Raw genomic sequence first — 60,948 nt, 5'->3', positions numbered from 1 at the left:
CTCCAATCCAAAATGAAATCTAGAATTGGCTTCCTATTTCGCAACAAAGCATCCTTCACTCATGCTGCCAAACATACCCTCGTAAAACTGACCATCCTACCGATACTCGACTTCGGTGATGTCATCCATAAAATAGCCTCCAACACTCTACTCAACAAACTGGATGCAGTCTATCACAGTGCCATCCGTTTTGTCACCAAAGCCCCATACACTACCCACCATTGCGACCTGTACGCTCTTGTTGGTTGGCCCTCGCTTCATACTCGTCGCCAGACCCACTGGCTACAGGTTATCTACAAGTCTCTGCTAGGTAAAGCCCCGCCTTATCTCAGCTCACTGGTCACCATAGCAGCACCCACTCGAGGCACGCGCTCCAGCAGGTATATCTCACTGGTCACCCCCAAAGCCAATTCCTCCTTTGGTCGTCTTTCCTTCCAGTTCTCTGCTGCCAATGACTGGAACGAACTGCAAAAATCTCTGAAGCTGGAGACTCATTTCTCCCTCACTAGTTTTAAGCACCAGCTGTCAGAGCAGCTCACAGATCACTGCACCTGTACATAGCCCATCTGTAAACAGCCCATCTATCTACCTACCTCATCCCCATACAGTATTTATTTATTTATTTATTTATTTATCTTGCTTCTTTGCACCCCTGTATCTCTACTTGCACATTCATTTTCTGTACATCTACCATTCCAGTGTGTAATTTCTATATTGTAATTACTTCACCACCATGGCCTATTTATTGCCTTAACTCTCTTATCTTACCTCATTTGCACTCACTGTATATAGACTTTTTGTTTTATTTTGTTCTACTGTATTATTGACTATGTTTTGTTTATTCCATGTGTAACTCTGTGTTGTTGTCGAATTGCTATGCTTTATCTTGGCCAGGTCGCAGTTGCAAATGAGAACTTGTTCTCAACTAGCCTACCCGGTTAAATAAAGGTGAAAAACTATGTGTGCAATAATAGTGTTTAACATTATGTTTGTATGATGACCTCTTCTCTGTACCCCACACATGTTAAAAAAGTTTGAAATATCCAATAAATGTCGTTCCACTTCATGATTGTGTCCGATTTGTTGTTGATTCTTCACAAAAAAACACAGTTTTATATCTTTGTTTGAAGCCTGAAATGTGGCAAAAGGTCGCAAAGTTCAAGAGGGCTGAATACTTTCACAAGGCACTGTATGTAAATTATATATTACTGTATTTAATTTACAATAAATGTGCAAAAAATTCTAAACATGTTTTCACTTTGCCATTATGGGCTATTGTGTGTAGATGGGTGAAAATGATGTATGTTTTAATCCATTTTGAATTTAGGATGTAACACAAAAAAATGTGGAATAAGTCAAGGGGTAATAATACTTTCTGAAGGCACTGTATAATTCCATGATCAGTAGTAAAAATACATTATTGATTTCATTTCACAGTGTCGAGACTCTTTAGGTACGGTACCTCTCACAACACCCAGGTAACTATGAGGAATCTCTCTGGGCAACTACACAAGCTCACTGCTACGGAACAGAGCAGCCCTCCATCTCCATGACGACAGCTCTTGTAGAGAAGAGAGTCTACTCTCGAATTATCACTGAGTCCAACACCAGCCCTCTTCCTGTTGGTTAAGCTTTCTGCTGCTGTAGTCTCTATGTTAGATGGGAGGAGGAGGTAGACCATGTTGTCAGGTCAGGAAGTCCCAGGAAGGTTGTAGAGACACAGGAAGGTAAACATCATGACAAGAAGCACCAGACCAATCAGAACCTGCTGGACCCACAGATACTGGTCCAGCTTCTGTTCCAGCCGGGCGTTACACACCATCACACGCATCAGCTGCAGAGGAGAGCATTTGTTAACTTCATCTTACTAATGTATTCACTTTTCAGTTTCCCATATCAATTTGACACCATGAAAATGTATAATGCTTGTAATAGTGTAAAAAGAAAAGAGGGGGGGGAGATAAACCAATTAAATCAAAGTTAAAATACAGCAAATACTGTACATTGATTAATATTATATAGGTTAATGTATTCTTGTGGGTGGAGGAGTATCATCCAATAGAAGTGGAGAGCTCACCGTCGTGTGCAGGTCCGGGTGGCCATTGGCTCCTCCTTCCATTGGGCTGTCACTTCCACAGGTCAGGATGGGCTTAGTGCTCTCCAGGATGTGACATCGTAATCTACAGGAAGGACAGGACACAGTCACGTCCAATGATGTGTATAAACCCTGGATGACTGACCGTGGGCGCTGTATTGAAGCCACCGCGCAGCCATCTTGGTACTCCTCCTCAATTATAAAAAAAGATTTTGCATTTATTAAATGTCTACATTAGTTTGACACGTTTATTCTATTACAGACACCTTAATGGACGTGTCAAACTCATTCCACAGAGGGCCGAGTGTCTAAGTCTTAATTGAACGGAAAAACCCAAAACCAGCAGGCACTCGGCCCTCCGTAAAATGAGTCTGACACCCCTGCCTTAATGCATAATTTTTTATTATATTATGTGAGCTAAACATAAAAATAAATAAAAAATAATATAAAAAATGTACTAATGTTACTGTCCCGACTACAATTTCAGTTTATGTGACAAAACAAGCAAGTATAGTGTAGAGAATTACTCGGACAACCCCAGGACAGCAACACAATTAGACCCAACCAAATCATGGGAAAACTAAAAGACTAAAAGACTAAAAGACTAAAAGACTAAAAGAAAACTAAAAGATAATTACTTGACACATTGGAATTAATTAACAACAAAACAACAAAAACTGACCAAACAAGAATGTTATTTGGCCCAAAACAACAGAGAGTACACAGTGGCAGAATACCTGCACTTCCTAACCTCATGCCAAATGTATGACCATATTAGAGAACACACTTTCCTCAGATTACACAGATCCACAAATCATTTGAAAACAAACCCAATTTTGAACTCCCATATCTATTGGGTGGAATACCACAGTGTGCCATCGCTGCAGCAAGATTTGTGACCTGTTGCCACAAGAAAAGGGCAACCAGTGAAGAACAAACACCACTCTAAATACCTCCCATATTCATGTTGATTTATTTCCCTTTTCATACTTTAACCATTTGCACATGACATTTGAAATGTCTTTATTCTTTTGAAACTTTTGTGAGTGTAATGTTTACTGTTCATTTTATTGTTTATTTCACTTTTGTTTATTATCTACTTCACTTGCTTTGGCAATGTTAACATATGTTTCCCAAGTCCTTACATTGAATCACTGTACCATCTAAACCGCTGTGAAATATCTTTCCAAAGCAAAGAAATATAGTATTTTCAGCTGTTTGATACTGGAAGTAAAATATACAAAAAGGAAACTTAGCGCACATAGAATTGATCTACCACTTCTTAGACTTACTTTCAATGAGAATGACAGATCTATAACAAATATTTACATGTGAATTTGGTCAGGTCGCCCAAAAGTTACATATTGCAGCTTTAAATATATGTAATTTTGCCCTTGAAACATTTGAAATACTGTAGAACTCCATTAATTACTATGGAAGAGTGCTCATACTAGGGATTGCCCATATGGTCGACCGCTTGCTTCAAAGCCTCTCAATGGCCAATACATAGCGTCAGCAATCCAGGGTTTATATACATCACTGGTCACATCAGGGAAGACTGAGGAGAGGGGATAATCAGCCTGCTAGGTCACTGACATAACCCAGCCATGCTGAGGCAATCTGTGCTGTACACTGCAAGACCACGATGGGTTTAGTGAATCAAAGTTATCTTGAGGTCATTATAGATGTTGATGGTGGCATATTAATGACTGCTTGCCCTTTGGCTCAAAAGGAATTGTTTTACTCATTTACATACACTCAGTATACCAAACATTAGGAACACCTTCCTAATTTGAGTTGCACCACCCCCTTTTGCCCTCAAAACAGCCTCAATTTGTTGGGGAATGGATTGTACACGTTGACTCCAAAGCATACCACAGTTGTGCCAACTTGGCTGGATGTCCTTTAGGTGGTGGACAATTGCTGATACAGACGGGAAAAAGTTGAGCTTTAAAACCCCAGCAGTGTTGCAGTATTTGACACAAACCGGTACGCCTGGCACCTACTATCATATCAAAGGCACTTAAAACATGTTGTCTTGCCCATTCACCCTCTGAATGGCACACGTACACAATCCATGTCTCAATTGTCTCCATCCTTAAAAATCCTTCTTTAATTTGTCTCCTCCCCTTTGTCTACACTGATTGAAGTGGATTTAACAGGGGACATCAATAAGGGACCATAGCTTTCACCTGGATTCATCTGGTCAGCCTATGTCATGGAAAGTGCAGGTGTTCTTAATGTTTTGTAAACTCAGTGTATATTCCCATCCATGAGGAGGCATTGATGATGATGTACCTGTGCTCCATGATCTTGGTTTTGGGCACGTCCTTCCAGAAGTGAACGAGCTCTGGTGATCCAGCACCAGCGTTCTGCTCCATCTCTGCAGCCATAACTAGGAAGCGGTCCTGCAGAGATGCCTGGTAGCCTGCACAAACACATCCATGAACTCATTGAACTCATGAACTCATTGAACAATTTTTTTTTATCTCAGTATATTGTTCAGTTTATGTATCTAGATTCCTACATTTGGATGGGATCAGCTGTACAAAGTATACAATTTAAACCCCACTGCTGTCAGAATCCAATAATCAGAAGATAGATCTGAAAGAGCTAACTCTGTCACAGCTGTGAACAGAAAAAGTGAGGGTTCTTATCCACTAAACTCGAACAAATGAACAAGATATAGGCGATAGACGGTGGCTCCCGAAAACGGAATTAAGTTAAACCCAGAGAGAGAAGGAAACCCTAAAACTTTGGAATAATGCCAGAATTTGATTATTCAAAAAACCCATATCTAACACATCAGAAGCCATGATTGACATTTCCATGTTTGAAGGCCTCTGAACGTCTTATCAGCCAGCCAGCCTGCATCCCTACTCAATGTTGGTCTCAAGTGATCAAGAGGAAAACATTGACCTTAGGGGTTTCAGCCTTCCACAGAGTACTGAGACTGGCTCAATAAAGTTTATTTACCCACCGTTAGATTTCTGAAAGGCTCAGCTTAGGGGAAGATAAGAGATTATTATTTTATCACTCTTAAAATATGTATGTCAGGCAAAAGAAAGCTGTACTCTGTCAGCACTTTCCAAAGTTATTAGACTGAGACTGGACCTTTTGATTATTCTGAAGTTTCTTCTGGTGCATCTGGAAACATCCGAAGGAAGTAGATAAGAGGAGTGGGTGGGGAGAAAGAGAGAGCGAGAGATAAGTGCAATACTCTACCTCCATGTAAGGACACCACTATATCCACAGAAGCGCCCGAATCACAGCAGCTGTTGCTGGGCTTCACTCTGTACTTCTCAGGTGCTGTGGTTCGTACCTGTGGAAGGAGACACCGTCAAGTCAGCTTGGAGATTGTTTATTTTCACACACATACACACACATGGGCACACACAAGCACAGAGTGCCACGCTTGCACACACAGCGGCATGCACATACCTTGAAGGCCACTTGATTCTTGGACACATTATCGAGGATGATAAGACACTTCCTGTCTGACTCTTTGGACCCAAAGCTCAGCTCCTCTGCTGGACTGGAAGTAAGAGAGAAAAGACATTACATTTTAGAGGGAAACAGCACAGGCTGCATGAAGACAAGGCGGCCGGCTACGATTGAATTTGTGACTAACTTAACAAACAAATGTATTTTTCTTTATGAAGGCATCAGCCACAATGGCTATCTGGTGTTCAAAACAAGCCAATACATCTGTTAGAAGTCTTGCTTTACAGCGTGCTTTGTTGTTCCTCTACGTGATATCTTAGCTTAATCGATCTGTTTGGCAAAGCTTTGTGGGCTTAGATGTTGCTTCCTGAGAGTGATTGCAGTATGATTACCCAGGGACTTGTAGATTCTGTTAGCTTCCATTGTTACACATTTACTAAACAGCTGCTGGATCACCATCTAGCTCAATATTCTAGCTAACACATGGCAGATTATGTCCATCTGTGCTTGCATGTTTTTTTCTGCTTTAAATAAACAAAAAGCCTTGTACACTACATCGATACCATGTGTAATTGCCATTTATCCGCCTCAATTGATGTCAATATGTTCTTTATAATATTTTTCAAGGAGGTTCATTCCAGAGAAATAGCCCCCGACTAACTGTATGTTCCCTGGGGCCAAACCCTCAGTCTCTGATGTGCTGTTCTCCTCCTGACCTATATGGAGCTGTCTGTCAGGCCCCTGGGAAGAAGGCAGGCTCAAGCCTAGCAGGCGTAGCTGAGCCCATTTATGAGGAAAATGGAGTATTAAACCACATTATTACCCAAGTGAAAATATCTGTGATTTTGCATCAAAGCTGTGAAATCTGGAGGAGCAGAGGAAAAATCCATGGCCTGAGAAAGTAGCCACGAGGCACTCTAATTCGCTCTCCAACACTCAGCGCACCCCATCCCAGCCCCTAACAGACCACCCCCACCCCCCCAACTGCCTCACCAGGCTCATGTTTAAGGGATAATTGTGTAAAATGGATAATTCAGCCTCAGTGAACACTTCTCCACACTGTGCTGTGGACTGCTGCTGGCATGCTTCAGTACCTACTGACAACTCAGTGAAATGGCCAACATGCTAAAAATTCCTGTGTAGCGTATATAAAAAGTCTAGCTGTACATTCCGTAGGCTACAGAGCTCTAAACAACAGATTGTTTTGTTCTTTGCCCCAGTAAAGCGTTGTGAGGAGCCCAGCGCTCCCCTGAGCCCGGAATGACTCTCTAGACTTCAGGAAACCTTTTGACAAACACATTCTGAAGATCAAAGCATCCCCTCTTCCGCCCTTCCAGCTCTGGTTCTGCCTTCCTCGTGGACTCACTGGAATCAGGGCTAACACAGCTCAGAGACATAATTGCATTTAAGGCTCATATAAATACTTTTATCACTCTAATACGTAGCCCGTAGCTGTGAAAAATCTCACATCAAAGAGTCTGCTCTCCAAAAAACTGAACTGGACGGAAATGACTCAGGAACATAGGAATGATCTAATTTAACATCGGAATACCCATCAATGGAGGCAGCTCTCAAGTACTGTACCTTGATGGATTCTGGGTTCTAACTCCTTAACTTGGGATAGGGTTCATTATCAGGTATCCTATTGAAATAGTGAGTGCTTAGATTTAGAGGGTCTACACCAGAAGTTAATGGTTATCTGTAGGAGGAAGGTATATGGTGTGTGTGCAATTAAGCTTGGAATGTACTGAGTGTAGGGAAAGTGATCACATGTGGCAGCATTGATAAGGGGAGAGAGCCATGTCTAGTGATGAAGGGGGTCGAGGTCAGGTCAGGTTACGTTAGGGGAAGAGGAACCGTTTAATGCCTGTATCGCTTAGTTTCTTGCTAGCAATAAAAATATACAATGTTTAGCGAGAAGGAGAAGACTCCACCCAAAGTGGAGTACAAATACCACCACTATTGTAAACATGTTTTTGTCTGTTCAGCTGTTCGATCGTTTGGGAAGAATAAACTTGGTTTAAGCTTTTACAGTGTCCGTTGAGTTCTTACTCTAACAATTAGAACCTAACAGTTGATGTTGTCGGCAGGATTCACCACGATTTATAGTCAAACCAGGAAGTCCAGATCAGTGGAGCAGGAGCTGGCAACAAACAAGGTAGGCACAGTCCCTACACCAGTTTCCACTCATTTTGACATATTGGGGAGATGAGAATCGTAGGCTGAACAATTATAGAATACAGACCTAGAAAGCCTGAGTTTATTCAGTAGGCCCATTGAGTAACGACCGTTCGTATGGTTGGTTCCTTTAGGGATTGGTCCCGAGTAGAGGTTTTCCTCTGTGAGATCCAGGTAAAAATATGGTGTAGGGTAGTTTCCTTTAAGGATAGGTCCCAAGTGGAGGTTTTCCTCTACAAGATCCAGGCTGATATAAGGTGTAGGATGGGTTCCTTTAAGGATAGGTCCCAAGTGGAGGTTTTCCTCTACAAGATCCAGGCTGATATAAGGTGTAGGATGGGTTCCTTTAAGGATAGGTCCCAAGTGGAGGTTTTCCTCTACGAGATCCAGGCTGATATAAGGTGTAGGATGGGTTCCTTTAAGGATAGGTCCCAAGTGGAGGTTTTCCTCTACGAGATCCAGGCTGATATAAGGTGTAGGATGGGTTCCTTTAAGGATAGGTCCCGAGTGGAGGTTTTCCTCTACGAGATCCAGGCTGATATAAGGTGTAGGATGGGTTCCTTTAAGGATAGGTCCCAAGTGGAGGTTTTCCTCTACGAGATCCAGGCTGATATAAGGTGTAGGATGGGTTCCTTTAAGGATAGGTCCCAAGTGGAGGTTTTCCTCTACGAGATCCAGGCTGATATAAGGTGTAGGATGGGTTCCTTTAAGGATAGGTCCCAAGTGGAGGTTTTCCTCTACGAGATCCAGGCTGATATAAGGTGCAGGATGGGTTCCTTTAAGGATAGGTCCCGTGGATCTCGTGTTCCTCCACGAGATCCACGAGTGACAATACAGTGCAGGGTAGGTTCCATATAGGATAGGTCCCTAGTGGGGCTATTCACCTGTGAGATCTGTAAGAGTGACGAAAGTCCCAGCTGCAGTGACAGTGAGGAAGTAGAGTATGTGGATAATGATAAGAAGGTTGCAGAAAAATTCTGAAGGTAAGCCACATGCATGGTTAAAAGAAAAGCAATAAGATATTCAAACATTTTTTGAGTTACATGTATTAGCAGTAGCAATAAGGCGAGAGGTTGGTTTATGCCATATGGGGAGGGGGAACCATGACATATTATGTGGAAATAGGAAGACAAGTGTGAATAATGTGTGTTATCAACAACAACAGTAATACATTTGCAGACGCTATAGTATTGGTTCTAATACAAGGTATTAAGTGCCGTGACCAATTAATAGGCACAAATACCATAACCATTCTCCAGGGAAGTGGGTAGCGCTACCTTAGAAAATAGTTCATAAACACCCTGGACACTGTCGGGAGAGGTTTGGGAATAATAACTATTGATATGGCAACAGACAGCCCCGATTCTCTCCTGTAAAGTAGAGCTAGAGCATTTTAATAAAGCTATGGAGGCGCTGAAAGAAGTGCACAAGCATTCTACCAATTTGGCTCGAATATGGGAAAAATTTAGTAAACGGGATAAAATTGGGCAGCACTTCCCTGTTGACGGAAAATTCAAATCAAATAAAGATCTCAGATGCTGTTGTGGTATGGCACAATGACATGATTGAGAATATACAAGTGTTTTGATATTGGCGTTTTATCAACAGAAGAGTATAACTGAAAAAATGGAATCAGTAGATGTACTCAGCTACAGAAAGACTGGGTACGGGAGCACATTGATAGAATTTGTGCTTCGGCTTTGATGGCAGTTATGAAACGTGATCAAAATGGCAATTGCGTGGGTAATGGATGAAATAGAGCAGGATGCTTTGAGAGTGGAAAATAACTCTGCTCACTTCACAGTCGTGCGAATGGTTAATATGGCCACAGGGAAAGTCACTAACTATAGTTTCAATGGCCAAGTTAAGAAAAAGAAACGTAGCGGAAAAACATCAAAGCGTAGGGAGACAAAGTCCTGTTTTAGGTGTGGGGCTGTTGGTCATTGGAAAAGGGAGGAATGGAGCCTGATACATTCGGAGGAAATGCTGCCATGCAAGCGTTTGCATCTTTTTCAAAAGAGCAACAACAAATCCTCCTGAAAGTAGCAGGACAGGAAACTTACACATAGTGGTGTATGGCCTCGGTACGATCGATAGTGGTTCATAGAGATTACAGTTTCTATGTGAAGAAAGACGTATGAGATCACGTTTTTACACAACTTTTTAATAGATGCCAGGGATCAAATATCACAGATTCCTTATGATGAGAAATTGGCTAAATTTGCCTCAGAAAAAAGTATTTTGGGTTGAAGAATCTAGGCGAAATGCCAGGGGAATGGACGAGGTAACATTTTTAATTATCTGGCCGAAACACTCCTTGCAACTCAGAAAACCTTGGGGGGGGGGGATTCAGAATGGCCGAAAGGGTGGAAGGGTCACGAGGAATTAGCAAAATTACCAAACCTAAAATGAACTTTACATGTTTTTAGTGAACATGGTGGTGCGGTGGTTATGGAGTATCATGGGGAAAAGAGACCAGTGAATCGTTGGACTCCGTGGCAAGATAAAGTTGCCAAGTCTAAAGGTAGTACATGCTAAATAAAAGATAAATAAAGGATGGGGTGGATTAAAACAAATGTTTAATGATTGGAGTAAGGTCAGTGGATTTACCATTATCATCTTTGCTTTATAATTGATCATTTTGGTTTGCTGATTACGATGTAGCATTGTGAATGGTAATAAAATGTACACTTTCTTTTCCAGAAGAGGGGGGGTTTCATTATCTCTTGTTGGAATGTTCCCTGAGACTGTGGTCTTGGGGAGAGCAGTTAGTGATATTCGGCAGTTTAAGTATATTCGGCAGTTTAAGTATAAAAGTATCTGGATTAGGCCATAAACTCAGTACCCAGATAAGTAAGGCCTGTTCATGTGTGTTTTTGGACCTACGGTTTACCACACACACCAGCACATACACACAACTTACCGGTTATTATTATGCTTTAGTGGTATTGATACTGTGGAATACATTTTTGGGGGTCTTTTCAATTTAGTTTTAAATTGGGTATGCAGAAGGATGGAAATGGTTGAAATGTTTTTTAATCGTTTCTGAAGGACAGGGAAAGAAAAGGGAGAGGAAATATTTAATGGTTTCGAATGCCCTAGTTCTGCTGAGGCCTGATCAATCTCACTAGAATTGATTGAAACAGGTGGGATTTAATTATACAATTAATGAGGGTGAAGATTGCCGGTCTATAATCAACCTCAGGGTGAAGAATGCCGTTCTATAATCAACCTCAGGTTGAAGAATGCCGTTCTATAATCAACCTCAGGGTGAAGTATGCCGGTCTATAATGAACCTCAGGGTGAAGTATGCCGTTCTATAATCAGCCTCAGGGTGAAGAATGCCGTTCTATAATCAACATCAGGGGAAAGAATGCCGTTCTATAATCAACATCAGGGGAAAGAATGCCGTTCTATAATCAGCCACAGGGCGAAGAATGCCGTTCTATAATGAACCTCAGGGTGAAGAATGCCGTTCTATAATCAACATCAGGGGAAAGAATGCCGGTCTATAATCAGCCTCAGGGTGAAGAATGCCGTTCTATAATCAACCTCAGGGTGAAGTATGCCGGTCTATAATGAACCTCAGGGTGAAGTATGCCGTTCTATAATCAGCCTCAGGGTGAAGAATGCCGTTCTATAATCAACATCAGGGGAAAGAATGCCGTTCTATAATCAACATCAGGGGAAAGAATGCCGTTCTATAATCAGCCACAGGGCGAAGAATGCCGTTCTATAATGAACCTCAGGGTGAAGAATGCCGTTCTATAATCAACATCAGGGGAAAGAATGCCGGTCTATAATCAGCCTCAGGGTGAAGAATGCCGTTCTATAATGAACCTCAGGGTGAAGAATGCCCGTCTATAATCAACCTCAGGGTGAAGTATGCTGTTCTATAATGAACCTCAGGGTGAAGAATGCCGTTCTATAATGAACCTCAGGGTGAAGAATGCCGGTCTATCATCAACCTCAGGGTGAAGTATGCCGGTCTATAATCATCCTCAGGGTGAAGTATGCCGTTCTATAATGAACCTCAGGTTGAAGAATGACGGTCTATAATCAACCTCAGGGTGAAGTATGCCGTTCTATAATGAACCTCAGGGTGACGAATGCCGTTCTATAATCAACATCAGGGTGACGAATGCCGTTCTATAATCAGCCTCAGGGTGAAGAATGCCGTTCTATAATGAACCTCAGGGTGAAGAATGCCGTTCCATAATGAACCTCAGGGTGAAGAATGCCGTTCTATAATCAACATCAGGGGAAAGAATGCCGGTCTATAATCAGCCTCAGGGTGAAGTATGCCGTTCTATAATCATCCTCAGGGTGAAGTATGCCGTTCTATAATCATCCTCAGGGTGAAGTATGCCGTTCTATAATGAACCTCAGGGTGAAGAATGCCGTTCCATAATGAACCTCAGGGTGAAGAATGCCGTTCTATAATCAACATCAGGGGAAAGAATGCCGTTCTATAATCATCCTCAGGGTGAAGTATGCCGTTCTATAATCATCCTCAGGGTGAAGTATGCCGTTCTATAATGAACCTCAGGGTGAAGAATGCCGTTCCATAATGAACCTCAGGGTGAAGAATGCCGTTCTATAATCAACCTCAGGGTGAAGAATGCCGTTCTATAATCAACCTCAGGGTGAAGAATGCCGTTCCATAATGAACCTCAGGGTGAAGAATGCCGTTCTATAATCAACCTCAGGGTGAAGAATGCCGTTCTATAATCAACATCAGGGGAAAGAATGCCGGTCTATAATCAGCCTCAGGGTGAAGAATGCCATTCTATAATGAACCTCAGGGTGAAGAATGCCGGTCTATAATCAGCCTCAGGGTGAAGAATGCCGTTCTATAATGAACCTCAGGGTGAAGAATGCCGTTCTATAATCAACATCAGGGGAAAGAATGCCGGTCTATAATCAGCCTCAGGGTGAAGTATGCCGGTCTATAATGAACCTCAGGGTGAAGTATGCCATTCTATAATGAACCTCAGGGTGAAGAATGCCGGTCTATAATCAGCCTCAGGGTGAAGAATGCCGTTCTATAATCAACATCAGGGGAAAGAATGCCTTTCTATAATCAACCTCAGGGTGAAGTATGCCGTTCTATAATCAACCTCGGGGTGAAGTATGCCGTTCTATAATCAACCTCAGGGTGAAGTATGCCGTTTTATAATCAACCTCGGGGTGAAGTATGCCGGTCTATAATCAACCTCAGGGTGAAGTATGCCGTTCTATAATCAACCTCAGGGTGAAGAATGCCGTTCTATAATCAACCTCAGGCTGAAGTATGCTGTTCTATAATCAACCTCAGGGTGAAATATGCCAGTCTATAATGAACCTCAGGGTGAAGAATGCCGGTCTATAATCAACCTCAGGATGAAGTATGCCGTTCTATAATGAACCTCAGGGTGAAGAATGCCGGTCTATAATCAACCTCAGGGTGAAGAATGCCGGTCTATAATCAGCCTCAAGGTGAAGATTGCCGGTCTATAATCAGCCTCAAGGTGAAGATTGCCAGTCTATAATCAACATCAGGGTAAATGGATACATCCGCTTCATCACAAAAGAGTACAATTAGGTAACAGAGTGACCTTGAACTATGTTTTGCACAAAAGTGTCGCTTGATCACTACTGCAACATTCATTAGGCCATCCAATTTGAATGATGGGACTACAGGCTGTTCCATGGTTAATATGGGCAGTAATCATCAGTGTGATCAATTAATTCCATTGATTATTACTGCAAATTAACTGCTCCAACTGATTTCCACTCAATCGCAGACATCCTTTATTTCTGTTTAGATACTACAAGATTAATCGATCCATCCAGATACAAATGTATCGATATCTGGCTCTGGGCTTGAGTGTCAACAATACATTCACTCTAAGCTCTACAACACCTTCAAATCCAACATGTGGGCATGGATTGGCTATAGCCTAGTCACTGTGCTACCAGTCGACTATTCTTTAAGCCTCGAGTGCAGCTGAGAGATATGCTGAATTCCAAATCAAACCCTAGTCTCTTCCGACTTCCTAGAAACCCTTGTACATCTGCAACTACTGGATAAATAATACGTTGAAAATTCCACCCAGAAGGCAAGGTGAAAGAACTACACCTATTTGATCCTTTCAGAGATACATGTGTATCTACCGATTAGGGGCTAGGGATTTATTTGATATTCAGGAAGAGATGGCTAAGAGAGGGAGTTCTGAGAAAGTTGGCTTGAATACCTGACGTGTAGCAGAGGGGCCTTGAATGTGGTCAGTGGCTTCCTGGCTCCCTTCGGCCGGCTGTCTCCTTTGTCGTTGTCGTCCAGTTTTAGACTGCTCAGGCTCTCCTCTGAGAAATACACCTGAAACAAGGACAACAGTGGCTTTGTGAGACAATGTTCATCAACACACTGATCAAATGATTCTAAGGTACTTTGTTTGGAGAGGTGTTCTAAAGATACAAATGATTAACATATCTTTATTAATTTCTAAATAAAACTATTAAATGCCTAACTATAGTCCATTTCAAATGATGGGATGAAACATTTAAAAATAGGGAGCTTTTGTATGACACTTAATTTCATAACCAATACATCAATCCCCATAACAATCCCTGACCCTTGTTCACAGTACAGTGAGGCAACAGGAACACACTCACATCCTGTGAGAACAGAGAGAACACAAAAGTAAGCTCTTTCACTTCAACTGTAAACTTTCACCCAAATCCAACAGACTTCCTCATACATCCATTTACACAATGTCACAAGACTACAGAACAGCTGATAAACACATGGTTTGTGCAATGTTAGCAGAAATTTGGGGAAGGACAGATGAAGTTGTGGTGGGACGAGCATCATTTGGTTTCCATACCATATTGACCAAGGCCAGTCCCACAGCTTGTGTGAGGCAGATGGGAGATGGGGAGTACAGCAGGAGAGGATGTGAGAAGATGGGAGAGCTGATAGAGAGGTGACTGGGGTCTGCCTATGATGCACGTACAAGCACTAATGAGTCAGATGGAGTTTGTCTTCTGCTGTGATAAGCAACATGCACACACACACACACACACACACACACACACACACACACACACACACACACACACACACACACACACACACACACACACACACACACACACACACACACACACACACACACACACACACACACACACACACACACACACACACCTCCCCCTTCAGCAGGCTGCTGCGACACACACCACACACAGATGACACAATAAAGACATCAAGAGACTTTGAGCTGCTTCTGAAATGTTTATTTTTATTCAGTGTTCAAATCAAGTGCAATACAGTACTGAGTAAGATATGGGGAGAATGGGGATTCATTAGCTGCTGTTGAAAGATACATGACCATAATTGACTTCAATAGACTGCTTGGTTGATTGAATAAATACAAAATACAGCATTTCTATTGATTATATACACTGTATCAAATAACTACAGTACATAAAAGTAAAACTCATAACTAATTTTATTTTTAATTAAACATTAGTAAAACAACACTTTCAGTTTATCATTCTGGTTAGTCAAAACCAGGATCAAAATACTCAGTATTGAGATATTGACAATAATCTTTGGCACTAGAACTACAAACCATGCATGAACTAACATTAATGAAAAGGTCTTAACATGTAATATCAACACACTAAAACAGTCCAATCCTACTAGCTAAAATGTGTAAATCACAACAATAACAAATACACAAACTGGAATGAATAAGGCTGATCTAAGCAGGAGATACAATTCAGAAATCCATAGATTAAGAAATGTTGACCGTATGAAATACTGGTTTTGATAATATGATTTGTAGGCAGCTTCCCCAACAGACCATGGAGTGACAGTCTGATCATCTGGAGAGTATTGACAATAAGGCACAACACAGATTATTTTTAAATAAGAACTCTCTCGTTACACAGAGGCATCGATACACAGAGGAAGTGCTTTCAATTACAGTTATAATATGGCATACGGTAGTTGAATATACATTGTATTACTTCAGTGTCAGTGCAAATGTGCTAACATTGAGTGTGGTAAAAATAAAGGATTTCATGCTGGTGGTAGTAGAATACTCTTTTCTTAGTATTATAAACATTAGTATATTAGTACATCATTACAGTACAGTTGATATTAATACAACAGTAATGATAAAATAAAGTATAATTTTGGGTTAAAAGATCAGTACAATTCGATAAGGCATGTTACGTATACACTTGGCACACATGCTTTACTTTCTCTACAAAACATTATTTCTCTAACGTTATATTAAGTTAGGTAAAATACTGAAGTTGGATAAAATATCACCATGTTATAATGCTGGTCACAGGAATCAAGGGGGCAAATGTTCCCCATTACTTTCTGATAGACTATTGTGAGTTATGTATCTCATAGCCTACTTGATTGGCTATGAATCTCTTCAAAATCATGACATTGTGATAAGTGCAACACATTGTGGGGGTCATATTTTAAATGTTTGATCCAGGTCCATTTTGGATTCAATGAAAGGCTGAACGTGTTCATGATGGTGACTCGATGGCGGGCTTGGTACATGAGTAAAACCATCAGACTGCCCTTTCAGAATGCAGAACTCTCCAAGAATCAGTGTTGCTGGTGAGGCAGAGATCATACAATGCCTTACCAAAACCAGCCCTTGAGTCAAAACAGAGAGAAAGGAAATTAGCTGATCTGGGAAGCTACTGTATCAACACACTGTTGAGAGCCACAGGTATTTATTCAGTCCTGAGACTGGCTTTATGTAGAGATAGGAGCAGCAGAACATGATCATGACAGTGGAATGTGTGCAGACAGACAAGCTGTAAACAATGGGTATCATGATTGGTGTTAGGACCTTAACGGGATACTTCACCAGAGTCAGATGAACTTTTGGATACCATTTTTATGTCTCTGTGTCCAGTATGAAGGAATTTAGAGGTAGTGTCGTGAGCCAATGCTAACTTGAAAAACTACCTCTAACTTCTTTCACACTGGACACAGAGACATAAAAATGGTATTCACAAGTTCATCTGACTCCGGGGAAGTAGATAAAGGGCCTCATTGTCAAAATCCCGAAGTATGCCTTTAAAGCCAGCAAGCCAAGAGATTAGCCTATAGCCTATGTAGATCATTAGGGACTGGTTAAATCAGAGGCACCAAAGACTACATTCTGCTCACAGGCAACGATCCCTTTAAGATGCACGCGGGCGCGTAGCTCCCCTCAGACTGCCAAGCAGAATAAATATTCCCCCACGCAGAGAAGCACGAGATTGAACTTCACTCACCTTCCTTGAGTTTTCCCCTTTAGTTAACACTATCATGTTTCGCTCTACTGTGAGAAACGTGATCGAGTCAATGCAATATTAGCCACTTTCAAATCAATGTAATAAAACAAATGTACAAAACTATGCAAAACTTAGTATGCAAAATGAAGTGTGAAAGATAATTTATTGTAGGCAGAAAGCATTGGAGTGGAGGATTCTATTGCATTGACAGGCATGACTCAGGCCCGTACTCTACACAGACAGGTGTGCCATAACCAATCAGAGCTGCAGTAGGCCTATATGCAAATAGCCATTGCCATATATGGATCTGTGCCATTCACTTTGAACTGGACTGTGTATAGGCTACGGTATGAGCAATCTTGAGTAGATTGCATTTTTTATTTATTTTTTATCAAAGCGAGGCTGTCATTGTAAATAAGAATTTGTTCTTAACTGACTTGTCTCTCCTTTATTTAAATAAAAGAGAGTTGCATGTAGCCACGTGTGCACATTTGTTCATATTCTTTGCTAGCTAGTTTTTTAAAGCTTTTTTTTGTCTTAAAGGGGCAGTGTTGTATTTTGAGACGGTCTTAAGTAGCCCACAGGCAGTGCGTAGTATAAATTGTCTGATTCTCTGGAATAATGGTATGGGAATATACAGATATTGTATTTTGTAAAGTGGCTTCTTGCATCAAACAACACATTTTCAGTCACCTCCTTGTCTGAAGGACAAGTGGATAAACGGTTTAATGTCATTAATGTTGGCCTACATTGAACACCACACATTGACTGCTACTGTAGGTTGAATGATATAACAGCTAATTCCATGTAAACATTTTATGGGATGCATTTTTCTCCATTGTTTTTATGGTAGGCCACTGATAGGCCTACAATAAGATCAAACAGCCAAAGTAGGCTACCTGACCACTGTCTGAAACTGTAATCGGGTACAGTCTCAGTGTTCACAGTAATCACGTGCTGGAAGTTGCACAGAATTTTCACAATGTTAAGGTTTTCGTTCAGCAGACCTGAAATTTGCATAGTGCTGAAAAAAAGGTAGAGGAAACATTGCTCACGTGTATTGATGGACCCATTAACATACATTCATCCACTAAATTGCACATAGGTCAAAACACAAAACCACACACAAACTTGATCAGGCTTAGATTCTGGTTTGCCAATTTATCATCATTGACAATGAAGAGGCTTAAAAGGCTCATGTGAGCAGCTTTGTGATGTGTAGCTGACAGGGCAACTCTGGAGTGCAAGTTCGTTTGTGTGTGTGTGTGTGTGTGTGTGTGTGTGTGTGTGTGTGTGTGTGTGTGTGTGTGTGTGTGTGTGTGTGTGTGTGTGTGTGTGTGTGTGTGTGTGTGTGTGTGTGTGTGTGTGTGTGTGTGTGTGTGTGTGTGTGTGTGTGTAAACACCCATGTGTGTGTGTGTACAGAGCCCCCTGTGAGCTATGACAGTGGTGCAGGTTACCCAGAAGGCTTAAGGGCGCAGGAGTTTGCTTCGACACAGCGCAGTCACACACACCCCTCCCTCGAGTCTGTCACGGTAGAGACAACACACTCAGCGCAGCGACACCCAGCGTAGCGACACCCAGCGTGGCGACACCGACACCCAGCAACACCCAGCGTAGCGACACAGAGACCCAGCAACACCCAGCGTAGCGACACCGACACCCAGCAACACCCAGCGCAGCGACACCGAGGCCACATTAACACAATCACTTCACTACCATCCAGTTCACATTACACTGAATAATATTTATTGAAACAGGTAGGCCTACTCAGGCTAGTCTTCAAATGACAGAAATGTATATATAGGGTGCACCCTACATCCCAGGCTGATATTGATCTATTAGCTACTCACTACAATGTGTTTGTTTTCTGTGTCACAAAGAAGAGGCCAAATATCAACTGTGGATAAATAAATGAAGACCCTTAGCTACAGTAAGAGAAAGACAGAGAGAGATACATAAAATTTGTGCTGCATATGCTGACAATGAAGCCCTGACCGTTGCTAGGGTGCAGCAGCCTGACGACAGCAGAGAATGCTAGATGGTGTCTGTGAGGAGGTGTGTTAAAGCCAAGAGCTGCAGGGTCTCTGTGATGGTGCCTGGTTGCACGGGGGCCGTCCGGGCCGGTGGGGCTGCCAACTAACCATCTGAGACCATCACACACACAAATAACAGCCTCTGACAAACCACATCACCCCAACGTCTGTCTCACTCTCATCACCCAGCCTCCAACAAGGTTGAGCCAAAATCATTAGCGACAACACAATAAATGAAGTATTCTGGGAAGTGCTTTAAAAACTTCTGTGAAGTTAGGTATGCTGAACGAAGCATGTGGGGGGAAAAGCAGTCTCTAGCACAGCTAGGAAGAGCTTCTGTGACGGCAGTCAGACTTGACACATTCTCAGTAGCCAGAGAAGTGCTCAGGAGATGAGAGGAGCCGTGGGGTGAGTGAGGGAGACTGAAGAAGGGACTGTGATGTGTTATGTGAGTACAGTCAGTGGACAGGAAGGATTAAGCTGCAGCTGGAGACATGGGGAGTCACCTTGACTGAGACAATGAGGAAGAGCGTAACAGCTGCCAAATTAGGACATTACCGCCTCTACAATTCACAGCTCTCTCCATAGAGGAGGCCGATTACATGCTGTAATCTCACCCTAAACGTTGAGAAATGAAAGGGTCTGGGAGGAAAACGGCACATCAAAGTGAGGAGGGACTTGACTGAACCTCTAATGTCTTATTTGACTGACAAGTGAGAACGAGGTGTGTTTAATGTTAATTAAGGCTAATGACGAAGAGAAAAGGTCTCTGCTGTTTCGTAGAGAGCTCAATGCAGGGTTAAATCGTCAGTAATCAGCACACTGCAGATACTAACTGTATTGACTCTACTGTTAATGAGTAATAGCAGCATCCATCATCAGTTTTAACAGTAGGCTACATTAGAAACATGACAACAGACTCATGTACTACTTCTGAAAATTAAGTGGATAAGTAGTAGGCTATTCAAGGCGGAGTATGAGTTCATATGCAGCCCCAGCGGGAATATTTAATTCTATGCGTTACTGTCTTCCTTACTGTACCTACATTCAGAGGGAGGAGTTCGGTAAATAAACGAAAAAAGTTTGTTAAACTAAAGGTTTTGTACCTTTTTGGACTCGATGGCGACCTCGGAGCTGAAGCTCGACTCTAACTCCTTGCTGTCTGATTCGAAGTCCTTGATCTCATTGTTGTCCTCGCTGACGATTGGTCCGTTCTCACATACTGGCGTTTGGAAGTCATCGTCAGGAAGGGGAGGATAGCTGTATCTGAAGGGATCCTGGAATGAAGTCAGCGATAGGGTTAATACTATCAGCGTCGAGACCCCAGCAAAAATCAGCTTTTCACTTATCTGCAAGTCCAGCCCTTATATTCTGTCTCACAATGAAGTGTTTTAGCATTTTCTTTTCAGGAGAACCAGGGCTACAAGTAGAACACAAAACAAGTTGACATAAACAGTTGGATTCATGAACGTCAAATAAAGAAATAAGGTCCGCCGAAACAAAAACCTCATAAAAAATTAAATTTATATGAATGCTTTCGGTACAGATATTGTTTCCTCACTGGGAAATGAATATCCAATTCATCAGTGACAACTGTGATAAGTTGTCACTGACGAATTGGACTCTAAAGATTTAAAAATCCTCTTTCGGGATCCGTCCTTCTCACAAAAACCGCTCTAGCTCAGCCCGTTAATCACGCCATAGGTACCAACCATTAGTCTCCAGAAGAAATAGATGAATACAACACGATGTTTAACAGGGGTTAGAAGTCCAAAACGCACCGGTGTTAAGTGGGACTCATTGGGTTAAGTCAACAATAAATAAATATAAATATTGACTAATCACAGGTTAGTCACATTTTCTCATGACAAGTGAGGGAAGAAATAGAGGCAAAACCTGTCAAATGTTGACATTTGAAAAGGGAATTTATCAGATGATAGTAAGATGAAAATATATGTAGCCCGGTAGATAGATGGCGTCATTGCCATCTTCAGTGAGTTGAATACTGCAGGTACATACCGTTCCACCCATGTGAGGAGGCAGGTATTCAGGGCCAATAAATGTTTGGATCTCATTTTTAGATGCAAACTTGAGCTTGCTGATGGCTTCTGGACCTAACCATGTCCTCACAATCTTCCATGCGGCTAAAAAAACAAAAACACATGCACGAACTTGTAATTAGTTGTTTTTGGTTATTGTATTGCTAGATATTACTGCACTTTTGGAGGTAGAAACATAAGCATTTCGCTGCACTTGCAAATCTGTGTACGCAATGAATAAACTTTGATTTGAACTACGATGTCCAAATTACGATGATTCCGTTTCTGTTGCAAATTGTTTCAATAACTACATGACTCACCATTCAAGATCCATGGCATGTCGACAATGATCATTTTGGCTGAAATGACAAGACCATGACTGAGGGGTGAAATACACTGAGTGTACAAAACATTAAAAACACCTGCTCTTTCCATGACATAGACTGACCAGGTGAATCCAGGTCAAAGCTATCATTCCATATTGATGTCACTTGTTAAATCCTCTTCAATCAATGTAGATGAAGGGGAGGAGACAGGTTAAAGAAGTACTTTTACACCTTGAGACAATTGAGATATGGATTTGGAATGTGTGCCAACTCGTTTTTACATCGAATTAGTCCTTTCAGAAGTTTTCCTTGGTAAGCCACTCTTGTGCATGTGTGCCATTCAGAGGGTGAACAAAATATTTAAGTGCCTTTGAACGGGATATTCTGGGTTTCTCCACACTCAACAGTCTCCCGAGTGTATCAAGAATGGTCCACCACCCAAAGAACATCCAGCAAACTTCACACAACTGTAGGAAGCATTGGAGTCAACATGGGCCAGCATCCCTGTAGAACGCTTTTGACACCTTGTAGAGTCCATGCCCGGACAAAATGAGGCTGTTCTGAGGGTAAAAGGGGAGTTGTTGCAACTGAAGGTGTTCCCAACGCTCGGTGTACTAATGTAGCATTGGCTCTAACATAGAATCATATGACGGCATTCCATGTACTTTTGTTTCTTATAATACATTTAATAAAACCCATTTTATAGAGGATGTGGGTCAATAATAGGAACAATTACATACAGTGGGGCAAAAAAGTATTTAGTCAGCCACCAATTGTGCAAGTTCACCCACTTAAAAAGATGAGAGAGGCCTGTAATTTTCATCATAGTTACACTTCAACTATGACAGACAAAATGAGGAAAAAAATCCAGAAAATCACATTGTAGGATTTTTAATGAATTTCTTTGCAAAATATGTTGGAAAATAAGTATTTGGTCACCTACAAACAAGCAAGATTTCTGGCTATCACAGACCTGTAACTTATTCTTTAAAAGGCTCCTCTGTCCTCCACTCGTTACCTGTATTAATGGCACCTGTTTGAACTTGTTATCAGAATAAAAGACACCTGTCCACAACCTCAAACAGTCACACTCCAAACTCCACTATGGCCAAGACCAAAGAGCTGTCAAAGGACACCAGAAACAAAATTGTAGACCTGCACCAGGCTGGGAAGACTGAATCTGCAATAGGTAAGCAGCTTGGTTTAAAGAAATCAACTGTGGGAGCAATTATAAGGAAATGGAAGACATACAAGACCACTGATAATCTCCCTCGATCTGGGGCTCCACGCAAGATCTCCCCCCGTGGGGTCAAAATGATCACAAGAACGGTGAGCAAAAATCCCAGAACCACACGGGGGGACCTAGTGAATGACCTGCAGAGAGCTGGGACCAAAGTAACAAAGCCTACCATCAGTAACACACTACGCCCCCAGGGACTCAAATCCTGCAGTGCCAGACGTGTCCCCCTGCTTAAGCCAGTACATGTCCAGGCCTGTCTGAAGTTTGCTAGAGAGCATTTGGATGATCCAGAAGAAGATGGGGAGAATGTCATATGGTCAGATTAAACCAAAATAGAACTTTTTGGTAAAAACTCAACTCGTCGTGTTTGGAGGACAAAGAATGCTGAGTTGCATCCATACCTATTGTGAAGCATGGGGGTGGAAACATCATGCTTTGGGGCTGTTTTTCTGCAAAGGGACCAGGACGACTGATCCGTGTAAAGGAAAGAAAAGGAATGAATGGGGCCATGTATCGTGAGATTTTGAGTGAAAACCACCTTCCATCAGCAAGGGCATTGAAGATGAAATGTGGCTGGGTCTTTCAGCATAACAATGATCCCAAACACACCGCCCGGCAACGAAGGAGTGGCTTCGTAAGAAGCATTTCAAGGTCCTGGAGTGGCCTAGCCAGTCTCCAGATCTCAACCCCATAGAAAATCTTTGGAGGGAGTTGAAAGTCCGTGTTGCCCAGCAACAGCCCCAAAACATCACTGCTCTAGAGGAGATCTGCATGGAGGAATGGGCCAAAATACCAGCAACAGTGTGTGAAAACCTTGTGAAGACAGAAAACGTTTGACCTCTGTCATTGCCAACAAAGGGTATATAACAAAGTATTGAGATAAACTTTTGTTATTGACCAAATATTTATTTTCCACCAAAATGTGCAAATAAATTCATTAAAAATCCCACAATGTGATTTTCTGGATTTTTTTTCTCATTTTGTCTGTCATAGTTGAAGTGTACCTATGATGAAAATTACAGGCCTCTCACATCTTTTTAAGTGGGAGAACTTGCACAATTGGTGGCTGACTAAATATTTTTTACCCCCCACTGTATATGTGTCATACAACGTTTATCAATCAACCTGTGAATGAACTCCATATTGTTTCAAATTTTATATACTTACATAGAAACTTTGGATAATACACTTTGAAGCAATTAATTACATACTTCACAAAATCCATGTCCTGAAAAAAATGAAAGAGAGTATAATTATGACTCAGAAAGTACAGTACTATATACAGCCTCAAAGCAGGCTTTGACTAGCAAAGACGTTTTATGGCCTTTCAATAGGGAACCCGTTTGCTCAGCCGGAGATATTTACTGCCTCAAGCTAGCTGTGCAATGACCCAATTCATAACCATTTAAACTTTGTCACAAAGCTGAACAAAGCTGTAGTCAATACTTTCAAACACCTTCCCTCAACTCAATCATATTAAATATATTTCTGGGAAAAACGTGTGATACAAAAGTAGTGTGTGTGCAGTGCACACTGCACCCCATGCAACACCACAACTACTTTTACTCTTACTTTGCTCAAATTGGATTATTAACTGTAATCCATTCACAGTATGACTTAAATGTAAATGTAAATGTATTTGCTGAAACGTTGCAGTCTGGTTGTTTACTTTATGATTGCGTAACCTTGATCTTCATAGAAGGTTGAATAAACTTGCTCTACATACAGTATCAAGCCTTGGCTGAGATAACTACAGACAGCTTTGAAACTCAAATGTTTCATTTTTGTCTGTGCAAAAGTGTTCTCTAAACCAGGGTTTCCCAAACTAGGTCCTGGGGCCCCCTCTGGGTGCACGTTTTGGTTTTCGCACGAACACTACACAGGTGATTCAAATAACCAACTCATCATCAAGCTTTGATTATTTGAATCAGCTGTGTAGTGCACGGGTAAAAAATAAACATGCTCCGGAGGGCAGGACAGAGTGTTGGAAACCCTGTAAACAACACAATACTATCTGTCCTGAGGCCTCAAACAAAGACAGAGGTGGGTTTTTATACAATCCCACAAGACCAACAGTATCTAAAACATTTCACAGTCAGTTTAATGGATTACAGCTAACCATGAAATGCCTCCTTCATGAGAATTTACTGAGCAGGGCTCTACGCTGACCTTTTTCACAAGGAGCATGTGTGCATCTAAGTAGAAAAATGCATACGCACACAAAGAAATGTAGGAGCACAACGAAAAATGTTTGAGATATTAAAGCTAAAATCCTTAATTTTTCTATGTGCACTGGTTGTCCTAAATTATAAAATTCCAGGCCGCACAACATATTTAGGCGCATATTCAAGTATAGTGGTCACACTGTAGACCCCTGCTCAGTCAAAGATACCACACGTTTTCATTACCATAATGGCCATATTATCATCAGACAACAGAACTATCAATATTCTAATCAGACCCTTAGGAAGAGGAGCCTATCAGCCTGGCTACATCCTATGCCCTACAGAGACTCATTGCCATGCACTAGACCAATGTTTCTCAACTCTGGTCCTCGGGTACCCCAAACAGTACACAGGTGTGCCTGTCCAGGGTTACAATAAAAATGTGTACTGTTGGGGGCACTTGAGGACCAGGGTTGGGAAACACTGCACCAGATCAATGGTTCCCAACCCTTTTCGGTTACTGTCCCACCTACTGAATGTTGGTCTGCCCAGAGTACCCCTGATTTACCCTCTCATGTGCATTTTACCAGTAGCCCTATGGTCTCATGAGATTTCTCAAGTACTCCCTGTGGATAGGCCAAGTACTGCCAGGGGTCCTAGTATCACTTGTTGGGAACCACTGCACTAGACTCACTAAGAAAGTTAGAGATAACACTAGCCAGGCCTGTTCCAGCCCACACAGTGCCTATTTCAGCAAACTTCATTAAGGTTGCTCCCCAAACTAATCTACTAACACACTAATTTCATATTAGGGTTTCGTGAAGTTATTTATTCTCTCTCTGGCTTGTATGTATTTAATTAGGGCATTACTCTAAGAGAGAGTTTGGCCAGTGAAGCGAGCTGGCTGACAGAAAGGAGAGTGCCTGCTGGGAAACTCTGATCGAGACAAAGTCAGTATATGAATTAAGCAGTCAGTCGACTTGGAATGACCAAACTAATTTAAAGGTCACTTTCAATGTGTTAAACCATTGAAGAGCATCAATCCCTCCAAGTCCCAGGCTCAAACAGTAAGCAAAATTAGAAAGCTCAACAGGACTTCAATGACACTCATAACCACACACAAACAGACGTAGGCTACTTCTTTTTGAAAATGGGGAAAACATGTTTAATTATGAGGACAGAAATTGATCAATAAAGCCCTCCTTAAATCTATGTAGAGTGGATCAACAGCGACATTGGTATAAATCAGAGCTGTAGCCCTGGTTTGATTCTTCAAACACTATCAAATAGCCTAGTGATTAGAGCATTGGGCCAGTAACTGAAAGGTTGCTAGATCGAATCCCCAAGCTGACAAGGTAAAAATCTGTTGTTCTGCCTCTGAATAAGGCAGTTAACCCCCTTCCCCCCAGTAGGCTGTCATTGTAAATAAGAATTTGTTCTGAACTGACTTGCCTAGCTAAATCAAGGTTACATTTATAATAAGGGAAGGTGACAAATACAAGAAAAGACTACAATCTTAATCAAAAAGGTAAGTGTTCACTTACGATATTGCTGATCCCTGAATCGGCCATGTCAAACACAACAGTGAGTGGCATCCCTGGCTCTCTCTTAGCATAGCGCTCCAGCCAGAAGGCAACATACTTCTTCTTGTCCATGCTGGTCTTTGCATCCTTGGTATGGAGCTTGACTTTGAACCAGACTGAGAACACAGACAAAAGTATTGCATTCAATAACCTCAACATACAGTACCAGTCAAAAGTTTGGACACACCTACTCATTCAAGTTAAAAATGAAAAATGTATTTACTATTTTCTACATCAGATGACCTGGCCTCCACAATCACCTGACCTCAGCCCAATTGAGATGGTTTGGGATGAGTTGGACTGAACAGTGAAGGAAAAGCAGCCAACAAGTGCTCAGCATAAATGGGATCTCCTTCAAGACTGTTGGAAAAGCATTCCAGTGAAGCTGGTTGAGAGAATGCCAAGAGTGTGCAAAGCTGTCCTCAAGGCAAAGGGTGCCTACTTTGAAGAAAATAAAATATAAAATATATTTTAATTTGTTGAACACTTTTTGGTTACTACATGATTCTGTATGTGTTATTTCATGGTTGTGATGTATTCACTATTATTCTACAATCTAGAAAATAGCAAAAAATAAAAAATAAAACATGGAATGAGTAGGTGTGTCCAAACTTTTGACTGGTACTTTATGTGTTAAACATATTACAAAGCAATAGCTTACAATTTTTGGTAACCTTTTGTAAGGGGTAATAATAGTGTCTGTGAGTAATTATTAGAGAGAAATCAATTATACATATGGTGCAGTATGAGCATCATTAATCAACATACAGAGCTTGTTGCCTTCCTTGTCGTAGCCGTGGAGGAAGACAGCCCCCGTCTCAAACATCCACTTTGGAATGCTGCTCTCAGTGAGGTCTGAAACAAGACAATACATTATCAGCCAACAATATAAAACAGAAATCAATAAGAATGTTTTATAACAAGAACAATTATTGGCCAAAATAATTATCATAAAAACCAAAGTAATTCCTAACTCCTCGCCACCATACAAGACCGACAAATCTTGTCAACAAGTGACAATAAGGCATTGTCAATATCAGAAGTTAGGCAATTGGAAGAGATAACGTTTGTAAATCTAATTTCTGCATGACACCGATTTAACAAACTGAATGTTGTCTGGCTAGAAAACCCTGTATTTGTATGAGTAAAATGTAGCAATTTAAAAGTGAAACGTAAGAAAAATAGAGAGGATTGTCTCCATGCGGAACAGATGGAAATATTACCACACAGCACACAATAAGCCTTTATCTGAGAGAAGGTCAATAATCTATAACACATTGACACACAAAGACAGCTACTGATGAACCATCCCAGTGTGGTGATACTTATAGGCCCAAATAAAACTGCACTGTATAACTTGCCTGTATTTGAATACAGTTAAGATACAAGTTTAGCAGGGAATGAGAATGTGTGCTGTTCCTGTTTTCTACACTCAACCCTAAGCAAGGCCAAAGTCACATGTTGTAGGGTACAAATACAGCCACAGGCTTCTCAGATCGAGATGAATCACTTCAAGAGTGATTAATTGATGACTGACACTTACACCTTCTTCATTCTCTGAAAACAAGTGCAAGTGCAGTGGAGTTTTACTAGAGGTTAAATATGTGCCCAGACCGCTCACCATTCAAACTAAATTCTTTCCTCCACAGGAAACTGTCATCAATCATCTTCAGGGCATCGTCCACAGAGTATAGTCTCCATGTCAGGTATGCCTCCACCAGAGCATCATCCTTTTGTAGCCTGTCCACATCTCTGGAGTCATATTTGTCAGATTCTGTGAGGGAGAACAGTAAAAACTTAAATCACTTGACATGAAACTGAATTCCTACTCCAACGTCTGACCTGCAACCATAACACCTACAGCACCTATGAGTTTGTTGCTTATAACCTTTTATGACAAGACTCAACCATAGAGTGAAGACAGCACTTAGCCTCCTATACTAAACAAGGCTGCCTTCAGCTACCTCATTTACTAAAATGCTGACATGTATCTACCAATATAAAGATTGTTTAGGAAACAAGTGTTCTTTGAAAGATGGATTGGTCTCTCAACAATGCTTAACAGGGAACTGAAAGGCATACCGACAACGATGATACAGCCTATAGGTGCCAGGACAACAACCTCTCCCTCAACGTGATCTAGACAAAGGAGATGATTGTGGACTACAGGAAAAAGAGGACCGAGCATGCCCCCCTTCTTATCGACGGGGCTGTAGTGGAGCAGGTCGAGAGCTTAAAGTTCCCTGACGTCCACATCACCAACAAACTAACATGGTCCAAGCACACCAAGACAGTTGTGAAGAAGACACGACAACACCTTTTCCCCCTCATGAGACTGAAAAGATTTGGCATGGGTCCTCAGATCCTCAAAATGTTTTACAGCTGCACCATCGAGAGCATCCTGACGGGTTGCATTACTGCCTGGTATGGCAACTGCTCGGCCTCCGACCACAAGGCACTACAGAGGGTAGTGAGTATGGCCCAGTACATCACCGGGACCAAGCTTCCTGCCATTCAGGACCTTTATACCTGGCGGTGTCAGAGGAAGGCCCTAAAAATAGTCAAATACTCCATCCACCCTAGTCATAGACTGTTCTCTCTGCTACCGCACGGCAAGCGATACCGGAGCACCAAGTTTAGGTACAAGAGGCTCCTAAATAGCTTCTACCCCCAAGCCATAAGACTCCTGAACAGCTAATCAAATGGCTACCCAGACTATTTGCATGGCCCCCCCTCTGGAACACTGCTGCTACTCTCTGTTATTAGTGCCCCACATTAACATTGACTCTGTACTGGTACCCCCTGTATGTAGCCCCGCTATTGTTATTTACTGCTGCTCTTTAATTATTTGTTATTCTTATCTCATACTTTTTTTTTGGGGGGGGGGGTAAGCATTTCACTGTAAGGTCTACAACACCCTGTTGTATTCTGCGCATGTGACAAATAACATTTGATTTGATATTGTATGGCTTGAGGTCACACCTCAAGTAGGCTACTCAATATAACGGTATTTTCTATTACAAAAAACGAGTTTAGATCATAATTATGGTGTTAATACAGACATATGTCATGTCACTGCCAGTAGCCAAACTAATAATCATTACTCATCCATGAATTAATTAATGTATCAGAACAATCTGTCAAACAACTGACTGGTAAAGCAGCTGATGATAATGTGTTGCGCTTGCTAAGTAAAATAGCTAGATGGATGGAATGCAATCGAACAGCCCATGATATCTGGCTTTTAGCTAACAGCTAGCTAGCTGTTACAGGAGCGAATGTTAATTAGCTAGAATATGGGGGTCTTGTTGTAAAAATACATGTTGTTACCTAACTAACGATAGTTAGCCTGTTAGCATGAATTTACCTTGTCCTTGGACATACACATTGTTGAACTTCTGTCTCGTCTCCACAATCTTCTTCTCAATGTCCTGTTGTACAGAAAGATCAGTTAGACATGTGTAATGAATGCATTACAAATGGCCTGGCAAAATATACGTATTATTGCAAGAAAAATGAAATGGTAAGCTACCTGCTCTGGTTCAAACTTCCCAACTTCCGCCATGTTCAAGTGACTCTGCTGTTCTGGCTAGAATGGGTATATTGAAGTTGAGGAATAAATCAGTTCTGGCGTATGAAACTGTTGCCCGTGTATTGCCATTTTAGCTCTGGGCTAGATCATCAAAGTGATACCTTTAAAATAAGACATCTATGGTCCATTCAATCAAATGTAAAGAATATTTAATGGATTATTTAATTATGTATCAACGTAAGCATTGATGACAACAATATGTATTGTACATTTGTCTGTTGCCGGAGACAATACTGGCTAACCCACAATGCAAAGTTTCTTACTTCATTTGCGTTATGTGCTGCCCCGGATACACGGATGAGCCGCCAATACTGAGCAAAAGTAGTTGCATATCAGATTTAAAGCCTTGTATGATACTTATATTAGCGTATAACTTTTTTAAATATCATATTTATAGCTTTATAACAATTTAAACGTATATGAACTATTTTGGGTGTAGCCCATCAAAATCACTCAACGTCTTCCACGCGAGCGACATGAATCGAGCGCACCCAGTTTTCTGGCGAGATGTTTTGACTTTCGTGTAGTGATGTTTGATAGATACATATTCGAGAAACTGTTGCCCAATATCTCTGATAGATAAGTATTCGGCAAACTATTGCCCATTACCTATGTGTAGGTAAGCATCATCTGTTATAATTTGTATAACTAAATCATGTATGCATGTATTTATTATGTAACGTTAGTTAACGTCAGCAGCTGCGTAGTTCAGCCTTGGTTCACGTGCTACTCTATACTAGGAAACTCGGAAATGTTCAACTTGCTAAATGGTTGAACGCGGCACGTGTGTAACTACAGTCGTGGCCAAAAGTTTTGAGAATGACACAAATGTTCATTTTCACAAAGTCTGCTGCCTCAGTTTGTATGATGGCAATTTGCATATACTCCAGAATGTTCTGAAGAGTGATCAGATGAATTGAAAATAATTGCAAAGTTCCTCTTTGCCATGCAAATGAACTAAATCCCCCAAAACATTTCCACTGCATTTCAGCCCTGCCACAAAAGGACCAGCTGACATCATGTCAGTGATTCTCTCGTTAATTAACACAGGTGTGACTGTTGACGAGGACAAGGCTGGAGATCACTCTGTCATGCTGATTGTATTCGAATAACAGACTGGAAGCTTCAAAAGCAGGGTGATGCTTGGAATCATTGTTCTTCCTCTGTCAATCCTGGTTACCTTTAAGGAAACAGGTGCCGTCATCATTGCTTGACACAAAAAGGGCTTCACAGGCAAGGATATTGCTGCCAGTAAGAATGCACCTAAATCAACCATTTATCGGATCATCAAGAACTTCAAGGAGAGCGGTTCAATTGTTGTGAAAAAGGCTTCAGGGAGCCCAAGAAAGACCAGCAACCTCCAGGACCGTCTCCTAAATTTGATTCAGCTGCGGGATCGGGGCACCACACGTACAGAGCTTGCTCGGGAATGGCAGCAGGCAGGTGTGAGTGCATCTGCACGCACAGTGAGGTGAAGACTTTTGGAGGATGGCCTGGTGTCAAGAAGGGCAGCAAAGAAGGCACTTCTCTCCAGGAAAAACATCAGGGACAGACTGATATTCTGCAAAAGGTACAGGGATTGGACTGCTGAGGACTGGGGTAAAGTCGTTTTCTCTGATGAATCCATTTTCCGATTGTTTGGGGCATCCGAAAAAAAGTCAAGAGAAGACAAGGTGAGCGCTACCATCAGTCCTGTGTCATGCCAACAGTAAAGCATCCTGAAACCATTCATGTGTGGGGTTGCTTCTCAGCCAAGGGAGTGGGCTCACTCACAATTTTGCCTAAGAACACAGCCATGAATAAAGAATGGTACCAACACATCCTCTGAGAGCAACTTCTCCCAAACATCCAGGAACAGTTTGGTGACGAACAATGCCTTTTCCAGCCTGATGAAGCACATTACCATAAGGCAAAAGTGATAACTAAGTGGTTTGGGAAACAAAACATTAATATTTTGGGTCCATGGCCAGGAAACTCCCCAGACCTTAATCCCATTGAGAACTTGTGGTCAATCCTCAAGAAGCGGGTGGGCAAACAAAAACCCACAAATTCTGACAAACTCCATGCATTGATTATGCAAGAATGGGCTGCCATCAGTCAGGATGTGGCCCAGAAGTTAATCGACAGCATGCCAGGGCAGATTGCAGAGGTCTTGAAAAAGAAGGGTCAACACTGCAAATATTGACTCTTTGCATCAACTTCATATAATTGTCAATAAAAGCCTTTGACACTTATGAAATGCTTATAATTATACTTAAATATTCCATAGTAACGTCTGACAAAAATATCTAAAGACACTGAAGCAGCAAACTTTGTGAAAATGTATATTTGTGTCATTCTCAAAACTATTGGCCACGACTGTACAACCTTTAACAAGTCGATCATTTCCAGGTTTCCTTGTTCTGACTATCACTTGAACGCAGCAATAATACCACAATGACACAAGACCGTCCCAGCCAACACATGAAACTACTTTCCTTCCGTGGTGACATTCTCACATTTCAATACTAACGCTCCATTCCCAGAGATGGCGAAAGTTGAAGAGGATCAGAACTGGCTTTCAGCAGACTGACATTTCAATGGATGGCTGCACTTTATCAAATGGGAATGGTGGTAATATGGCTGTTATCAACAGAAAGAGTTAAAAGATGTTGATATAGTGGCATGCATCTTTGCCCTACATGTGGGAAACAGTGACTTCACCATGCATTTTACTGATAAGTAGGGGGATGTGTTCAAGTACAGGCTTCTCACTCTGAGCAGGTCAAATAGATAAGAGCCACATATGGAGTTTAATCTACCATACCGGATTAAAGGAAATGTTACTGTCTTGAAGGGCCCTAGTGTAATATGGAGCCATGAAGGTGTTGTCTTTTACATTTCTCTACAAGCAGGTGAAGTTAGGCATTTGTCTATCAAGCTCGCTCTGAACTTTATTGGTGAGGATGCCCTCAACAAAAGGAAAATATTCATACTAGATTCCCAAACACTATCAAAAGAATGCCTGAATGATCAATTGGACTCTCCGGGGAGGAGCAAAACCCTGGGGTATTTTGTAGAGGAAGGACAAGTATTTAACGGTGCTCTGATCTTAACTCATGCCTACAGTTCCATCACACCGTGTAGATTTGGGATCTCAGCTGAAGAGGTGAACAGTGTGTCAACTGGTAGCAGCGACCAGTAAAAAGCAGTTGCTGTATTTGAAAGGTATGCCAGGTTTCCTTTTGAAGAACCTCACCACATTCAGATGGTCAACACTGGACAGAATGGATGTCTGTTTGCCATCTCTTTCAACCATGTGCAGTCTGTGCAGTATGGAAAGACACATTTCAGGTATTGGAATGCTATTTTGTGAGATCGTCATGCTCATTGCTTACTGTGTAAAACTGTATAATTGTCATGGCCCTGCTCTGTCTCCCTCGGGGAGTATCATGCTGGTTGGGTGTGAGCTCCCTCCGCGAGGATGACGTTGTGGACTGTGGAACAGATCAGATACTGCTGGTCTTTGGAAGCCAGTGCCCTACTGTGGGTCCAGTGGATCAATACCTCATCACAGATCTCTGCGGGACAACCTATTCTGAGAGACGCTGTACTTTTCTGCTCTTCTTTACCAGTCTTATAACACCCTACTTATAACCCAGTTCTGATGTGTGAAGATTGTTGTATGTTTCAGCATGGACATGAGAGCGGTGAAGGACGGACCATATCTGACACAGCTCAAGAGAACTAACTCCTAACTGTCAAAACTCTACAGGACAGACTACAGGTATATTGTTACATTAAAGAGAGCAGCATCAAAGCTGTTATTCATATTTGGGTACAGTTATTAAACGGTTGTAATGTTTGGAGTCTATTGTCCAGATGCAAGGATATTCCCGTTTATCCAACATGTTGTTGTTGATACCCCCCCTGATGTGTTTCTATAGAGGGGTCTGACCTTGCTCCGGGTTCTTCAGAGAGATGTAAGGGTAAAAGAGAGGATTCTACGCCAGTCAGTCCAAGCCCTTACAGAAGAGGTCTCAGGAAGAGAACACATTCTCACCCAGACAGAGCAGGTGATTGTCAATCGCAGAGTCATGCTTATCTTTCTTACATTGTCATGATCTTTCTTACTATTCAATATATGCCATTTAGATGTACAGTTAAAGACGGAAATTTGCTGTCACGAATCCCGTTTCCTGACTCTGTTTTTTGCCTGTGTTCTGTCCTGGAGTGTTTTTTCCGGCGTCCTGGAACGCACCCTGTCTGGTTGCCGGGCAATGTAGCCAGTTGGGAGTTCTGATTACCCGCACCTGTATCCCATCAGCACACCTGGTCCTGATCATCATCTCTCCTCTTCATAAGCCCGGACCTGACATCCATTCCCTGCCGGATCATTAGCCATGAACAGTATGTTGTGCCATAGTATCAGCCTCAAGTTGGATAGAATTTGTTTTGTTGTTTTTTACGCATTGCTTGCCTTAAACTTACCTCCGTTTGTTCTGTCTTCAGTTACTCACCCTGATAATTTACCCCATTCCCGCCTGGTCGTCGGAGGATTCCGCTACCCCATTGGATCCACCTATTTACTCCCATCAACTCACCACCGCTGCCCGCTACGCCACCTGGATATATCTACCCATTCACATTCACTTGTAAATAAATACTCACCTTCTTCCTACTCTCCTTGTCCTGGTCTGCTTTGGGGTTCGATTTTGAAAAAACGTGACATTTGCATAGACTTAGGTTGGAGTCATTAAAACTCGTTTTTCAACCACTCCACAAATTTCTTGTTAACAAACTATAGCTTTGGCATGTCGGTTAGGACATCTACTTTGTGCATGACACAAGTCATTTTTCCAACAATTGTTTACAGACAGATTATTTCACTTATAATTCACTGTATCACAATCCCAGTGGGTCAGAAGTTTACATACACTAAATTGACTGTGCCTTTAAACAGCTTGGAAAAGTCCAGAAAATGATGTCATGATTTTAGAAGCTTCTGATAGGCTAATTGACATAATTTGAGTCAATTGGAGGTGTACCTGTGTACGTATTTCAGGGCCTACTTTCAAACTCAGTGCCTCTTTGCTTGACATCATGGGAAAATCAAAAGAAATCAGCCAAGACCTCAGAAAAAAATTGTAGACCTCCACAAGTCTGGTTCATCCTTGAGAGCAATTTCCAAACGTTCATCTGTACAAACAATAGTACGCAAATATAAACACCATGGGACCATGCAGCCATCATACCACTCAGGAAGGAGATGCATTCTGTCTCCTAGAGATGAACGTACTTTGGTGCGAAAAGTGCAAATCAATCCCAGAACAACAGTGAAGGACCTTGTGAAGATGCTGGAGGAAACAGGTACAAAATTATCTATATCCACAGTAAAATGTGTCCTAAATCGACATAACCTGAAAGGCCGCTCAGCAAGGAAGTCCACTGCTCTAAGACCGCCATAAAGTCAGACTATGGTTTGCAACTGCACATGGGGACAAAGATTGTACGTTTTGGAGGAATGTCCTTTGGTCTGATGAAACAAAAAAATAGAACTGTTTGGCCATAATGACCATCGTTATGTTTGGAGGAAAAAGGGGGATGCTTGCAAGCCGAAGAACAGCATCACAACAGTGAAGCACGGGGGAGGGGGGGGGGGGCAGCATCATGTTGTGAGGGTGCTTTGCTGCAGGGGGGACAGGTACACTTCACAAAATAGATGGCATCATGAGGAGAAAAATTATGTGGATATATTGAAGCAACATCTCAAGACATCAGTCAGGAAGTTAAATCTTGGCCGCAAATGGGTCTTCCAAATGGACAATGACCCCAAGGATACTTCCAAAGTTTTGGCAAAATTGCTTAAGGACAACAAAGTCAAGGTATTGGAGTGGCCATCACAAAGCCCTGACCTCAATCCCGTAGAACATTTGTGGTCAGAACTGAAAAAGCTTGTGTGAGCAAAGAGGCCTACAAACCTGTCTCAGTTACACCAGCTCTGTCAGGAGGAATGGGCCAATATTCACCAAATGTATTGTGGGAAGCTTGTGGAAAGCTACCCAAAACGTTTGACTCAAGTGAAACAATTTAATGGCAATGCTACCAAATACTAATTGAGTGTATGTAAACTTCTGACCCACTGGGAATGTGATGAAAGAAATAAAAGCTGAAATAAATCATTCTCTCTTCTATTATTCTGACATTTCACAATCTTAAAATGAAGTGGTGATCCTAACTGACCTAAGACATGGAATTGTTACTAGGATTAAATGTCAGGAATTGTGAAAAACTGAGTTTAAATGTATTTGGCTAAGGTGTATGTATAATTCCGACTTCAACTGTAAGGAACTGTTATCATATTGGTGTTGATGGTAGTGTCTGATCCTCGAACGGGAAGGACTTGTTTCTCTATGGGATGAGGATGACAGAGGATGAGGCAACAGATGAGAAGATGCAGGTTATACCTTCAATTAGGGCCATTGCGGTGACCGTATTACCCCCCCCCCCCCCTCAAATTCCAGGTGACCGTTTAGTCATGGTAATTAGGCTTTCCAATCTCTGATGCTGCTGCTGGTCATTATTAGCCTACCAAACTTGCTAACTGCCTGGTACTCAACACTCTATTGTCCCTCTAATCACTCTGACATTAATGCAAATGTTGTTGAATAGCTAGTCAAACACTTCATGTGCTCGTGTTGTGCAACATTTCTATAGGCAATGCATTTGCGTGAGAAAACAGGGTGATGGCCTCTACTAGAACGAGGAGGATCCCATCAGCTTTCTATAGACTAAGCATACTGTATTTATTTCTCAACTTTCCTAATATTAATCACATTGTTTATCTTTACAACAGGAGTATAGCCCACTAAAATGAACCACAGGAAAAGCATCCTCCATTCTCTATTTAAGTGCATAGATGACATGTATTTTTTCCCGCTGCCCCTGTTTCGAGACAGGTGCATGATAATGGTCACACATATTATTTAGCTTATGTAAATATTAAATCAAGAATAGTCTGATGGGTGACAATATTAGCCTATCACTTGTGAATTATTATTATCACTTGTGAGTTATTATTCGTTTTTATGTATTTATTTCACCTTAATTTAACCAGGTAGGCTAGTTGAGAACAAATTCTCATTTACAACTGTGACCTGGCCAAGATTAAGCAAAGCAGTGCGACACAAACAACAACACAGAGTTACACATGGAAGTAATAAAACATACAGTCAATAACACAATAGAGAAAAAATGATACAGTGCCTTGCGAAAGTATTCGGCCCCCTTGAACTTAGCGACCTTTTGCCACATTTCAGGCTTCAAACATAAAGATATAAAACTGTATTTTTTGTGAAGAATCAACAACAAGTGGGACACAATCATGAAATGGAACGACATTTATTGGATATTTCAAACTTTTTGAACAAATCAAAAACTGAAAAATTGGGTGTGCAAAATTATTCAGCCCCCTTAAGTTAATACTTTGTAGCGGCACCTTTTGCTGCGATTACAGCTGTAAGTCGCTTGCGGTATGTCTCTATCAGTTTTGCACATTGAGAGACTGAAATTTTTCCCCATTCCTCCTTGCAAAACAGCTCGAGCTCAGTGAGGTTGGATGGAGAGCATTTGTGAACAGCAGTTTTCAGTTCTTTCCACAGATTCTCGATTGGATTCAGGTCTGGACTTTGACTTGGCCATTCTAACACCTGGATATGTTTATTTTTGAACCATTCCATTGTAGATTTTGCTTTATGCTTTGGATCATTGTCTTATTGGAAGACAAATCTCCGTCCCAGTCTCGGGTCTTTTGCAGACTCCATCAGGTTTTCTTCCAGAATGGTCCTGTATTTAATAATAATAATAATATATGCCATTTGGCTCCATCCATCTTCCCATCTATTTTAACCATCTTCCCTGTCCCTGCTGAAGAAAAGCAGGCCCAAACCATGATGCTGCCACCACCATGTTTGACAGTGGGGATGGTGTGTTCAGGGTGATGAGCTGTGTTGCTTTTACGCCAATCATAACTTTTTGCATTGTTTCCAAAAAGTTCAATTTTGGTTTCATCTGACCAGAGCACCTTCTTCCACATGTTTGGTGTGTCTCCCAGGTGGCTTGTGGCAAACTTTAAACAACACTTTTTATGGATATCTTTAAGAAATGGCTTTCTTCTTGCCACTCTTCCATAAAGGCCAGATTTGTGCAATATACGACTGATTGTTGTCCTATGGACAGAGTCTCCCACCTCAGCTGTAGATCTTTGCAGTTCATCCAGAGTGATCATGGGCCTCTTGGCTGCATCTCCGATCAGTCTTCTCCTTATATGAGCTGAAAGTTTAGAGGGACGGCCAGGTCTTGGTAGATTTGCAGTGGTCTGATACTCCTTCCATTTCAATATTATCGCTTGCACAGTGCTCCTTGGGATGTTTAAAGCTTGGGAAATCTTTTTGTATCCAAATCCGGCTTTAAACTTCTTCACAACAGTATCTGGGACCTGCCTGGTGTGTTGCTTGTTCTTCATGATGCTCTCTGCGGTTTTAACGGACCTCTGAGACTATCACAGTGCAGGTGCATTTATAAGGAGACTTGATTACACACAGGTGGATTGTATTTATCATCATTAGTCATTTAGGTCAACATTGGATCATTCAGTGATCCTCACTGAACTTCTGGAGAGAGTTTGCTGCACTGAAAGTAAAGGGGCTGAATAATTTTGCACGCCCAATTTTTCAGTTTTTGATTTATTAAAAAAGTTTGAAATATCCAATAAATGTCGTTCCACTTCATGATTGTGTCCCACTTGTTGTTGATTCTTCACAAAAAAATACAGTTTTATATCTTTATGTTTGAAGCCTGAAATGTGGCAAAAGGTCACAGAGTTCAAGGGGGCTGAATACTTTCGCAAGGCACTGTATATACAGTGTGTGCAAATGAGGTAAGATAAGGGAGGTAAGGCAATGAATAGGTCATAGTGGCGAAATAATTACAATTTAGCAATTAAATGCTGGAGTGATAGAGACTGGAGTAATAGATGTGCAGAAGATGAATGTGCAAGTAGAGATACTGGGGTGCAAAGGAGCAAAAATAAATAAATAACACTATGGGGATGAGGTAGTTGGATGGGCTATTTACAGATGGGCTATGTACAGGTGCAGTGATCTGTGAGCTGCTCAGACAGCTGGTGCTTAAATCTAGTGAGGAAGATATGGGTCTCCAGCTTCAGTGATTTTTGCAATTTGTTCCAGTCATTGGCAGCAGAGAACTGGAAGGAAAGGCGGCCAAAGAAGGAATTGGCTTTGGGGCGACCAGTGAAATATGTACCTGCTGGAGCGCGGGCTACGGGTGGGTGCTGCTATGGTGACCAGTGAGCTGACATAAGGTGGGGCTGTACCTAGCAAACACTTAAAATGACCTGGAGCCAGTGGGTTTGGCGACTAATATGAAGCGAGGGCCAGCCAACGAGAGCATACAGATCGCAGTGGTGGGTAGTATATGGTGCTTTGGTGACAAAATGGATGGCACTGTGATAGACTGCATCCAATTTGCTGAGTAGAGTGTTGGAGGCTATTTTGTAAATGATATCGCCGAAGTCAAGGATTGGTAGGATAGTCCGTTTTACGAGGGTATGTTTGGCAGTATGAGTGAAGGATACTTTGTTGCGAAATAGGAAACAGATACTAGATTTACGTTTGGATTGGAGATGCTTAATGTGTGTCTGGAAGGAGAGTTTACAGTCTAACCAGACACCTAGGTATTTGTAGATGTCCACATATTCTAAGTCAGAACCGTCCAGAGTAGTGATGCTGGACTCGCGGGCAGGTGATGGTAGCGATCAGATGAAGAGTTGAATTTAAGAGCAGTTGGAGGCCACAGAAGGAAAGTTGTATGGCATTGAAGCTCGTCTGGAGGTTAGTTAACAGTTTCCAAAGAAGGCCCAGAAGTATACAGAATGGTATCGTCTTTGTAGAGGTGGATCAAAGAATCACGAGCAGGAAGAGCGACATCATTGATGTATACAGAGAAGAGAGTCGGCCCAAAAACTGAACCCTGTGGCACCCCATAGAGACTGCCAGAGGTCCGGACAACAGGCCCTCGGATTTGACATACTGAACTCTGTCTGAGAAGTAGTCGGTGAACCAGGCGAGGCAGTCATTTGAGAAACCAAGGCTGTTGAGTCTGCCAATATGAATGTGGTGATTGACAGAGTCAAAAGCCTTGGCCAGGTCTATGAATACAGCTGCACAGTATTGTCTCTTATCGATGCAGGTTATGATATCATTTAGGACCTTGAGCATGGCTGAGGTGCACCCATGACCAGCTCTGAAACCAGATTGCATAGCGGAGAAGGTACAGTGGGATTCGAAATGGTCGGTAATCTGTTTGTTAACTTGGTTTTTAAAGACCTTAGAAAGGCAGGGTAGAATAGATATAGGTCTGTAGCCGTTTTGGTGTCTCCCACAATGAAGAGGGGGATGATCGCGGCAGCTTTCCAATCTATGGGAATCTCAGACGATACTAAAGAGTGGTTGAACAGGCTAGTAATAAGGGTTGCAACAATTTTGGCAGATTATCTTACAAAAGAGAGGGTCCAGATTGTCTAGCCCGGCTGATTTGTAGGGGTACAGATTTTGCAGCTCTTTCAGAACATCAGCTATCTGGATTTGGGTGAAGGAGAAGTGGTGGAGGCTTGCGTGAGTTGCTGTAGGGCTGCCAGGCTGTTGACTGGGGTAGGGGTAGCCAGGTGGAAAGCATAGCCAGCCGATGAAAAATGCTTATTGAAATTCTCAATTATCGTGGATTTATCGGTGGTGACAGTGTTTCCTAGCCTCAGTGCAGTGGGCAACTGGGAGGAGGTGCTCTTATTCTCCATGGACTTTACAGTGTCCCAGAACTTTTGGGAATTTGTGCTGCAGGCACAATGATGAATGATGCCCGGCATAAGAAACTGCCTTTTTTTTTGCAACATTTTCTGATCGTAGTTGCACACCTCATGTAGCCGAGACCATAGGCCTACATGTTTTGGTAAGGTTTGTATCACAACTAAAGTGGCCAAATAACTTATTAAAATTAAGCACATTAATCCGCTTTACAACGGTTTTAGAGCCTAACTGGCATACAAAACCTGCTTGTGAGTTTCAAGTTTGGGGAATATAATTTTCACCATAAGAATGCACCTTTATAATAAAAGCATTACATGCATAATCGCATCAAATCAAATCAAATTTTATTTGTCAAATCATTTGCGGTCACTTTTGATAATGGCGTTTTCTTGCTAATGGAACATTCACGCTTATAGCCTACTGCCATGTGCACATTGCTGCGTGAAGAAATAGCCTAATAGTTTATCAACATGTTAAGCTAAACTTTCTGATCTGTTGAGTCATCCACATTTTAAAAAATGCTAGTGTTTGTATTAATTTGGGATCTATTGCACCCCACAAGTGTCCCAGACTTTGTTTGGAATATTTATTTATTGCACAGAATAGATCGACTTTTGTACTATGGGGGATGGTAGATTGACATAGGCTAGTGCTTTTGCTGTTTGTTGGGACTACTCATCTTGTTGGCTGACACAAAGTAAATGTGGACAGTTCTTCCAATATCTTCAATATGCACCTCAAAATTGGATAAGGACGCATGCTGTTGTATTCCCGAAGTGTCTGTCTTCACTTGAAGCCTTTGAGAAAGACCCTATCACGTGATGGAGAGACATATGAGGGAGAGGCGCTTCGGATTGCGCAGCACTCAGGGAGAAGGGCACAACACAGCACTCTGGGCCGCAAAAGGCTTGGATTTTTTTAGAGTGCATTACGGCCACAAAGGGAATGCCGCCATGAAATTTGAGGCATTATCAAGTGCTTGTCAAATTGCGAATGAGGCAATTGAAGTGTGTACAGCCTGTGCAAAAAAACTAATTAGAGCTCATGCCTTTCAAGCAACTTGTTTTCAAATCATCTTTAGTCTCATCATGTAGCCATACAATGTACAAAAAATGTACAAAACATATAGCCCAATGTTTATAGACCAACTAAAGTTACATGAATAACTCTAAATTAAGCATATAGGCGTACCTCTTTCTTTGTTAATAACCGCTCAACACAGAATAGCCACATGTGCACACCCCCCCTAAATCATTTGGAGAAAATATTAATATTTTTTTCAGCTTTGTTCAATTGTATTCTTCATACTGTAAAATAATATAAAATAATGCCAAATGCTAAATGTACTAGTGTAGCCCACATTAATTTGGCATAGCCACATCAGACCTAACATAAGGACAACTCAGAGTATACTATTCTTCTGAAATAGACTGCTTTTTCTTTATATCATGCTTCTTTAGAACTGTCTAAAATAAATACTGGATTTATTGTGAAGGTGTAGGCTATATTACGTGTATTTATTAGACTTTTTAAAATGTAGATGTTCCAAAGGTCTGCATCAGTGGCTTGTAGGCTATGCGTGGAAGCCAGGAAATATCTTATTTTCCTCAGTTATGCTTCATTTTTATTTAACCTTTATTTAACAAGGCAAGTCAGTTAAGAACTTATTCTTATTTATAGTTATTGCCTAGAAATAGTGGGTTAACTGCCATACTCAAGGTACAAATCTGTTGTTCTGCCCCTTTCAGCCTAGGGATTTGATCAGCCAACCTTTTGGTTACTGGCCCAACACTAACCACTAGGCTACCTGCCGTCTCCAGTAGCGAATAGTAGTGAATTGTAACGCTTCAAATCTTCATGATATCTTGTTAATGTTATGGAGCTGAGGGCATGTCAATGGTAATGATAGTGGCAGTGTTAATATAATGATTGTATGTGTTAATGGGGTTCAGTCAACCATGGTTCCTGCCTGGTGAACGCCACTTACCAGCTGTTAGATCCCACAACTGGTGTCTGAGCAGATTTCTTAATCTACCAACGAGAGCAGTTCCCCAAACCAAAAGCCAGAAAAAAAGCCTGAATACTAATCTTCAAAACCACTCACTTAAATCACACCTGAAAGAGAATGTTTCCCCTCCGGACATTTGTCTCAACATCACGACTTTGATCATTGCATTGATGAGGATATATAGCAAACAAACCTAACATCAAACGCTGTTTATCCCTGTGAAGTGCTCTCAAAGCAAGACGTCAATAACATCTCACCTTCCACAGCCTAAAGTGTAGAAGAGCTACTGTTAAGCGCCAGTCTCTCAGGCGATAACTACAGGCTTTCTGAGAAATTACTCCACAGCAGCCACATGCCTGTCTGGTCACCATGGCAACACGCTCTCCAATAGCCCTGGAGCTGTTTCTGTGGAAGCGCAGACCAATCAAGAGTCCAAGTTGCTCCAGTTGTCTGGAGAGCATCATCCTTATGATGGAATTGCTGGTACAGCTCAAGTAGCACATAGGATTTTCCGGCACTTTGAGACTTCTTTAAATTACTCATATCCCTTATTTTACCAGGTAAGTTGACTGAGAAGACATTCTCATTTACAGAAACAACCTGAAAAATAGTTACAGGGGATGAATGAGACAATTGAAAGCTGGGGATGTTTAGGTGGTCATAATGGTATGAGGGCCAGATTGGAAGCTGGGGATGATTGAGTAGTCATAATGGTATGAGGGCCAGATTGGAAACTGGGGATGATTAGGTGGTCATAATAGTATGGGGGCTCGATTGGGAATTTAGCACCCCATGGGATCTCTAGTGACCACACTGTCAGGACACCTGTTTAACATCCTATCCAAAAGACGGCACCCTACACAGGGCATATATACTGGTCCTCCAACACCACTTCCAGCAGCATCTGGTCACCCGTCCAGGGACTGACCAGGACTAACCCTGCTGAGATTCAGAGGCAAGCCAGCAGTGGGATGCACGGTGGTATGCTGCTGACACTCACTAGCTCACTCACTTCATGAATGCTAAATGTAATTGATTCCCTGTTCGGCAACCTATCATGTCCAAGTGATTGTTCCTGACGTGTTATATATTTTTGTTCCAACTTAGCGGAGAGTGTGACTTTATCCATCCTGACAGAGGCAGGCCAGTGCCAGGCGCTTGCGGTCATTCAGACCCACAGCCAAGTGTCCCCCCCCCACACACAAAGATCCCATCTCACTGCTCTCACCCAGTGCCTACGGCCAAGATAAGCAGGCGAGATGGTGCCAGTCTGTGGCACAGACACACACAGACTGGCAGTGACCGCTGTGACTGACCTGACCCCACTGCTGACCTCTGGCAGTGTCAAATGTGCTGTCATGCTCCATTACGTCCACAGACAGGGATCTTCTGGCTCCCCGACCGCCCTAGTTGAAGTCACCCAGTACGAAGATTGTCTCTGCTCCTTGGCGAGGTGGAGGGGGAGACTGAGAAGGAGGGGAGGAAGTACTGCGGAATGAGAAAGATGGAGCCCCCTGATCCAGGCTCTGCATAGCGACTCAAGGGGTGCAGGGAGGTGTGGCAGTGGGACAGGGAGAGGAGAAGGAGGAGGTTTAGCCCCCTGGTGGACGTGGAACGCTATCGCAGGCTGACAGATACTGGCCCAGGTACAGTTGGAGGGAGATATAGCCACCCTCATAGAGTCACAGTCACTCATTCAGCTCTGCACTGCATTGACATGTATAGTAGTTCCTTTTATTTATATGCTTTCATGAGTACCAATGGATTGTACGGTTACGTTCATTTGCTTTCTAATATTCTGTAAGTGCCCATTATTCAGTGAAATGTTGAGTTTCAGTCCAGGTGATGTCGCTCTTATCTCATTTTGAACTGAGTGCTACCCAATGCATTGGTAAGCAGAAGTTTCAAACCAGAGATCGATGTGGTTCACCGTGTATGCTACTGTAGTTGACAGGTTTACATATCTGTTACTGTAAACCTGTCTACCAATAGTGTGGGCGAATGCGTGTCTCCTTTGGACAACATCTTGCCCTTCACACCTCATCTCTGTGTGATCGCTACTCCTCTCTCCCACTCTTCTCCCCTCAGACCGGCAGCCTGTGAAACACTCTTTAATGTGTGCTGCTGTGCATTGTACACTGGGAAAGGCCGGCTTCTTACTCTGTTCTGAAGTAGGAAACGCTGTGTGTGTTCAGAATGAAATGTTAGGAGGTAACTGGATGGCATGAAGGGGTTAACTGGAAGGTCTAAATCTCCTTCCCTGGTTGGTAGCTGGATTTGGCTGCAAAACCTTTTAGTAGCAATTCTGCCCTTCATGGTTCAGTTCTGTTCTCTGTAACATGCTATAAAATAAACCCATCTTGGATGATGTCTCGTGATGACCACATGTAGTACAGTTACTATTGTGTCCTTCCTCCAAGGGAATCAACAGCAGCCCTCTCATGAGTCATCATCCCAAGCTGTTATCATCCCAAGTTATTTCTGACTAAAGGTGTCTGTTATTTACAGAATACTTAAATAAAAACGATTCAGCTTTAAACCTGTTTTCTGAGAATTGTGTCCTATGGTGATACCTGCCATTGCATTTTTCTCCTCTCCATTTTCACAACTCTCACACTATTTTACTCTCACCGTGCACTGAGGCACCTGCTCGATTTGTTATGGTATCAGCTGGGGATGGTTTTCTGCCTGGAGCCCTCTGCAAACCTCACTGCCTGGCAGGCTGAGGAGAATGTATAGGGATTTGTTTTGTCATCCCATTATTGCATGCTAACTTTCATTAAGTTTGAGAAGGATGACAGCAGGGCTCCTGCTGCCTTCCATCTGCAGAAGTGCTTCCATCACAATGAAGAATGTGGTTTCTGACAGAGGATGTCATCAGGCACCATTGAAGAAGAGGACCAGACATGAAACTTGCAGGATTGCATCTTTCTTCTCCAGAGCCAAAATAGTTTATGTAGGTTGTTATTAAGACATGAAGGCAATTGACCAGTCATTCCAGATTTAAATATGTTGACAAGACAAGGTCATGTACACTGTAGCCTAGTTTCCATCTTGTACAATTTATTGGAATCCTTATGTTACTGTTACATTAATAATTTAATAGTCTATTAAAGGGATTATTCTGTACTTTTGTATACTTTTTAGCCAGTAGTTCTAAAAGTAGTGCTCACGAGCCAAAAGTGGTCCCTGAAATTGTGTAATACATCACGTGTACCACATCATCGCTCTTGCTCTGCTGTGGGTGCATTTTGCTAGCGGTCACTCATATGGCGAGGGGCTGAAGCTCATTGGTTGAACTCAACTTACTAGGGTGCTGCCCCACATGGGGGAACATGTAGGGGAAAATGGCACAGCACAGCTTCCAAAAACACCCTACATTCAAACTAGGGATTTCACGGCTAATTGAGGCAAGACTGTAATTCTGTCTTACATTATGCATGTATGAACTACACATTGACACATCCAGCCCAAAGCGGGAAGTAAAATAATACTTATTAGTCAGCAAAGTTCCGGAGCATGTCTTTAAGGGACAAGCAAGCCCCGGATACTTGATTGACTGTTTCCAAAGGCATCATTGCGGTAATGTTGACACTAACAATGATGAGTAATGTTGGTGGAGAGGAGTGGAGTCATTGTTTATGTTGATGCTGAGTGACAGGAGGTCTTCCATGTCAACCTTGATCACTCTGCCCCTGGTCTGCTTGCTGTAGCTATAGTGGCTTGTGAAAGTATTAACCCCCTTGGCATTTTTCCTATTTTGTTGCCTTACATCCTGGAATTAAATGGATTTTTTTTTGTATCATTTGATTTACACAACATGCCTACCACTTTGAAGATGCAAAATATATTTTAGTGTGAAACAAACAAGAAATAAGAAAAAATCTGAAAACTTGAGTGTGCATAACTATTCACCCCCCAAAGTCAATGCTTTGTAGAGCCACATTTTGCTGCAATTACAGTGGCAAGTCTCTTGGGGTATGTCTCTCTAAGCTTGGCACATCTAACCACTGGGATTTTTTAAAGGAGCTGGAGCAAAACTGCTCCAGCTCCTTCAAGTTGGATGGGTTCTGCTGGTGTACAGCAACATTTAAGTCATACCACAGATTCTCAATTGGATTGAGGTCTGGGCTTTGACTAGGCCATCCCAAGACATTTAAATGTTTCCTCTTAACCACTCGAGTGTTGCTTTAGCAGTATGCTGAGGGTCATTGGCCAGCTGGAAGGTGAACCTCCATCGCAGTGTCAAATCTCTGGAAGACTGAAAATCTTTTCCCTCAATAATTTCCCTGTATTTAGCGCCATCATTCCTTCAATTCTGACCAGTTTCTCAGTCCCTGCCGATGAAAAACATTCCCACAGCATGATGCTGCCACCACCATGCTTCACTGTGGCGATGGTTGGGTTTGCACCAGACATAGCGTTTTCCTTGATGGCCAAAAAGCTACAATTTTAGTCTCATCTGACCAGTGTACCTTCTTCCATATGTTTGGGGAGTCTCCCACATGACTTTTTGCGAACACCAAACGTGTTTGCTTATTTTTTTCTTTAAGCAATGGCTTTTTCCTGACCACTCTTCCGTAAAGCCCAGCTCTGTGGAGTGTATGGCTTAAAGTGGTCCAATGGACAGATACTCCAATCTCTGCTGTGGAGCTTTGCAGCTCCTTCAGGGTTATCTTTGATCTCTTTGTTTCCTCTCTGATAATGCCCTCCTTGCCTGGTCCGAGAGTTTTGGTGGGTGGCCCTCTCTTAGCAGGTTTGGTGTAGTGCCATAGTCTTTCCATTTTTTAATAACGGATTTAATGGTGCTCCGTGGGATGTTCAAAGTTTCTGATATTTTTTATAACCCAAACCTCATCTGTACTTCTCCACAACTTTTCATGGTGCCGCTAGCATGGTGGTGCCCTTTGCTTAGTGGTGTTGCAGACTCTGGGGCCTTTCATAACAGGTGTATATATACTGAGATAATGTGACACTTCAATAAAGTCCACCTGTGTGCAATCTAACTAATTATGTGACTTCTAAAGGTAATTGGTTGCACCAGATCTCATTTAGGGGCTTCATAGCAAAGGGGCTGTATAGATATGCACGCACCACTTTTCCGTTTATTTATTTTTTAAACAAGTCAATTTTTAAATTTCACTTCACCAATTTGGACTATTTTGTGTATGTCCATGACATGAAATCCAAATAAAAATCCATTTAAATTATAGGTTGTAAAGCAACAAAATAGGAAAAATGCCAAGGGGGATGAATACTTTTGCAAGGGAATGTATTGACTAAGGTCACAGGTTACTCTCACTGCAGGACTATGCAGTGTTTCCCCTATATTGATCTAGCAGCAGTGTCCCACCGCTGCTAAATTGTTGCAACTGCTGCCAAATATATATACAGTTGAAGTCAGAAGTTTACATACACCTTAGCCAAATACATTTCAACTTAGTTTTTCACATTTCCTGACATTTAATCCTAGTAAAAATTCCCTGTCTTTGGTCAGTTAGGATCACCACTTTATTTTAAGAATGTGAAATGTCAGAATAATTTTATAGAGAATGATTTATTTCAGCTTTAATCTCTTTCATCACAATCCCAGTGGGTCAGAATTTTACATACAGTACACTCAATTAGTATTTGGTTGCATTGCCTTTACATTGTTTAACTTGGGTCAAACATTTGGGTAGCCTTCCACAAGCTTCCCACAATAAGTTGGGTGAATTTTGGCCCATTCTTCCTGACAGAGCTGGTGTAACTGAGTCTGGTTTGTAGGCCTCCTTACTCGCACACGCTTTTTCAGTTCTGACCACAAATGTTCTATGGAATTGAGGTCAGGGCTTTGTGATGGCCACTCCAATACCTCGATTTTGTTGTCCTTAAGCCATTTTGCCACAACTTTGGAAATATGCTTGTGGTCATTGTCCGTTTGGAAGACCCATTTGCGACCAAGATTTAACTTCCTGACTGATGTCTTGAGATGTTTCTTCAACATATCCACGTAATTTTCCTCCCTCGTGATGCCATGGTCATTATGGCCAAACAGTTCTATTTTTGTTTCATCATACCAGGGGACATTTATCCATGTGCAGTTGCAAACCAAAGTCTGACTTTTTTATGGCGGTTTTGGATCAGGGGCTTCTTCCTTGCTGAGTGGCCTTTCAGGTTATGTCGATATAAGACTTGTTTTACTGTGGATATAGATACTTTTGTACCTGTTTCTTCCAGCATCTTCACAAGGCACTTTGCTGTTGTTCTGGAATTGATTTGCACTTTTTTCACCAAAGTACGTTCATCTCTAGGAGACAGAACGCATCTCCTTCCTGAGCGGTATGACGGCTGCATGGTCCCATGATGTTTATACTTGCATACTATTGTTTGTACAGATGAACTTGTTACCTTCAGGCATTTGGAAATTGCTCCCAAGGATGAACCAGACTTGTGGAGGTCTACAATTCTTTTTCTGAAGTCTCGGCTGATTTCTTTTGATTTTCCCATGATGTCAAGCAAAGAGGCACTGAGTTTGAAGGTAGGCCTTGAAATACATCCACAGGTACACCTCCAATTGACTCAAATTATGTAAATTATTCTAACAGGAAGCTTCCAAAGCCATGACATCATTTTCTGGAATTTTCCAAGCTGTTTAAAGGCACAGTCAACTTAGTGTATACTATGGCTAGGGTGGCTGGAGTCTTCTGACCCACTGGAATTGTGATACAGTGAATTATAAGTGAAATAGTCTGTCTGTAAACAAATGTTGGAAAAATGACTTGTGTCAGGCACAAAGTAGATGTCCTAACCGACTTGCCAAAACTATAGTTTGTTATTAACAAGAAACTTGTTGAGTGGTTGAAAAACAAGTTTTAATGACTCCAACCTAAGTGTATGTAAACTTCTGACTTCAACTGTAACGGCTTTCTTCTGTTGAAGGAGAGGCGGACCAAAACGCAGCGTGGTTATTGTGATACATCTTTAGTAAAGATGAAAATAGAACAATATACAAAAAAAAACAAGAAAACGTGAAAAAACAAAAACAGCCCTATCTTGTGTAACAAACACAAAGACAGGAACAATCACCCACAAACCCCAACACCAAACCGGCTACCTAAATATGGTTCCCAATCAGAGACAATGACTAACACCTGCCTCTGATTGAGAACCATATCAGGCCAAACACATAAAAAGACAAACTAGACACACAACATAGAATGCCCACTCAGATCACACCCTGACCAAACAAAACATAGAAACATACAAAGCAAACTATGGTCAGGGTGTGACATCAACTGTATTTTTTGTATATACATTTCTGCCGAGACACGCTTATAAATGGAGAGTCGTTAGATCAATGTCTGGAAGTTTGGGGGAAAATCTAGCCTGTCATTGCGCTAACATTAGTAGCAATGCACTCTATCAAATCAAATTCAATGTTATTAGTCACATGTGCCGAATGCAACCTTACAGTGAAATGTTTACTTACGATCCCCTAACCAACAATGCAGTTTTAAAATATACAGATAAGAATAAGAAATAAAAGAAACATGTAATTAAAGAGCAACAGTAAAATAACAATAGTGAGACTATATACAGGGTGTACCGGTAATATGTACATGTAGGCAGAGTTATTAAGTTGACTATGCATAGATGATAACAACAGAGAGTAGCAGCGGTGTAAAATAGGGGGGGGGGCAATGCAAATTGGTAGCCATTTGATTAGATGTTCAGGAGTCTTATGGCTTGGGGCTAGAAGCTGTTTAGAAGCCTCATAGACCTAGACTTGGCACTCCGGTACCACTTGATGTGCGGTAGCAGAGAGAACATTCTATGACTAGGGTGGCTGGAGTCTTTGATAATTTTGCCATACCAGGCAGTGAAGCAACCAGTTAGGATGCTCTCGATGGTGCAGCTGTAGAAACGTTTGAGGATCTGAGGAACCATATCAAATATTTTCTGTCTCATGACGGGGAATAGGTTTGGTCGTTCCCTCTCCACAACTGTCTTGGTGTGCATGGACCGTGTTATTTTGTTGGTGATGTGGACACGAAGGAACTTGAAGCTCTCAACCTTCTCCACTGCAGCCCCGTCGATGAGAATGGGGGTGTGCTCGGTCCTATTTTTCCTGTAGTCCACAATCATCTCCTTTGTCTTGATCACGTTGAGGGAGAGGTTGTTGTCCTGGCACCACACGGTCAGGTCTCTGACCTCCTCCCTATAGGCTGTCTCATCATTGTCAGTGATCAGGCCTATCACTGTTGTGTCATCGGTAAACTTAATTATGGTGTCGTGCCTGGCCATGCGGTCATGAGTGAACAGGGAGTACAGGAGGGGACTGAGCACGCATCCCTGAGGGGCCCCTGTGTTGAGGATCAGCGTGACAGATGTGTTGTTACCTACCCTTACGACCCGAGGGTGGCCCGTCATGAAGTCCAGGATCCAGTTGTAGAGGGAAGTGTTTAGTCCCAGGGTCCTTAGCTTATTGATGAGCTTTGAGGGCACTATGGTGTTGAACGCTGAGCTGTAGTCAATGAATAGCACTCTCACATAGGTGTTCCTTTTGTCCAGGTGGGAAAGGGCAGTGTAGAGATTGCATCATCTGCGGAATTTGTTAGGTTCTAATTCTCAGAGTAAAAAACTCTATGGACTCTATGAAAGCTTAACACAAGTTTATTCTTCCTAGAGAATCTGGCTGCATTACACAAAAACATTTTCATACAAGCACTGATATTTAACCATTCCTCAAGGTTGAGTCTCCTCCTACACATCTGTGCAAACATCGTTCTTTACTGCTAGGCAGGATACTAGTGATACGGGCCATAAACTTTTATTTCTCCCTTAAGGTGACCTGACCTCAACCCCCTCTGTCACTAATCCATGGCTCTCTTCCATTATCAATGCCTGCCACATGTAATCGCTTCCCTGCGCCCAACACATTCCAAGCTTAATTGCACACACTATATACCTTCCTACTATAACAATGCACTTCTAGTGTAGACCCTCTAAACCTCAGCACTCCCTCAGTGACATAAATAAGTATATTTCATATTCTCAGAACCCAACAATCTGTTGGGGCAGTATGCAAATTGAAGTGGGTCTAGGGTTTCTGGGATAATGGTATGCACGTTACCCTTGCCACCGCAGCTGAAAAAAATCTGAGGGGAAACAATGGCATGTCAGTTAAATGTATGTGAAAATACATAGGCTTATTTATCAAAAAAGAGAAGTAGGCGCAACTCTACCTAGCTTTTCTACATAGAAGATTTATTTTGGCTATACCTCGACTCATCGTTGACGGAAGTAATGTCTCACCCTGTGTTTATTGACCACAATTCCAAGTGGCAGACTTGCAGTATTCCAAATTCAACATTTCCTATGCAGAATTATTATTTTTTATCTTAAAAGCTATTCCCAGTAATGTGTTTGAATGGAACCATCACAGCTCCTTTTAAAGTAGTCCTCAGACGTAAATCGCAAGTGGAGGACTCTATCAAATATCAATAATGTATTCTGATATTTGTTCAACTTAGCGATTCCCCTGCGTTCCCTCCTTATCACATTCTACCACTTACATTTAAGTTATTTAGCAGACACTCGTATCCAGAGAGACTTACAGTCAGTGCATTCATCTTAAGATAGCTAGGTGGGACAACCACATATCACCGTAAGTACATGTTTCCTCAATAGAGTATCTATCAGTAAAGTCAGAGCTAGTAAGAGGGGAAAGAGTCAAGTGGGCGTATTATTTAACAAAAGGCTTCTTTTTTTTAACCACATTATTTTTAGTTTCTGATTTGACTTCTTGGGTTTCCGACTAGTGGAACTTTCCAGATACAGTCAGAAAGTGTGTGTTTTTTCCCGTCTAATTCATATCATTCCTAAAATTGTCCCATCAGGAGCATACACAGTGTTTATCAGCTTTCGTTAGTAACCATATCTCTGAGCAGTAAAACTCAGAGATTATAAAGGGATATTTATTTATGCACTTTGGACTAGAGATTTAGAATGATATAATGGCTGTGCTTTGAAACCATTCCCAAGACAGCAGGGAAACCAGTCTTGGCAGGCCTTAAGGGGGATCAAAGCAGTCCAGTCTCATTGATTATAGACTAGCTACCTTGAGACATGACAAAGGAGCTGAGATCAATGTATTTAGCTAGGCAAGTCAGTTTGTAACAAATTCTTATTTACAATGACATGCTACACCGGCCAAACACGGATGATGCTGGGCAAATTGTGCACCGCTCTATGGGACTCCCAATCACAGCCAGTTGTAATACAGCCTGTATTCGAACCAGGGTGTCTGTAGTGACATCTCTAGCACCGAGATGCAGTGCCTTAGACCGCTGCACCACTCAGGAGCCCATTGGGTGGTTTTGTTAGTTAGTGTAGACTTGGAGGGCTGTTTTGCAGTTCCAGGTAGTATAATGGGTAAACATTGGTTTTAGTTGGATGATAATGATAAAAGCTTGGCTGTGGTCATCTATATAAAGCTGGTTTAATCCCTAGAATAACGTAAAACAGTTTGTTTGTTAACATATTAATCTCCCAAATTGTTAAAGAAAGAAAGACCAAAAATATATTCTGTGAACTAAAGGATTCACCAGTTTCCAAATTCAATCAATCCCCACATGCTGGACTTTCCATTTCTGTGCAGTTGCTATGGAAACCCTGTAATTTCTTGTTTCTCCTTCCCAGAATATCTTGAAGCCTAATGAATGATTGAAAGTCGTGTTTTCTCTATCTGAGACAATTAAGATGCTGTCTATTTTTACTTTTCATGCTGAAAATAATTGTATTTTTATAAGCTGTCACGATTCAACTTGATTGGATGTTTCTATAAGACTGCCTTTTAGACCAATAATGAACAGTGATGTAAAGTGGTATTATTTGTAGAGTATTAACATTATGGATCAATGCATAATCCTTATGCACTATTACCTGCAGTTTTATGCAATATTCTGCCACGTACACTACATCACTTTGGCGACTAGTAAGTCTTTTTTTAACCCATAAATCCTGTTCAAGCCGAGGGAGGGGGGTTCTACGAAGCAATATGGGATTGTTTAAGAAGGTCATACCAAGGACCATTTATCTATTTGATTTTGAAGACCCCTTGAAACATAAAAAAAATATTTGATTAAAAATGACTTTTGGCCTTCATGCTATTAGCCCAGACAAACGTATTGAATAACAGAATCACCACATGGAACAACAGTCCCCCCCAAAATCTAAAGGATGTTCTGAAGGGTCTGTTCTATAGCTGGAGATACTGTGCATTCGGAAAGTATTCAGACCCCTTGACATTTTTCCATATTTTGTTACATTACAGCTTTATTCTAAAATTGCCCCCTCCACCCCCCCCATCAATCTACACACAATACCCCATAATTACAAAGCAAACACAGGTTTCTAGTAACTTTTGCAGATGTATAAAATAAAAATAAAACGGAAATATCCCTGTTACAGAACAGAGAACACCATCCTGTGGTTTCTGGTGTCCTTTGACAGCTCTTTGGTCATGGCCATAGTGGATTTTGGAGTGTGACTGTTTGAGGTTGTGGACAGGTGTCTTTTATACTGATAACAAGTTCAAACAGGTGACATTAATACAGGTAACGATTGGAGGACAGAGGAGCCTCTTAAAGAAGAAGTTACAGGTCTGTGAGAGCCAGAAATCCTGCTTGTTTGTAGGTGACCAAATACTTATTTTCCACCATAATTTGCAAATAAATTCATTGAAAATCCTACAATGTGATTTTCTGGATTTTTCTCTCTCATTTTGTCTGTCATAGTTGAAGTGTACCTATGATGAAAATTACAAGCCTCTCTCATCTTTTTAAGTGGGAGAACTTGCACAATTGGTGGCTGACTAAATACTTTTTTGCCCCCACTGTAAGTCTGCTGTTAGAACCACTAAAGGCCGTTTAACCTCTATTGGCCGCTTAACCACTGATTCCCTCCAGGCCTGAGGACAAATACTTTCCTCTAGGCTCAGATTAAATATATGACAGATAGGAGTGGCTGTCAATGCCAGTATGTTTGTCATTATTGATTGTTAACAATAACAATCTTATTCACACTATCTTTACAAAATTCAAACTTGCAATACTTTTCTTTCATTGTTTTTTTATGCATGAATACTATGGCTCATTGTTCAATGAAGTAATCATTACAATAACTGACAACATGAAATGGTTTTGGATGAATAAGCCATCTGACTTGATAAACGATGGAGTTGAATTTGTATTTCTGCCCATGATTTAATTTAAAGTACTCCAAAGTTGTTTTTCTATCATTCTTTCTATCATTGATCTTGGCTTCATAATACAGTTTCTTCTACTTTTTGTTGAGTTTAGTCACATCATTTCTCAATTTCCAGTAGATCAGCCAGTCAGATGTGCAGCCAGTCAGATGTGCAGCCAGTCAGATGTGCAGCCAGATATATTAGCCACTTCTTTTGCCCCCATCTCTTTCAACCATACAGTTTTTCAATTCCTCATCAATGGAGCCTTAAAAATTCTAAAAATCTGTTTCTTAACATGTGCCTGTTTATCAATAATTGGAAGAAGCAATTGAATAAATTCATTAAGTGCAGCATCTGGATGCTCCTTATTAATCACACCAGACCAACAAATATTTTTAACATTATCCACATAAGAGTCACAGTAAAATATTGTGCATGATCTCTTATATACTATTTTAGGCTCAGATTTTGGAACCTTGGCCTTCCTGGATGTAGCCACAATATTGTTATATTTGCATCCAATGGGTATGGGTACAGTATTAGTAAAAATGTGATCGATACATGTGGATGATATTTGTTCCTTTAGTGTTTGTAAACACCCTGTTAGGTTGATTAATAACCTAAACCAGATTACAGCCACTGGTTACAGTGAGAAGCTTCATCTTGAGCGGACAGCTTATAGAAAAACAGTCAATATGCAGGTCCCCAAGAAAGTAGACCTGTCTGTTTACATCACATACACTATCAAGCATTTCACACATAATATTTAGAAACGGACTGTACTTGGTGGCCTGTAGCAACATCCCAAAAGAAAAGGCTTAGATGTGTCAAGAGAACCTGCAACCACAACACTTCAATAACACTTGACAGAAGATCTTCTCTAGGTGTTACAGGGATATGGCTCTGAATATATACAGCAACACCTCATCCATAAGCATTTCTGTCTCTTCTATATATTTTATATCCTTGTATTGCTACTGCTGTATCATCATATAAATTAAGTGAGTCTCAGAAATGGCTAATATATGAATGTTATCTGATGTTAGCAAGTTATTTATTTCATGAACCTTATTTCTAAGGCTACATATATTAATTTGAGCTATTGTCAGCTCTTTCCTGAGTAGCTTCTTAGAGATAGACATAATATGGAAAAGAGCAAACAAAACAAGATAAATAAATATACATTCAGAAGTCCATTAATTAATTAGTGTGTGCTCCGGGGTTTAAACTACGAACCCATAGGCGTGGCTCCCTCATCCCTTCCAGGCTTCTGGGAGGGAGGGTGGACAATGAGCCTGTCATAGCGAATGTAAGCAATGTCCCCACGTGCTCTGGCAGGTTTCATGGCTGGGGTCTTCTGGCGCACAGCTTCAGGATAGTCCTCGTTGAGGAAGATATACGTTCCTCTCAAGTTCTTGGCTCTTTCCAGAACAGCTACCTTGTCCTTGAACCTCAGGAACTTGACCACTATCGGCCTCAGCCTGTCACCTGGGTCGGTGGTGGGTTTTCCAGTCATGTGGGCATGCACCACCTCAATCTTCCAGTGTTCCATCTTCCATTTCTCAGAGATAATTTCCCCCACTTTGTCCTCAGCCTTTGTCCAGGTCTCGTGGATATCTTGCAATTCCATCCACAACCATGTTCTTCCTCCTTGATTGTACCTCGAGTCTGATTTATCCATCATAGTTATCATGGATTAACCCCAAACTGATGTCCTCTCTCAATGACTTACAGATTGTTGTCATCTTGCTATTCTCCTGTTTCACCTCATCGAGCTGACCCAGGGAGAACTGCAAACTGTTCTTCAGGTCCTGAACCTCTCTGGTCAGGTTGTCCATTAGTTGAATCGACCAGTATTTAGACAAAACACTTGAAGCTATTTTCTTGTTGTAATAACTGCTTGTAGAACTATTTTTATTAGTTTAAAAGATCCTTTACCTGTGATAGAGAGACACCACTGTCCTCAACGGTACTCCTGCCTGCTTTGGTCTTTGTCATGGTAGCTAGCAACGTAGGTTACGAGGTTACTCCTTGCAGTTCCAGACAGGGCAGGTCACAGGGAAGATTGAACACAACAAAGAGCAGGGATCTAGACAGCCACAAACCCAGGACAATCCGCGGTCCCAGCCACAATGGCTAACCACGTTGCGGACTGCGTTCAAGCCCTTAGTAAACCCTGTTAGCTTGATATGCAGCTAGCTAACAGTTAGGCTAGCTGCTATGCCAAATATTTTCTCAGACCCTGCCTTGGTTGGCAGGATTACTGGACAGAGAGATTCAATCCTAGCAACTTATGCCAAATGCAAACTAAAAAGTTAGCTAGCTACTAAGAAACTTTGCAATACACTTTCAAAACTAACTTTTCAAAACAACAAACCGAGCTCTCCCTTGTTCCCACATTCAACAGGAAGTGTTCAAAAGGACCTAGATTTTAACCTTTTATTTTAAAGATGCAATATGTTTTTGGGCGACCTGACAAAATTCACATAGAAATGTGAGTTATAGATCTGTCATTCGCATTGTGCTGAATGTGTCAATGTGTAGTTCATATCTGTGAGCAGAATTACTCTTACCTCAATTAGCCACGAAATCCCTAGTTTGAAAGCAACTGTTTACTGGAAGCTGTGCGGTGCCATTTTCCCCCCATGTGGACCAGCACCTAGCAATTCGAGTTTTAGCCAATGAGCTTCAGCCCCTCGCCATTTGAGTGACAGCTAGCAAGATGCACACACAGCAGAGCGAGACAGACCACTTTTGGCTCATGAGCGCTACATTCAGAACTACTGGCTAGAAAGTACACAAAAGTACAGAAAAATCTCTTTAATCCCCAACATTACACATTTTCTTGGATATGGCTCAATATTGATCTATATATATTGATCTCTTTCATTCATTTCCAGCATAATAATAATAAGGTCCAGTGAATTGACTAGTGGAAAAGGTAAGTCTTATATACAGTAGAGCAATGTTATCTTTTCTGTCTAATTCAAATGATTCACATGGTAATTTGGTGTTGGGGCTGAACATGATGCCTTTCTGGGCAGCAGTAATTTGCATGGCTCTCACATTAAACAACTTCAGAGACAATTGCTCTGAGTGGAGACCATTTAATATGTTCTACCACTTATCCCCGGGTGTGTGTCTAATAGAATTGTCCTGCAGTGTCGTTGAAGCCATCCTAGCGTTTTCTATTCAGCTGGAGTCCACATAGGTAAATGTCACCTGCTGTGATGTCTCGCCAACGCACCGTGAGGCCCATTATCCCACATTAACGGAAGCCCGCTGTCGCCCCGGGTCTGTGTCACACGGAGCGACCTGGAGAGAGAGAGAGAGAGCCCAGCCAGGCTTCAGCAGTCACCCTGAGTCATTGGCCAGGTAAGTAGAAAGGACAGTTGTTGATTTTTCTCTCCTCTAACCTTCTCTATTCCCAAGTTAATATAGTAATGTCTGCTCTTGGTTTGTCTGTAATCATTATTCATCAGTATTGATTCCTTGTTGCCATCCCTCTAGAAATATTCAACTCTGTGGTCTGCATCATAATCATTCTTCTAAAATGTGGTCAGCTAGTTCCAAACAGACAGTACACATCATCTAAAGATATGACAACCTGTTTGAAGATGGGACAATAAAGTAACACATGACTATGATGAGGGAGAGCATATGTGTGGTGCACACTCAACTTTATTGATGTACATTTTAGCAAACAACCTTTTTCACAAACACCATTCAAGAAAAAACTTTCCTCATATTATGTCAGAAGTGCAAGGACCAATAACTGCTCTATACTATTATGTGTTATGAGAAGGGCTCTGTGTTTTTGGCTATAATGTCACATGACCTAGATTTTTATATTTTATTTTAAAGATGCAATATGTTTTGGGGCGACCTGACAAACTTCACATAGAAATGTGAGTTATACATCTGTCATTTTCATTGAAAGGAAGTCTAAGAAGCGGTAGATATGGTCTATGTACACTATTTCTATGCTTCCAGTTTTAAAGTTGATTTTTTTTTTGTCTTTTACTTTCGGCTTCAAACAGCTGAAAATACAATATTTTTAGTTATGGAAAATATATTTCAAAGCAGTTTAGATGGTACAATGATTCTCAACACTATACTTGCTTGTTTGTCACTTAATAGGAAATTAGGCAAACAATTTATAATTTTGCAACCAGGAAATGTCCATGTGACATGATTTACCAAAACACAGGGCCCTAGTTATAAAGATCTACTTCATAGTTGCAATACTGTATAGTATACAATGTCAACTGTAATACGTACTGCCCAAAGAGGGCACTGCAGTGTGGAAGTGAGGGGATGCATTCAACAGTCCTCAGAGGAATCTTTAGAAGTAGAAATCTCTGTTTTAGAAACATGTAATCTGCCTTCATTACAATAAACATTTCATTACAGTTCAATTTACAAAACTTACACTCCAACTGTAAAACCAAATCGACCTGGAAAATGCATCTGTAATATAAACAGATGTAGGCCTTATATGGTGTGTGTGTGTGTGTGTGTGTGTGTGTATTGTGTTCGCTGCCTATTAAACACAATAATTACTGCTTGTAGACACAGTGAGGAACTGCAGTACAATTGTATAAAACTGCTCTAATCAACCTTTTTATTCAATTTTTTTTCACCACACCTTAACTATAAGGCCCAGACTACTGCACATACAAATCCATGGAATGTTGCTCCATTGCAAGGTTGTACAAATGCAAAGTCAGAATTGTCTCATAAAATTTGGTCCACCTTTTTACATCATTGTTCTGTGCCTTGAGTAAAAACCCATTAGAATCTCCAGGATGCGTCAGCTCACAGGAACACATCGAAAACATACATATGTTACTCACCAATTGTTCAATTGTTAATCCTAAACATGTGCATTAGTCTTTTAGATTTTGCATGAACACCTATATATTTTCCCTGAAAGAACACCAACACCATCAACCTCCCTGTGCCTCTCCTCCATGTATAGTCCCATCAGATACATTAGTCTCACTGTGCTGTCCTAGCATTTCTCATTGAGAGAAATGATTGAGAAAGAGAGAGAGCTGAGAGTTCCATAGGTAAAACCTGCAGGGCAGAGCGACTACCCTGACTGCATGCCAATGTCCTCATGCCTGATGACCTTGTATGTTATCCAATAGAAGATGTTGAAGAGGAGGAAGGCCATAGGGAAGGCTGCTCGGGACACAGTGTCAATCCTCTTGGCCCTGTCCACAAACCTCTTCCTTATCACCTCTTTTTCTTTAGAGGTAGGTGGTGCTGGGCCGGGGTTTGGGACAGCGTTTTTAACAGCCGACCCGTCCTTCAGACAATGAGTCATGCCGTAACCCGAGTAATTGAAACCATCCCTCATGTCGTCATCCTGGTGAAACAAAACAAAGACGGACCCACAGTGAGTATGCCTCTGTACAATGGGGAGAAAGACTTTCAGACACAATCCCATGTGCACACACACTATGATATTGTAGTGTATGGCCAGTAGCCATGTTCATGCATCCTTTTCTTGGCCTGTGACTCAGGTGTTGTACCCTTTACCCGAGGATGCCTCCAGGCGACATCTACAGCGGCTTCATTAACACAGGGGACACAGCTGAATGTCTCCCAGATATTACACCCTCCGTTCCTCCGCTGCAGCAACAACAAGCTGACACACCTAGATAGCCTCAGATGACCTGACACACATTTCCTTAAAAATGGCCAACTTAATATCCGTCTCTGACTGCCCTATACTGCTCATATGTTCAGTCATGAGGCTCTGGGATTTGGTCTAACAGTTTCTGCCACCCCTTTGGTGCATGTAAGTCTGTTTGAGTGTGGGATCGGTCGAATCCCAGTCCCATA

General features: G+C 41.6%; 2 protein-coding genes and 1 long non-coding RNA gene across 4 annotated transcripts in view; 1 reads left to right on the top strand and 2 right to left on the bottom strand.

Moving 5' to 3' along the window:
- Positions 1–1,267: 1,267 nt before the first annotated feature.
- Positions 1,268–30,199, bottom strand: LOC124044116 (motile sperm domain-containing protein 2-like). Its single transcript, XM_046363584.1, has 15 exons — positions 29,934–30,199; positions 29,769–29,832; positions 28,023–28,175; positions 27,170–27,256; positions 26,363–26,517; positions 23,821–23,881; positions 21,408–21,446; positions 21,068–21,192; positions 20,155–20,325; positions 13,954–14,075; positions 5,537–5,630; positions 5,321–5,417; positions 4,394–4,523; positions 2,078–2,180; positions 1,268–1,834 (listed from the first exon to the last, which is right to left on the bottom strand). Exons 1-15 carry the CDS (start codon positions 29,964–29,966, stop codon positions 1,691–1,693), a joined length of 1,578 nt encoding a protein of 525 aa, XP_046219540.1. The 5' UTR covers positions 29,967–30,199; the 3' UTR covers positions 1,268–1,690.
- A 127-nt stretch (positions 30,200–30,326) lies between these two features.
- Positions 30,327–34,265, top strand: LOC124042975. Its single transcript, XR_006840233.1, has 4 exons — positions 30,327–30,612; positions 32,519–33,759; positions 33,920–34,048; positions 34,207–34,265. It is a non-coding gene; the product is annotated as an uncharacterized LOC124042975 (long non-coding RNA).
- A 24,486-nt stretch (positions 34,266–58,751) lies between these two features.
- The window catches only part of LOC124042974 (glycine receptor subunit alpha-2-like), a 16,663-nt gene continuing 14,466 nt past the window's right edge, over positions 58,752–60,948 (bottom strand). For both annotated transcript variants that reach the window (XM_046361137.1, XM_046361138.1), the window contains one exon: positions 58,752–60,469. In XM_046361137.1, the coding sequence (XP_046217093.1) occupies positions 60,191–60,469 (279 nt within the window). In that variant the 3' untranslated portion in view covers positions 58,752–60,190. The remainder of the gene's footprint in view (positions 60,470–60,948) is intronic.

This window comes from Oncorhynchus gorbuscha, linkage group LG09 (assembly GCF_021184085.1).
Source record: "Oncorhynchus gorbuscha isolate QuinsamMale2020 ecotype Even-year linkage group LG09, OgorEven_v1.0, whole genome shotgun sequence".
NCBI lineage: Eukaryota > Metazoa > Chordata > Actinopteri > Salmoniformes > Salmonidae > Oncorhynchus > Oncorhynchus gorbuscha.
Note: the sequence above shows the minus strand (reverse complement) of the source record. Positions and strands in the feature narration are given on the sequence as shown.

What these genes read in the sequence shown, in the direction of transcription:
- LOC124044116 (XM_046363584.1), bottom strand. Translation starts at nt 29,966, where the DNA reads ATGGCGGAAGTTGGGAAGTTTGAACCAGAGCAG. An exon ending in GAAAGAATTTAGTTTGAATG is followed by an intron (nt 27,257 to 28,022) that starts GTGAGCGGTCTG and finishes GTCTTGTTTCAG; the next exon opens with ACCTCACTGAGAGCAGCATT. An exon ending in ACCCGGACCTGCACACGACG is followed by an intron (nt 1,835 to 2,077) that starts GTGAGCTCTCCA and finishes TCTCCTCTGCAG; the next exon opens with CTGATGCGTGTGATGGTGTG.